Source organism: Heptranchias perlo, chromosome 22 (assembly GCF_035084215.1).
Source record: "Heptranchias perlo isolate sHepPer1 chromosome 22, sHepPer1.hap1, whole genome shotgun sequence".
Classification (NCBI taxonomy): domain Eukaryota; kingdom Metazoa; phylum Chordata; class Chondrichthyes; order Hexanchiformes; family Hexanchidae; genus Heptranchias; species Heptranchias perlo.
Genome location: NC_090346.1, coordinates 16,498,830 through 16,560,560, shown reverse-complemented (window position 1 = coordinate 16,560,560; position 61,731 = coordinate 16,498,830). Strand labels below are relative to the sequence as shown.

Genomic DNA, 61,731 nt, shown 5'->3' with positions numbered 1-61,731 from the left:
TTCGCCGTGGGTCCATAGGAAGAAAATGTCGTCGATGTATCTGGTGTATAGCGTTGGTTGGAGGTCCTGTGCAGTGAAGAAGTCGTGCTCGAACTTGTGCATGAAAATGTTGGCGTATTGGGGTGCGAATTTGGTCCCCATGGCTGTTCCATGTGTTTGGGTAAAGAACTGGTTATCGAAGGTGAAGACATTGTGATCCAGGATGAAGTGGATGAGTTGTAGGATGGCGTCTGGAGATTGGCTGTTGGTGTTGAGTACTGATGCTGTTGCAGCGATGCCGTCATCGTGGGGGATACTGGTGTAGAGTGCCGAGACGTCCATCGTGGTGAGAAGTGTTCCTGGTTCAACTGGTCCGTGGGTGCTGAGTTTTTGTAGGAAGTCTGTAGTGTCACGACAGAAGCTGGGGGTTCCCTGTACGATGGGTTTCAGGATGCCCTCGGCGTATCCAGAGAGGTTCTCACACGGGGTTCCGTTGCCTGATACAATAGGACATCCGGGTGTGTTGGCTTTGTGTATCTTTGGGAGGCAGTAGAAGTCTCCCACGTGGGGAGTACGTGGGATGAGAGCACGTAGGATGCTTTGAGGGTCTGGATCGAAGGTCTTGATCAGTTTGTTGAGCTGGTGGGTGTGTTCTTTGGTCGGATCTGCGGGTAACCGTCTCTAGTGTTCCTGGTTGTCCAGTTGGGTTCTGACCGTTTGTATATTCAGTAGTCCTGTATGTAATGTCTCTCTGTCTGAACACTTTGATTGCCTTGACAACGGGCAGTTGGAAAGATTATCTGTAATCACCAGGCATTGTTGTCTGACTATATATGCGGTAACCTATGCGGTTTGAGTGTGAGTGTGTTTTGAGTGTTTGCTAGTGCTGTTGGGGAAGGTTTAAACTAGAGTGGCAGGGGGATGGGAACCTTAGCGGGGAGTCAGAAGGGAGTAAAGTTGAGAGCAGCAAGAGAGGGGAAAACCCAGGGGAAATTTACAATACAAATAGTACAAACAGTTGTTCAAGAACAAGTGAAAGGGAAAAGCGTAGAGCAGCAGAAAGAAAGTGTGCTTTAGACACTACAGATAGTGAAAACTAGAAGGCGTAAGGCAATTAACCCAGCATCAAAGCTGAAGGTCAGGCTAGGGTGTGTGACCCAACTAAGAGTTCTATATACAAATGCATGGAGTATAAGGAATAAATTAAATGAACTACAGATTCAAATTCAAATTGGAGGGTATGACATGATAGCTATTACTGAGACATGGCTGCAGGATGGTCAGGATTGGGAACTAAATATACTGGGTTATAAGGTCTACAGGAGAGATAGGAAAAATGGAAGAGGGGGAGGAGTAGTCTTAGTGATTAGAGATGAAATCAATTCAATGATAAAGGAGGATATAACGAGAGGTAAGCAGCCAACAGAGACCTTATGGGTTGAATTGAGAAATAGGAAAGGATCTAAGACGATAGTGGGAGTTGTGTATAGGACCCCTGGCAGCAACTCTGAAGTGCTAGATTGTATAAATGCAGAGATTAGACAAGCATGTAACAAAGGCATGGTGGTCTTAATGAGGGACTTTAACCTTCACATAGATTGGGGAAAGCAGACTAGCAACTGTCAGAAAGGTAGTGAATTTCTTGAGTGTGTCTGGGATAGTTTTCTACAGCAGTATATCCTAGAGGCAACAAGGGGGCAAGCCATACTAGATTTAGTAATGAGTAATGAACCAGATTTAGTTAACAGCTAACTGTGCGTGAACATCTTTCCAATAGCGATCATAATATGATCGAGTTCAATGTAGTGTTTGAAAGGGAAAAAAGTGAATAAGCTGCTAAGATTCTAGACTTGGATAAGGCCGACTTCAATGGGATGAGACGGAGACTGTCCACAGTAAACTGGGCAAATCTGTTAATGGGTAAAACGACCGATGATCAGTGGGAAATGTTTAAAGAAACATTTAACAAGATACAGAATCCGTTTATACCCCTGAGGGGCAAGAACTCTACTTGCCAAAAAAAACAGCTATGGACAACTAAAGAGTTAAGGGACAGTATAAGACATAAGGAAAGGGCATACAAAAAGGCAAAAAATGGCACAGATCCTGGCGAATGGGAAAGATACAAAGATCAACAAAGGGTCACAAAACAGATAGTAAGAGCTACAAAAAGAGAGTATGAAAAGAAACTTGCAAGGGATATCAAAACCAATACGAAGAACTTTTATAGTTATATTAGGAAAAAGAGGGTGGTCAGGAGCAGTGTTGGCCCCTTAAAAACTGAAAGTGGGGATATTGTCATTGACAATGGGAAAATGGTGGACATGTTGAATAATTATTTTGCGTCAGTATTTACAATAGAAAAAGAGGATAGCATGCCGGAAATCCCAAGAAAACTAATATTGAATCGGGGACAGGGACTCGATAAAATTAACATAAGTAAAGCAACAGTAATGAAGAAAATAATAGCACTAAAGAGTGACAAATCCCCAGGACCAGATGGTTTCCATCCCAAGGTTTTAAAGGAAGTAGGTGAGCACATTGCAGATGCCCTAACTATAATCTTTCAAAGTTCTCTAGATTCAGGAACTGTCCCTCTAGATTGGAAAATTGCACATGTCACTCCACTTTTTAAGAAAGGAGAGAGAGGGAAACCGGGGAATTATAGACCAGTTAGCCTAACATCTGTTGTGGGGAAATTGCTGGAGTCTATAATTAAGGATAGGGTGACTGAACACCTCGAGAATTTTCAGTTAATCAGAGAGAGCCAGCATGGATTTGTGAAAGGTAGGTCGTGCCTGACAAACCTGATTGAATTTTTTGAAGAGGTGACTAAAGTAGTGGACAGGGGAATGTCAATGGATGTTATTTATATGGACTTCCAGAAGGCATTTAATAAGGTCCCACATAAGAGACTGTTAGCTAAGTTAGAAGCCCATGGAATCGAGGGAAAAGTACCGACTTGGTTAGAAAATTGGCTGAGCGAAAGGCGACAGAGAGTAGGGATAATGGGAAGGTACTCACATTGGCAGGATGTGACTAGCGGAGTCCCGCAGGGATCTATCTTGGGGCCTCAATTATTCACAATATTTATTAACGACTTAGATGAAGGCATAGATAGTCTCATATCTAAGTTTGCCGATGACACAAAGATTGGTGGCATTGTAAGCAGTGTAGATGGAAACATAAAATTACAAAGCGATATTGATAGATTAGGTGAATGGGCAAAACTGTGGCAAATGGAATTCAATGTAGACAAATGTGAGGTCATCCACTTTGGATCAAAAAAGGATAGAACAGGGTACTTTCTAAATGGTAAAAAGTTAAAAACAGTGGATGTCCAAAGGGACTTAGGGGTTCAGGTACAAAGATCATTGAAGTGTCATGAACAGGTGCAGAAAATAATCAATAAGGCTAATGGAATGCTGGCCTTTATATCTAGAGGACTGGAGTACAAGGGGGCAGAAGTTATGCTGCAGCTACACAAAACCCTGGTTAGACCGCACATGGAGTACTGTGAGCAGTTCTGGGCACCGCACCTTCGGAAGGACATATTGGCTTTGGAGGGAGTGCAGTGTAGGTTTACTAGAATGATACCCGGACTTCAAGGGTTAAGTTACGAGGAGAGATTACACAAATTGGGGTTGTATTCTCTAGAGTTTAGAAGGTTAAGGGGTGATCTGATCGAAGTTTATAAGATATTAAGGGGAACAGATAGGGTGGATAGAGAGAAACTATTTCCGCTGGTTGGGGATTCTAGGAGTAGGGGGCAAGATTAGAAAACATTTCTACACACAAAGGGTGGTAGCAGTTTGGAACTCTCTTCAGCAAACGGCAATTGAAACTAGCTCAATTGCTAAATTTAAATCTGAGATAGATAGCTTTTTGACAACCAAAGGTATTCAGGGATATGGGCCAAAGGCAGGTATATGGAGTTAGATCACAGATCAGCTATGATCTTATCAAATGGCGGAGCAGGCACGAGGGGCTGAATGGCCTACTCCTGTTCCTATGTTCCTATGAATGAGTGTGTGTTGTGAGTGTGTTTGAGTTTGAGTGAGTGTGTGTGTGTTTTGAATGAGTGTGTGTGTGTGTTTTGAATGAGTGAGAGTGTGTGTTTGAGTCTGAGTGAGTGTGTGTGTGTTTTGAATGATGTGGAGATGCCGGTGATGGACTGGGGTTGACAATTGTAAACAATTTTACAACACCAAGTTATAGTCCAGCAATTTTATTTTAAATTCACAAGCTTTCGGAGATTTTCTCCTTCCTCAGGCAAATGTTTCAAGAGCTCCTTGAAGCCTACGCATTTATACATATTGAACAATACATGGTGTTTACAGACTGCCCCTGCAACTGCCCGTTGCCAAGGCAATCACCGTGTTCAGACAGAGAGGTGTCACCTGCAGAACCCCCGAATACACATTCAACAAAAAAACAAACAGGGAAAAAAAACAGAGAAAAAAAAACACAGAGAGAGGCAGAAACATCCGGAAGGCAGAGAGAGCCAGCAAATGACCCATTATATTAAAAACAGATAACATTTGTTCGCTGGTGGGGTAACGTGTAGCGTGACATGAACCCAAGATCCCGGTTGAGGCCGTCCTCATGGGTGCGGAACTTTCCCTGTTTGTTTTTTTGTTGAATGTGTATTCGGGGGTTCTGCAGGTGACACCTCTCTGTCTGAACACGGTGATTGCCTTGGCAACGGGCAGTTGCAGGGGCAGTCTGTAAACACCATGTATTGTTCAATATGTATAAATGCGTAGGCTTCAAGGAGCTCTTGAAACATTTGCCTGAGGAAGGAGAAAATCTCCGAAAGCTTGTGAATTTAAAATAAAATTGCTGGACTATAACTTGGTGTTGTAAAATTGTTTACAATTGTTTTGAATGAGTGAGAGTGTGTGTGTGTTTTGAATGAGTGAGTGTGTGTTTGAGTTTGAGTGTGTGTGTGTGTTTTGAATGAGTGTGTGTTTTGAATGAGTGAGTTTGAGTTTGAGTGAGTGTGTGTGTTTTGAATGAGTGTGTGTTTGAGTTTGAGTTTGAGTGTGTGTGTGTTTTGAATGAATGAGTGTGTTTTGAATGAGTGAGTGTGTGTTTTGAATGAGTGAGTTTGAGTGAGTGTGTGTGTTTTGAATGAGTGTGTGTTTGTGTTTGAGTGTGAGGAGCAGCGCCGTCTGCTTGAGCTGAGTGAGTTGCTGACGAGGTGACGCTGATGATGAGCCGGGTCTCCGTGTAGTTGTTCAGTGTTGAGACTGTTCGGCGGCGCCGGTCCCATTCCCACTGCACAGACTCGAGCAGCAGAAGGTGAGGCTGATCTCCCCCTCCCTCTCTCCTTTCCCCCCTGTCCTGGGTGCGAGTTGCTGTTAGTCTCTGTCCCAGTTTAAAGTTATACCTTACCCCGGGTCTGGTGTTTTGGGGTAAAGTTTTGGGGAGAGGAAGAGCCCAGACTCTGCCAATTAATATTATTTACAAGAGACACCCTGTTTCTGGGGGTGAGATTCTCTGTAATTTTACCCGGACCAGTCCTGTCCTGAGTAAGACACAAGAGAAATTCCAAATGGAATCAAGCTGAATTTTCACATCAAAAATCTATAAAATGGCCCTTGATTAATATTAATATTTAGCAAAAAAAACTGCCCATAAAAACTCAGATACCTGGGCAAACTCCAGCCTATATCCTATAAATACTCGCATTAATTGGAAATAGATTAACTTCAATTGGTTTTTATACAGTACATAGTCCATATATTTGGTATGATTATGAATTAACTTTTGCATTATCTTTCGTTCAGAAATGTTAAATATATATAGTTCAGTTTTTATATTAAAGTATGGAAATTATCAATGTTTTAATTGTATATGATAAATGTATTTTATGTATTTATATGCCTAAAATATTAATAACCCGAGTTTTTTTATTGCCCGGGTGGATTGAGTGACTGTACCCGTCTCTCAGCCTGATTCCCGGCTGGAACATCCAGCGGTTCGCCCTGTCCGACCAGCCGGAGTAAGTGGTCCTGCAGCGGGCACGGGCGATGCGGGTTCCCGGAGCTGAGAGGGCGATTGCCCGGAGCGCTGCGAGATTATCCCGCAATAAAACCCAGTGTCCCGCTGTTTGCACCTGAACTAACGGGTTTAGAGGAGTCGGGAGATTAAAACCAGCCCGCAGCCGATTAAATATTTATACACACAACAAATCAACCGTTTAGCAATCACCGAACTCCTGAATTAGTGACAAATCTACTTGACACTCAACGGAATCGAAGGTAACCAGTCCTGGAATGTGAATTAGACACTAATACAGATCGGGGGGGCGGGCGGGGGAACCTAATTATGAGGAGAGACTTGAGATACTGGGACTGTATCCACTGCAGCAGAGAAGGCTGAGAGAAGATTTAATTGAGGTATGTCAAATGGTAGTGGGTTGCCATAGATTATTTCCTCTCGTTGGAGGTTCAGTGAGGAAGGGGAAATCAATTTAAAATTGTCACTAGAAAGTGAGGCAAGAGATTAGGAGAAATTTCTTTACACAGAGGGTTGAGGAGCACAGAATGCTTTGCTGCAGGGAAAATTAGATAAATATTTGAAGCAGGGGAAGATGCAGGTCTATGTGGAGAGAGCGGGGCAGTGGGATTGGTTTGGGATTGATACAGGGCTATGGGGAGTGAGTGGGGCAGTGGGATTAGTTTGGGATTGATACAGGGCTATGGGGAGAGAGCGGGGCAGTGGGATTAGTTTGGGATTGATACAGGGCTATGGGGAGAGAGTGGGGCAGTGGGATTAGTTTGGGATTGATACAGGGCTATGGGGAGAGAGCGGGGCAGTGGGATTGGTTTGGGATTGATACAGGGCTATGGGGAGAGAGCGGGGCAGTGGGATTAGTTTGGGATTGATACAGGGCTATGGGGAGAGAGCGGGGCAGTGGGATTAGTTTGGGATTGATACAGGGCTATGGGGAGAGAGCGGGGCAGTGGGATTAGTTTGGGATTGATACAGGGCTATGGGGAGAGAGCGGGGCAGTGGGATTAGTTTGGGATTGATACAGGGCTATGGGGAGAGAGCGGGGCAGTGGGATTGGTTTGGGATTGATACAGGGCTATGGGGAGAGAGCGGGGCAGTGGGATTGGTTTGGGATTGATACAGGGCAATGGGGAGAGAGCGGGGCAGTGGGATTGGTTTGGGATTGATACAGGGCTATGGGGAGAGAGCGGGGCAGTGGGATTGGTTTGGGATTGATACAGGGCTATGGGGAGAGAGCGGGGCAGTGGGATTGGTTTGGGATTGATACAGGGCTATGGGGAGAGAGCGGGGCAGTGGGATTGGTTTGGGATTGATACAGGGCTATGGGGAGAGAGCGGGGCAGTGGGATTGGTTTGGGATTGAAACAGGGCTATGGGGAGAGAGCGGGGCAGTGGGATTGGTTTGGGATTGATACAGGGCTATGGGGAGAGAGCGGGGCAGTGGGATTGGTTTGGGATTGATACAGGGCTATGGGGAGAGAGCGGGTCGGTGGGATTGATTTTGTTCTATCAGCCTGGATTATGTACTCAAATCTCCTGAACACACGACCCTCTGACCCGGAGGCGGCAGTGCTACTGACGGAGCCACACCTAAGCAGGTTACTGGAGCAGAACTGCTGTCGTCTGGTTCCATAACAGTGACTGTACTTAAAGTAAAGTAAAGCATTTTGACTGTGATAAGGCGCTGAATGAACTCGGGTCTTTCTCACTTTGCCCAGTAGGATGGCCTGTCTGAAGGTGAGGCAATATTTCACCCGCGCACTGCACCGGCTGCAGAAAGGACCAGGGTACACCTACACCGGGCTTCTCATCTGGTACTGTGAGAACACCAACACTCATGGGCCCAAACGCATGGTGACTGAGGGGCCCAAGAAGCGGGCCCTGTGGTTTGTGTTGACTCTGGTGTTCACGGGGCTGGTCTGCTGGCAGTGGGGGATCCTGATCCAGAGTTACCTGGCCTGGGAGGTCAGTGTGAACCTGAAGACCGGCTTCAGAGTAATGGCCTTCCCTGCTGTGACCGTCTGCAACGCCAACCCTTTCAGGTAAACCCGCGTCGCTCCTCCCCCACCCCCCGTCCCTTCCCGAAAGGCCCGGGGGGGGGGGGGGGGGGGGTAAATACTGAGCTTCGTGATCCCGACAGGGAGCCTCACCTACCTGGAGGGTACGTCGGAAATCCTGTCGCAGACGCTGTCCCGATTGCTGCGTTGCAAAGTTACGCCTGATCTTCTGACACGGGCTCCCACGAGAAGCAGAAGATCGGAAGGTGACCCTTGTGTGATATCACGCCGTGGCAAACCAGGACACCCACTACCCGTCTCCCATCTGTGCCGAGTTAGCTGGTCTCAGCCAGGTGGCCCGTGATTGGAGCTTTACCATTGGCCTCAGTGCCCGTGAGCCAGGGAGGGGAAAATCAGATGCTTTCTGATCAGGAGCCAATGAACCCCCATTGGAAATCACACCTGAGTGGGCATGGGGTGAGAAGACGATTAGATTTCCCTTTGATCTCATACCTGCACCAACCCTCATTGTCTAGACACACCCAATGAAGAATTGGCACTTGGGCAAATTAGTTAAATTCGAGCTAGGCCATTCAGGAGCAAAATCAGGAAGCACTTTTTCACAAAAAGGCTACTGGAAGTCTGGAGCTCTCCCCCCAAAAGGCTGTGAATACTGGGGGTCAATTGGAGCTTTCAAAACTGAGATATATAGATTTTTGCTGGGTAAGGGCATCGACGATCGAATTGTAGAATCTTGTAGCACAGAAGGAGGCCATTCAACCCTTTGTGTCTGTGCCAGCTCTTTGAAAGAGCTGTCCAATTAGTCCCATCCCCCTACTCTTTCCCCATAGCCCTGCAAATTTCTCATTTTCAAGTATTTACCCAATTCCCTTTTGAAAGTTATTATTGAATCTGTCTCCACCACCCTTTCAGGCAGCGCATTCCAGATCATAACAATTTGCTACGTAAAAAACATTCTCCTCATCTCACCTCTGCTCCTTTTGCCAATTACCTTACATCTTGGTCCTCTGGTTACCGACCCTCCTGCCAGTGGAAACAGTTTCACCCGATCCAATCTGTCAAAACCCCTCATAAGGAACAAAGGAGGTGAGGTACAGATCAGCCATGATCTAATTGAATGGCAGAACAGGCTCAAGGGGCTGAATGGCCTCCTCCTGTTCTTATGATCCGAAAGTACCAGAGTCACTGCCTTGCTCGTTGATGTTCACACTGTCTGTTCCCTGTTTCAGGTACACAAGGTCCAAGCAGCTGTTGCAACATCTGGATGAGTTTGCCAAACTTGCACTGGATCGTATTTACAAATACAACCAGAACGGAACCGTTCCCGGGGACCTTCCGTTAGCCCAGAGAAACTGGAGCAAGGTGGCATCGCTGGTGATCATCGAGAAGAGTGACCAGGGCGAGGAGACCGTTCTACATGTCCTGGGATCGGGTCGAAATCAAACCCACTCAGCAACAAGGAATGGATCACGGACAGGGAGCTACAAAGTGGCACTGCAACTGGTGAGCAAAGGCAATGCAATGCCTGGGTGTGTGCTTGTGTGTGCGTGCATGTGTTGCAGTGTTTCAAGCAGTATTGGTGAGTACAGTGTGTGAGTACACTGTATGTATACAGTGTGTCAATAAAGTGAGTATGTACATTGAGTACAGTGTATACAGTAAATGTACAGTGTGAGTACACTGTACAGTGTGCACAGCATAGGTACAGAGTGCACAGTGCGTAGTGTGTACAGTGTAGGTACAATGAGTGCAGTCTGAGGACACAATGTGTACAATGAGTGCAGTGTGAGTAAACTGTGTGTACAATGTAGGTACAATGAGTGCAGTGTGAGTATACAGTGTGCACAGTGTAGGTTCAATGAGAGTAGTGTGAGTACACAGTGTGTAGTGTGCACTGTGTGAGTGCACAGTGTAGGTACAATGAGTGCAGTGTGAGTACACAGTGTGTGCAGTGTAGGTATAATGAGTGCAGCATGAGTACACAGTGTGTGCAGTGTAGGTACAATGAGTGCAGCATGAGTACACAGTGTGTGCAGTGTAGGTACAATGAGTGCAGCATGAGTACACAGTGTGTGCAGTGTAGGTACAATGAGTGCAGTGTGAGTACACAGTGTGTGCAGTGTAGGTACAATGAGTGCAGTGTGAGTACACAGTGTGTGCAGTGTAGGTACAATGAGTGCAGTGTGAGTACACAGTGTGTGCAGTGTAGGTACAATGAGTGCAGTGTGAGTACACAGTGTGAGTACACAGTGTAGGTACAATGAGTGCAGTGTGAGTACACAGTGTGTGCAGTGTAAGTACAGTGTGTGCAGTGTAGGTACAATGAGTGCAGTGTGAGTACACAGTGTGTGCAGTGTGAGTACACAGTGTGTGCAGTGTAGGTACAGTGTAGGTACAATGAGTGCAGTGTGAGTACACAGTGTGTGCAGTGTGAGTACACAGTGTGTGCAGTGTAGGTACAGTGTAGGTACAATGAGTGCAGTGTGAGTACACAGTGTGTGCAGTGTAGGTACAATGAGTGCAGTGTGAGTACACAGTGTGAGTGCACAGTGTAGGTACAATGAGTGCAGTGTGGGTACAATGAGTGCAATGTGAGTACACAGTGTGTGCAGTGTGAGTACAATGAGTGCAGTGTGAGTACACAGTGTGTGCAGTGTAGGTACAATGAGTGCAGTGTGAGTACACCGTGTGTGCAGTGTGGGTACAATGAGTGCAGTGTGAGTACACAGTGTGTGCAGTGTAGGTACAATGAGTGCAGTGTGAGTACACAGTGTGTGCAGTGTGAGTACACAGTGTGTGCAGTGTGGGTACAATGAGTGCAGTGTGAGTACACAGTGTGTGCAGTGTGGGTACAATGAGTGCAGTGTGAGTACACAGTGTGTGCAGTGTAGGTACAATGAGTGCAATGTGAGTACACAGTGTGTGCAGTGTAGGTACAATGAGTGCAGCGTGAGTACACAGTGTGAACAGTGACATCATGTTTGTGCTTTCCTTCTAGTGCAATGAGGACAGCTCTGACTGTATATACAGAACCTTCAGCACAGTGTTGCAGGCAATGAATGAGTGGTACTCCCTACACTACATGAGCATCCTGTCAAACACGCCTCAATCAGACCGCATGGCGATGGGCGAGCAGGGCGAGGAATTTATTCTGACTTGCCTCTTCGCTGGGCAGCCCTGTAACCTTGAGTAAGTTCTGCCCCCCCCCGACCCACTGTAAGTTAACACCATCTCTTAAAGGGTCTTGTGCCATAAGATCTCCGCAGACCTAATTGTGTTACCCAATGAGGGTGGGTTGGTCAGTACGAGAGTGCACGGTGATATTGCTAACGCTGGTTGTGAACCATTTGACTGATGGGATCATCCAACTCCCAGTTATTTTCCAACTCCATAAAGATTAAACATTCACTCCCTCCACCACCGGCGCACTGTGGCTGCAGTGTGTACCACCTACAGGATGCACTGCAGCAACTCGCCAAGGCTTCTTCGACAGCACCTCCCAAACCCACGACCTCTACCACCTAGAAGAGCAGCAGGCACATGGGAACACCACCACCTGCACGTTCCCCTCCAAGTCACACACCATTCCCAACTTGAAAATATATCGCCGTTCCTTCATCATCGCTGGGTCAAAGTCCTGGAACTCCCTTCCTAACAGCACTGTGGGAGAACCTTCACCACACAGACTGCAGCGGTTCAAGAAGGCGGCTCGCCACCACCTTCTCGAGGGCAATTAGAGATGGGCAATAAATGCCAGCCTTGCCAAGGATGCCCACATCCCATGAATGAATTTTAAAAGATGAAGATAGGAGATGCCAAGGTTTTTCTTCTCACTGATATTCTCCTCAGATCTTGCCCTGGCGTTTCTATTCCCTGCTAGGTACGACTCCACAGGTCACCCAGTTAAATCCTGAACCTCACCCGCGTGACCACTGTTGACAGGCAGCTCCAGTCAAGGTGCTAGCACCACCAGCCAATGGGCTGAATTCCACCATTCAATGGGGTAGAATTCTGTGGATGCCTCCCGAGCAGAGCGCAGAGAGAGAGAGCTGACCCCTGACAGAGCCTGGGTGATTTCCCCCTCCCTAACCCCGGGGTATTGACCCCAATCGGGATGCTCCCACCTCCTTGGCTGCTGTCAGCCAACTCCACACTGACCAGGATGGAATAGAAGCAGTGTGTCCAATACCAATTCAGCACAGCAAGAGTCAAGAATGTCAGAAGGGGTCGGGGAAGAAAACGAGAATAAAATGGCCTCTTTCTGCTCTCTTTGTCTTTCAGAAACTTCACGCAGTTGATGCACCCGATGTACGGCAACTGTTACATCTTCAACTGGGGCTCAGATGGGCACCCACTGATAACATCCAATCCCGGCGCAGAATTCGGTACATTGTGGGTTGTATTTTTGTGCCAGCCGGTTACAGTTTCTCGAATCGAAGGTCCGCCATTTATTGCATGAGTGGAACAAACCCATAATTCACCAGTGACAGCTCCCAGTGCCCAGTCTCTCGTTACATCTTTAAAATAATCCTTAACTTCCACTCCAGAAACACCTGCACTACGCTTTGTGCTGGTGTCTGTCGATCTCTCCCTGCCTTTCTCGTCATCTTTCTGTCCGTCCCTCTCTCTGACTCTGTCGCTCTCCCTCTTTCTCTGTCTCTCTTTCTGTCTGTCCACCTCTCTCTCTCTTTCTCTCCACCTCTGCCTCTTGCTCTCTGTCTGACTTACTGTCCCCTCTCTCTCTCTTTCCATCTGTTTCTTTCTCAAGTGCCAGTGGCCAATTGAGAGACCAGAAAAAACCTGCCATCCTTACCCGGTCTGCACTATATGTGACTCCAGTCCCACACCAAAGTGGTTGACTCTTAACTGCCCTCTGAAATGGCACAACAAGCCCCTCAGTTGCATCAAACCACCTTCTCAGGCCAACTTGGGATGGGCAATAAATGCCGGCGATGCCGAGAATGAATTTATTCTGTGTTACACTAGAGCTGAATGTGCACTCTACATGCAGGTGATACAGCAGAGGGGACAGGTCTCTATCCCCTGGATACTGGGAGTGTGAGGGGACAGGTCTCTATCCCCTCGATACTGGGAGTGTGAGGGGAGAGGTTTCTATCCCCTCGATACTGGGAGTGTGAGGGGACAGGTCTCTATCCCCTCGATACTGGGAGTGTGAGGGGAGAGGTCTCTATCCCCTCGATACTGGGAGTGTGAGGGGAGAGGTCTCTATCCCCTCGATACTGGGAGTGTGAGGGGAGAGGTCTCTATCCCCTGGATACTGGGAGTGTGAGGGGAGAGGTTTCTATCCCCTCGATACTGGGAGTGTGAGGGGACAGGTCTCTATCCCCTCGATACTGGGAGTGTGAGGGGAGAGGTCTCTATCCCCTCGATACTGGGAGTGTGAGGGGACAGGTCTCTATCCCCTCGATACTGGGAGTGTGAGGGGAGAGGTTTCTATCCCCTCGATACTGGGAGTGTGAGGGGAGAGGTTTCTATCCCCTCGATACTGGGAGTGTGAGGGGACAGGTCTCTATCCCCTCGATACTGGGAGTGTGAGGGGAGAGGTTTCTATCCCCTCGATACTGGGAGTGTGAGGGGAGAGGTCTCTATCCCCTGGACACTGGGAGTGTGAGGGGAGAGGTCTCTATCCCCTGGACACTGGGAGTGTGAGGGGCGAGGTCTCTATCCCCTCGATACTGGGAGTGTGAGGGGAGAGGTCTCTATCCCCTGGATACTGGGAGTGTGAGGGGAGAGGTCCCCATCCCCTCGATACTGGGAGTGTGAGGGGAGAGGTCTCTATCCCCTCGATACTGGGAGTGTGAGGGGAGAGGTCTCTATCCCCTCGATACTGGGAGTGTGAGGGGAGAGGTCTCTATCCCCTGGATACTGGGAGTGTGAGGGGAGAGGTCTCTATCCTCTGGATACTGGGAGTGTGAGGGGAGAGTTCTATAATCCCCTGGACACTGGGAGTGTGAGGGGAGGGGTCTCTATCACCTGGACACTGGGAGTGTGAGGGGAGAGGTCTCTATCCCCTGGATACTGGGAGTGTGAGGGGAGAGGTCTCTATCCCCTCGATACTGGGAGTGTGAGGGGAGAGGTCTCTATCCCCTCGATACTGGGAGTGTGAGGGGAGAGGTCTCCATCCCCTGGATACTGGGAGTGTGAGGGGAGAGGTCTCTATCCTCTGGATACTGGGAGTGTGAGGGGAGAGTTCTATAATCCCCTGGACACTGGGAGTGTGAGGGGAGGGGTCTCTATCACCTGGACACTGGGAGTGTGAGGGGAGAGGTCTCTATCCCCTGGACACTGGGAGTGTGAGGGGAGAGGTCTCTATCCCCTGGATACTGGGAGTGTGAGGGGAGAGGTCTCTATCCCCTCGATACTGGGAGTGTGAGGGGAGAGGTCTCTATCCCCTCGATACTGGGAGTGTGAGGGGAGAGGTCTCTATCCCCTGGATACTGGGAGTGTGAGGGGAGAGGTCTCTATCCCCTGGATACTGGGAGCTGGATTGGATTTTGTGAGCAGCAGGTCTCTACGGGCACCGTACGGGGTTTTTATGCTGCAGCTCAGTGCGGTCCAGGCTCATGGGGAAATATCAGCGAAACCTCCATCCTGTGTCCTTGGTCTGCATGAGTCTCCTTCAGGCTGACTGGAGAAGGAGGATGTTCCCACACCAGATCAGGGGCTCTCCACAGCCTCCAGAACAGAGGAGATCGCCCTCACCCTCGAATTTCTCAAAATGATCTGATCTTTGTGTGCAGGGTTGAAGCTGGTGCTGGATATTTCTCAGGAGGATTACAACCCCTTCCTTTCCACCTCTGCTGGAGCCAGGCTCATGTTGCATCAGCAGAACACCTACCCATTCCTCAAGGACCTCGGGCTCTACGCCATGCCTGGCACAGAGACATCCATTGGCATATTTGCGGTAGGTGCAGCCACCTGGGGTTGGGTGACAGATTGGCGGGGCTGGGGGCAGGGGTCACTGCTCTTTCACCTCTAGGAGCTGGGTTTAAATACAGACCAGACAATGGAGGTCTCTACAGGTCTCAGCCCTTCCATTTAGGCTTCTCAATTGGAGCACTGGTCCAGCTGACAACAGCCATACTCAGCACAGACCGGAATCTTCCTTGGCCTGTTAGATCAATGCCACCCTGTGCAGTGCCTTAACCCACTGACCCATTGTTGAAGGAGGAGGGGCTCCCTTTCTTGTTGTCCCCTTCACGCGGTACGGGCAGGCCTGCCTCGGGCTTCGGGTCTCTAGAGACTTGAGTCCATAATCCAAGCTAACACTTGCAGTGCAGTACTGAGGGAGTGCTGCACTGTCGGAGGTGCCGTCTTTCAGGTCAGAGGTTAAACCGAGGCCCCACCTGCCCTCTCAGGTGGATATAAACGATCCCATGGCACTATTCAAAGAAGAGCAGGGGAGTTCTCCCCGGTGTCTGAGGCCAATATTTATCCCTCAATCAACATCACTAAAACAGATTATCTGGTCATTATCATATTGCTATTTGTGGGATCTTGCTGTGCGCAAATTGGCTGCCGCGTTTCCTACATTACAACACTGACTACACTTCAAAAGTACTTCATTGGCTGTAAAGCGCTTTGGGACGTCCTGAGGTCATGAAAGGCGCTATAGAAATGCAAGTTCTTTCTTAATCTCTGTTTAAGGTTGTTTGTTTTGCCCCATTTCAGGATTTTCTGGGCAGCAACTCCCTCAGTGAGGGGAAGTAATCCTCAGAATCCTTTGAGGTCTCCCATGGCGACCGAGAGACATACCAACTGCAAAACGTCAGCACTGGTCGATCTCCACGGAACCTTAAATATCATCTCGGAGCTGAAACAGTCACTTTAACTTTGGTAGTTGAGGAGGGAGGTGCTTTACACTGAATCTACCCCCACCCCACACACACTGTCCTTGTGCACGTTGCTCATGTGTCTTGTGTGTCTCTGACCAGGATGAAATTGTGCGTCTGGGTGGTTCCTATAGTCGGTGTACGTTTGATGGTTCAGATGTGGATGTGAAGACTCTGTACAACACCACCTACTCGATGCAGGTATCCCAGCTCTTTCGTCCGACTCCTGAAGGCGCAGCCTCACTCACAACCCGGTTTTCATTATCAGGAGGTTATTCTTTCTGTGGTACAGTTCCACGGGCGCTGACTCCCACAGGGGTACAGTTCCACGGGCGCTGACTCCCACAGGGGTACAGTTCCATGGGCGCTGACTCCCACAGGGGTACAGTTCCACGGGCGCTGACTCCCACAGGGGTACAGTTCCACGGGCGCTGACTCCCACAGGGGTACAGTTCCATGGGCGCTGACTCCCACAGGGGTACAGTTCCACGGACGCTGACTCCCACAGGGGTACAGTTCCACGGGCGCTGACTCCCACAGGGGGACAGTTCCACGGACGCTGACTCCCACAGGGGTACAGTTCCACGGGCGCTGACTCCCACAGGGGTACAGTTCCACGGGCGCTGACTCCCACAGGGGTACAGTTCCATGGGCGCTGACTCCCACAGGGGTACAGTTCCATGGGCGCTGACTCCCACAGGGGTACAGTTCCATGGGTGCTGACTCCCACAGGGGTACAGTTCCACGGGCGCTGACTCCCACAGGGGTACAGTTCCACGGGCGCTGACTCCCACAGGGGTACAGTTCCACGGACGCTGACTCCCACAGGGGGACAGTTCCATGGGCGCTGACTCCCACAGGGGTACAGTTCCACGGGTGCTGACTCCCACAGGGGGACAGTTCCACGGCCGCTGACTCCCACTGGGGTACAGTTCCACAGGTGCTGACTCCCACTGGGGTACAGTTCCACAGGTGCTGACTCCCACAGGCGTACAGTTGCACGGCCGCTGACTCCCACAGGCGTACAGTTGCACGGGCGCTGACGCTATCTGGGAAGGGGTTTGGTCCATTGGGATTCTGTACAATGGGAGTGAATGAGAAGGAGTTTGGTCCATTGGGATTCTACAATGGGAGTGAGTGGGAAGGGGTCTGGTCCATTGGGTTTAGAGTTGTGTGCTTTTATTGGGAAGTCAGCAAACAGCAGTAAGTTCACTTACTGAATCCTCCAGGAATGAAGCCTCTGTGATGTCGATTTCTCTAACGTTTGGTCTTCATTCTGTCCCCAGACCTGTCTCCGTTCCTGTCTCCAGGATCACATGGTGAAGTACTGCGGATGTGGGTATCACAATTACCCTCTACCAGAGGGGGCATATTACTGTAACAACAAGGATAACCCCAACTGGGGTGAGTCAGAGTGTATTAAACGGACAGGGTCCCATCCCTGAATGTAGACAGTGTATTAAACTGGTCCCAATATTGTGACTAGCTCCTGGTTACATCGTGTAGAGAAGAGAGGGGCATAAACTGAGGATAAGAACTGGCAGTATAAAGGGGGAGGGGAGAAGGATATTTTTCACACATTAGAATGTGGAATCCGTTACCAGAAGGGGAATTGGATAAACACTTGAAGAAGAGAAATATAAACGGATACGGGGATGAGGGAGGTAAATGGGATTGGAGCAGACAGCACCAATTGAAGAGTTAACACCTATATGGGCTGAATGGCCTCCTCCTGTGCTGTGATTTAGTTGAGTCTAACCTCCACTGTTCTATATCGGCCAGGTCACTGTTACTACCACCTGAAGGAGCAGATAGAAGCAGAGAATTCAGACTGCCTGGAGAGCTGTAAGCAGCCCTGCAAGTGAGTACTGTACTGTTCAACTCCCAAACATAAATACAGTCGAGGGAGGCCATTTGGGCCATCTTTCTATTGAAGGCCAAGACCCTCCCCCACCCCAGTTCACAGATTCCAACTCCCACTTGAATGACTCGAGGGTTTCTGTCTCCACACAAGTCCTGGGGCCCACCCCAGGTATTGGTCACTCTGAATGAAGCAATGCCTCTCCACACCATTCCTGGGACCCACCCCAGGTATTGGTCACTTAGTGTGAAGCAGTGCCTCTCCACGCCACTCCTGGGACCCACTCCAGGTATTGGTCACTTAGTGTGAAGCAATGCCTCTCCACACCACTCCTGGGACTGGTCACTCGGTGTGAAGCAATGCCTCTCCACACCACTCCTGGGACTGGTCACTCGGTGTGAAGCAATGCCTCTCCACACCACTCCTGGGACCCACTCCAGGTATTGGTCACTCGGTGTGAAGCAATGCCTCTCCACATCACTCCTGGGACCCACTCCAGGTATTGGTCACTCAGTGTGAAGCAATGCCTCTCCACGCCACTCCTGGGACCCACTCCAGGTATTGGTCACTCGGTGTGAAGCAATGCCTCTCCACACCACTCCTGGGACCCACTCCAGGTATTGGTCACTCGGTGTGAAACAATGCCTCTCCACACCACTCCTGGGACTGGTCACTCGGTGTGAAGCAATGCCTCTCCACACCACTCCAGGTATTGGTCACTCGGTGTGAAGCAATGCCTCTCCACACCACTCCTGGGACCCACTCCAGGTACTGGTCACTTGGTGTGAAGCAATGCCTCTCCACACCACTCCAGGTATTGGTCACTCGATGTGAAGCAATGCCTCTCCACACCACTCCTGGGACCCACTCCAGGTACTGGTCACTTGGTGTGAAGCAATGCCTCTCCACACCAGTTTCCTGGCCTTGGTCATGGGTTGCAAGACTCCACAGTTGATGCCAACCAATTTTTCAACTCAGTTCCCTTATAAAAGGGGGCAGATCAGCCAAAGAGCTTGAACCTTTGTGTGGGGGCTGCTAGTGCCAGCCCCTAGTCTCCCTCTGGCACCCCCACCCCCACATGGCACCTACCCAAAATATATAAAGCGGATGACCCCATCCTGAGCCCAGATACTCCTGCACAATGGGATTCCCGCATCGCCTATACTCCCACAAAACAGGCTCAAGCATTTTTGGGCCCATTATATCAAGAAGACATATTGCACATGTGCAATGAGTAATTTTTAATTGCCCCACTGTGGCCATTAAAGATACCATTGGTCGGGCTCTCCCCTATCCCCCCGAGCTCAGAGTGGTGAATACACCACAGGTACTGAGACCCACACAGGGAGTTCCCAGGTCCCATCTCAGTCAAGGTGGCAGCACAGGTTTGACAATTGGCCTCAGTGCCCCGAGAGAGGGGAAATAGAGGCCAGTGTCATAAGAGTAGAGAACACATGCTGGGATATAGGGTGGAAGAAGGTGACAGAGGCAGGGAGGGGGCATGTAAATGAGGAGAAGGATTCTGAAGTAAAATGTGTTTTGGAGATGTTAATTGAGGTTTGATGAGCACAAACGAGAGGAAGAGGAACAAAGAGAGAGAGCGGAGGAGTGAGAGAGAAGATGAATGAAAGAGAGAAGAAGAAAATGAGAGGGGAGCAGTGATTCAGTGAGAGGATGGATGTGAGAGAGAGGAAAAGGAATGAAAGAGACAGAGAAAATGAGAGAGGGAGGAGTGATTGAGTGAGAGAGGATGGAAGAGAAAGAGAGAGCGAGAGAGAGAGAGAGAGAGACAATAGGGAGGAGTAAGAGAGGATAAGAGATACTAAGACAAAGAGACTGAGAGAGTGAAAGAGATAAAGACAGACAGAGATGTGTTTGGAGTAACTCAAGTGTCATCTTTCTCTACAGTGAGACCCAGTACAGACTGACCATCTCCATGGCAGACTGGCCATCCCAATCCTCTGAGGTGAGTCTGAGCTCCCAGTGCATGGTGAGGAATATCTGATCAGCTCCCCCAGAGGCTCAGCTGGTAATTGCCCCACCTTGAGAGGTCCTGAGTCAAACAGACCAGGAGGGTCCCAGGTTTCATTCCCCCCGATATCAACTGGGGTTGGGGGTAGGGGCACTACGATTAGCCTGAGTGCCCCTGGGCTAGAGGTGGGGTGGTGGAAATCAGCCAGGGTTCCTGTTCCTGACAGTTGCTGGGAAGTGGGGCTTGGGGTGGAGACAGGACCAGGTCTGGGTGCAGTGTTGACACTCACTGTCCAGCCTCATACATGGCCACCGGGGGATGGGGCTGTACAGAGACCGCCACAACTGTTGTCTTTGCCGGGGTTGGGGGGGGGGGGGACAAGGGGCTCAAAATATTTCAACAATTTCAATCTCTTCCATCACCATCCCTGGGTATGTCCTGTCCCACCGGCAGGACAGACCCACCAGAGGTGGCGGTACAGTGATATACAGTCAGGAGGGAGTGGCCCTGGGAGTCCTCAACATTGACTCTGGACCCCATGAAACCTCATAGCATCAGGTCAAACATGGGCAAGGAAAGTTCCTGCTGATTACCACCTACCGTCCTCCCTCAGCTGATGAATCAGTCCTCCTCCATGTTGAACACCACTTGGAGGAAGCACTGAGGGTAGCAAGGGCACAGAATGTACTCTGGGTGGGGGACTTCAATGTCCATCACCAAGAGTGGCTCGGTAGCACCACAACTGACCGAGCTGGCCGAGTCCTGAAGGACACAGCTGCCAGACTGGGCCTGCGGCAGGTGGTGAGCGAACCAACACGAGGGAAAAACTTACTTGACCTCGTCCTCACCAATCCACCTGTCGCAAATGCATCTGTCCATGACAGTATTGGTAGGAGTGACCACCGCACAGTCCTCGTGGAGATGAAGTCCCGTCTTTGCACTGAGGACACCATCCAACGTGTTGTGTGGTACTACCACCATGCTAAATGGGATAGATTCAGAACAGATCTAGCAGCTCAAAACTGGGCATCCATGAGGCGCTGTGGGCCATCAGCAGCAGCAGAATTGTACTCCAGCACAATCTGTAACCTCATGGCCCAGCATATTCCTCACTCTACCATTACCAACAAACCAGGGGATCAACCCTGGTTCAATGAGGAGTGTAGAAGAGCATGCCAGGAGCAGCACTAAGCGTATCTAAAAATGAGGTGCCAACCTGGTGAAGCTACAACTCAGGACTACATGCATGCTAAACAGCGGAAGCAACATGCTATGGACAGAGCTAAGCGATTCCACAACCAACGGATCAGATCAAAGCTCTGCAGTCCTGCCACATCCAGTCGTGAATGGTGGTGGACAATTAAACAACTAACGGGAGGAGGAGGCTCTGCAAACATCCCTATCCTCAATGATGGCGGAGTCCAGCACGTGAGTGCAAAAGACAAGGCTGAAGCGTTTGCAACCATCTTCAGCCAGAAGTGCTGAGTGGATGATCCATCTCGGCCTCCTCCCAATATCCCCACCATCACAGAAGCCAGTCTTCAGCCAATTCGATTCACTCCACGTGACATCAAGAAACGGCTGAGTGCACTGGATACAGCAAAGGCTATGGGCCCTGACAACATCCCAGCTGTGGTGCTGAAGACTTGTGCTCCAGAACCAGCTGCGCGTCTAGCCAAGCTGTTCCAGTACAGCTACAACACTGGCATCCACCCGACAATGTGGAAAATTGCCCAGGTATGCCCTGTCCACAAAAAGCAGGACAAATCCAATCCGGCCAATTACCGCCCCATCAGTCTACTCTCGATCATCAGCAAAGTGATGGAAGGTGTCATCGACAGTGCTATCAAGCGGCACTTACTCACCAATAACCTGCTCACCGATGCTCAGTTTGGGTTCCGCCAGGACCACTCGGCTTCAGACCTCATTACAGCGTTGGTCCAAACATGGACAAAAGAGCTGAATTCCAGAGGTGAGGTGAGAGTGACTGCCCTTGACATCAAGGCAGCATTTGACCGAGTGTAGCACCAAGGAGCCCTAGTAAAATTGAAGTCAATGGGAATCAGGGGGAAAATTCTCCAGTGGCTGGAGTCATACCTAGCACAAATGTAAGGAGTCTTACAACACCAGGTTATAGTCCAACACCTTTATTTGGTGTTGTAAGACTCCTTACATTTGTCCACCCCAGTCCATCACCGGCATTTCCACATCATATCTAGCACAAAGGAAGATGGTAGTGGTTGTTGAAGGCCAATCATCTCAGCCCCAGGGCATTGCTGCAGGAGTTCCTCAGGGCAGTGTCCTGGGCCCAACCATCTTCAGCTGCTTCATCAATGACCTTCCTTCCATCATAAGGTCAGAAATGGGGATGTTCGCTGATGATTGCACAGTGTTCAGTTCCATTCGCAACCCCTCAAATAACGAAGCAGTCCGAGCCCGCATGCAGCAAGACCTGGACAACATCCAGGCTTGGGCTCATAAGTGGCAAGTAACATTTGCGCCAGATAAGTGCCAGGCAATGACCATCTCCAACAAGAGAGAGTCTAACCACCTCCCCTTGACATTCAACGGCATTACCATCACCGAATCCCCCACCATCAACATCCTGGGGGTCACCATTGACCAGAAACTTAACTGGACCAGCCATATAAATACTGTGGCTACGAGAGCAAGTCAGAGGCTGGGTGTTCTGCGGCGAGTGACTCACCTCCTGACTCCCCAAAGCCTTTCCACCATCTACAAGCCACAAGTCAGGAGTTTGATGGAATACTGTCCACTTGCCTGGATGATTGCAGCTCCAACAACACTCAAGAAGCTCGACACCTTCCAGGACAAAGCAGCCCGCTTGATTGGCACACCATCCACCACCCTAAACCTTCACTCCCTTCACCACCGGCGCACAGTGGCTGCAGTGGCTGCAGTGTGTACCATCCACAGGATGCACTGCAGCAACTCGCCAAGGCTTCTTCGACAGAACCTCCCAAACCCGCGACCTCTACCACCTAGAAGGACAAGAACAGCAGGCACATGGGAACACCACCACCTGCACGTTCCCCTCCAAGTCACACACCATCCCGAGTTGGAAATATATCGCCGTTCCTTCATCGCCGCTGGGTGAAAATCCTGGAACTCCCTTCCTAACAGCACTGTGGGAGAACCGTCACCACACGGACTGCATTGGTTGAAGAAGGCGGCTCACCACCACCTTCTCGAGGGCAATTAGGGATGGGCAATAAATGCCGGCCTCGCCAGCGACGCCCACATCCCGTGAACGAATAAAAAAAAATGCAACTTAGGAATGGGATTCTAAATTAAATTTAAAATTGTCACTAAGAGTGAGGAGAGAGGTTAGGGGAAATTTCTTTACACAAAGGGTTGTTGGAACATGGAATGCTTTGTCACAGTGCTTGAGGCAGAAACCACTGTGTGTGTTAAGGGAACATTGAGTAAATATTTTAAGCAGAGGAAGATACAGGGCTATAGGGAGTAGAGTGGGGCAGTGGGATTAGTTTGGGGATTGATACAGGGCTATGGGGAGAGAGCGGGGCAGTGGGATTAGTTTGGGGATTGATACAGGGCTATGGGGAGAGAGCGGGGCAGTGGGATTAGTTTGGGATTGATACAGGACTATGGGGAGAGAGCGGGGCAGTGGGATTAGTTTGGGATTGATACAGGGCAATGAGGAGAGAGTGGGGCAGTGGGATTAGTTTGGGATTGATACAGGGCTATGGGGAGAGAGTGGGGCAGTGGGATTAGTTTGGGATTGATACAGGGCTATGGGGAGAGAGCGGGGCAGTGGGATTAGTTTGGGATTGATACAGGGCTATGGGGAGAGAGCGGGGCAGTGGGATTAGTTTGGGATTGATACAGGGCTATGGGGAGAGAGCGGGGCAGTGGGATTAGTTTGGGATTGATACAGGGCTATGGGGAGAGAGTGGGGCAGTGGGATTAGTTTGGGATTGATACAGGACTATGGGGAGAGAGCGGGGCAGTGAGATTAGTTTGGGATTGATACAGGGCAATGGAGAGAGAGCGGGGCAGTGGGATTCGTTTGGGATTGATACAGGGCAATGGGGAGAGAGCGGGACAGTGGGATTCGTTTGGGATTGATATAGCAAAGATTCAGCAGGGACATGACGGGCCAAATGGCCTCCTCCAGTGTTGAAAACTTCTATGATTCTAATGAGATATCCATGCCCCGGGCTGTGTGATCAGCCTTGAGCCTTCCTTGGAGCACTCCACTGATATATATTCCTTTGAAGAATAGTTTGTGTGAAGGTGCCTCCCTGGGTTGTTCTGATACTGATTTCAGTTCCTTGGAACTGCCAATTACACCTCAACCCAGACCCACCCACCTGCTAACTTCTTTCAGTCCCTGGTCCGCTGGTCTCAGATGCCCCGACGCATGCTGTCCGAGCAGTGGTACTGGGTTAAGGGAAAGAAAGACTTGCATTGATATAGCACCTTTCACGACTTCAGGACGTCCCAAAGCGCTTGACAGTGTGTGGTCACTGTAACAAAGAGCAAGTGCAGGAACCTTGGCTGATTTCTCCCTTCCCTAACTCAAGGTGTGGAGCCCGTTCTGTCCTCCTGGCTGGTATCAGCAATCTCAGCACAGACCAGGGATGAAAGCTGGGACTTCCTGGTCTATATGACTCAGCCAGTCACTGGTTAAATCTGGTGACCCATCGAAAGAGCAGCTACAAAAGCCTTTCAATAAAAGTATCTGTTGGGGAGGGTTTAAACTAATGTGGCAGGGGGATGGGAACCGATGCAGGAAGTCAGTGGGAAATAAAGTGGTGACAGAAACAAAAGGCAGTAAGGGAGAGTGTACAGAACATGACCGGACAGATGGTCTGAGAAAGCAGGGCAAAGACCAAGGGAAGACTAGATTAAACTGCATTTATTTCAATGCAAGAAGTCTGATGGGCAAGGCAGATGAACTCAGGGCATGGATGGGTACATGGGACTGGGATGTTATAGCTATTACTGAAACATGGCTAAGGGAGGGGCAGGACTGGCAGCTCAATGTTCCAGGGTACAGATGCTATAGGAAAGATAGAGCAGGAGGTAAGAGAGGAGGGGGAGTTGCGTTCTTGATTAGGGAGAACATCACGGCAGTAGTGAGAGGGGATATATCCGAGGGTTCGCCCACTGAGTCCATATGGGTAGAACTGAAAAATAAGAAGGGAGAGATCACTTTGATAGGATTGTACTACAGACCCCCAAATAGTCAACGGGAAATTGAGGAGCAAATATGTAAGGAGATTACAGACAGCTGCAAGAAAAATAGGGTGGTAATAGTAGGGGACTTTAACTTTCCCAACATTGACTGGGACAGCCATAGCATTAGGGGCTTGGATGGAGAGAAATTTGTTGAGTGTATTCAGGAGGAATTTCTCATTCAGTATGTGGATGGCCCGACTAGAGAGGGGGCAAAACTTGACCTCCTCTTGGGAAATAAGGAAGGGCAGGTGACAGAAGTGTTAGTGAGGGATCACTTTGGGACCAGTGATCATAATTCCATTAGTTTTAAGATAGCTATGGAGAAGGATAGGTCTGGCCCAAAAGTTAAAATTCTAAATTGGGGAAAGGCCAATTTTGATGGTATTAGACAGGAACTTTCAGAAGTTGATTGGGAGAGTCTGTTGGCAGGCAAAGGGACGTCTGGTAAGTGGGAGGCTTTCAAAAGTGTGTTAACCAGGGTTCAGTGTAAGCACATTCCTTATAAAGTGAAGGGCAAGGCTGGTAGAAGTAGGGAACCTTGGATGACTCGGGAGATTGAGGCACTAGTCAAAAATAAGAAGGAGGCATATGACATGCATAGGCAGCTGGGATCAAGTGGATCCCTTGAAGAGTATAGAGATTGCCGGAGTAGAGTTAAGAGAGAAATCAGGAGGGCAAAAAGGGGATATGAGATTGCTTTGGCAGATCAGGCAAAGGTGAATCCAAAGAGCTTCTACAAATACATAAAGGGCAAAAGGGTAACTAGGGAGAGAGTAGGGCCTCTTAAGGATCAACAAGGTCATCTATGTGCGGAACCACAAGAGATGGGTGAGATCCTGAATGAATATTTCACATCGGTATTTACGGTTGAGAAAGGCATGGATGTTAGGGAACTTGGGGAAATAAATAGTGATGTCTTGAGGAGTGTACATATTACAGAGAGGGAGGTGCTGGAAGTCTTAACGCGCATCAAGGTAGATAAATCTCCGGGACCTGATGAAATGTATCCCAGGACGTTATGGGAGGTTAGGGAGGAAATTGCGGGTCCCCTAGCAGAGATATTTGAATCATCCACCGCTACAGGTGAGGTGCCTGAAGATTGGAGGGTAGCAAATGTTGTGCCTTTGTTTAAGAAGGGCGGCAGGGAAAAGCCTGGGAACTACAGACCAGTGAGCCTGACATCTGTAGTGGGTAAGTTGTTAGAGGGTATTCTGAGGGACAGGATCTACAGGCATTTGGAGAGGCAGGGACTAATTAGGAACAGTCAGCATGGTTTTGTGAGAGGAAAATCATGTCTCACGAATTTGATTGAGTTTTTTGAAGGGGTAACCAAGAAGATAGATGAGGGCTGTGCAGTAGACGTGGTCTACATGGACTTCAGCAAAGCATTTGACAAGGTACCGCATGGTAGGTTGTTACATAAGGTTAAATCTCATGGGATCCAAGGTGAGGTAGCCAATTGGATACAAAATTGGCTTGACGACAGAAGACAGAGGGTGGTTGTCGAGGGTTGTTTTTCAAACTGGATGCCTGTGTCCAGCGGTGTGCCTCAGGGATCGGTGCTGGGTCCGCTGTTATTTGTTATTTATATTAATGATTTGGATGAGAATTTAGGAGGCATGGTTAGTAAGTTTGCAGATGACACCAAGATTGGTGGCATTGTGGACAGTGAAGAAGGTTATCTAGGATTGCAACGGGATCTTGATAAATTGGGCCAGTGGGCCGATGAATGGCAGATGGAGTTTAATTTAGATAAATGTGAGGTGATGCATTTTGGTAGATCGAATCGGGCCAGGACCTACTCCGTTAATGGTAGGGCGTTGGGGAGAGTTATAGAACAAAGAGATCTAGGAGTACAGATTCATAGCTCCTTGAAAGTGGAGTCACAGGTGGATAGGGTGGTGAAGAAGGCATTCAGCATGCTTGGTTTCATTGGTCAGAACATTGAATGCAGGAGTTGGGATGTCTTGTTGAAGTTGTACAGGGCATTGGTGAGGCCACACTTGGAGTACTGTGTACAGTTCTGGTCACCCTATTATAGAAAGGATATTATTAAACTAGAAAGAGTGCAGAAAAGATTTACTAGGATGCTACCGGGACTTGATGGTTTGACTTACAGGGAGAGGTTAGACAGACTGGGACTTTATTCCCTGGAGAGTAGGAGGTTAAGGGGTGATCTTATAGAAGTCTATAAAATAATGAGGGGCATAGATAAGGTCGATAGTCAAAATCTTTTCCCAAAGGTAGGGGAGTCTATAACGAGGGGGCACAGATTTAAGGTGAGAGGGGAGAGATACAAAAGGATCCAGAGGGGCAATTTTTTCACTCAAAGGGTGGTGAGTGTCTGGAACGAGCTGCCAGAGGCAGTAGTAGAGGCGGGTACAATTTTGTCTTTTAAAAAGCATTTGGACAGTTACATGGGGAAGATGGGTATCGAGGGATATGGGCCAAGTGCAGGCAATTGGGACTAGCTTAGTGGTATAAACTGGGCGACATGGACATGTTGGGCCGAAGGGCCTGTTTCCATGTTGTAACTTCTATGATTCTATGATTCTATGATTCTATCTAAACGTGTTTCTTAATCTGAATTTCAGGACTGGATTTACCATGTCTTGTCGTATGAGAGAGATTCCTCAACTAATGTTACTGTAAACAGGTGAGTTTATGGAGTTAGCCGAATCTCAGGGTGCGTGTCTCACAGACACCGTCAGCTGAAGATTTTAAAGATTTTGAGCTCTCTACCTGTTGCTGCCTTGTTCCTGTAACCTGCTCACGAGCTGTGAGCAGCAGTCGAGGAATGCACTGTCCGGAGCACAGCTGAACCGTACAGATTACGGCCTACAACAACAACTTGCATTTATATAGCGCCTTTAACGTAGAAAAACGTCCCAAGATGCTTCACAGGAGCGTAAATCAGACAAAAATTGACTTTGAGCCAAAGTGTTCCCTTGAGTTTAGAAGGTTGAGGGGTGTTCTAGTCGAGATGTTTAAATTGGTTAAGGGATTCGATGAGGGAGATACAGAGAAACTATTTCCTGGTGGGGGGAGTCCAGAACAAGGGGCACAATCTTCAAATTCGAGCTCGGCTGCTCAGGAGTGAAATCAGGAATTACTTCTTCACACAAAAAGTAGTAGAAATTTGGAACTCTCTGTCTCAAAAGGCTGTGAATGCTGGGGGTCAATTGGAGCTTTCAAGACTGAGATCGGTAGATTTTTGTTGGGTATCGAGGGATATGGAGCCAAAGCAGGAAAATGGAGTTGAGGAACAGCCATGATCTGATTGAATGGCGGAACAGGCTCGAGGGGCTGAATGGCCTTCTCCTATGCTGACTGACCTGCTGTGTATTTATTTCACATTTACAGCATCTGCAGTATTTTTTAATCTGTGTAGTCCCCTTTACAATTAGCGACACCAGCTGCCCCACTGTCTGTCCCACACATCCACCACCCTCAGAGGGTGAGGAGAGTGGAGGAATTTAAACTACTTCCATTATGTGGAGAGACTGGAGAAGCTGGGATTGTTCTCCTTCGAGCAGCGAAGGTTAAGGGGAGATTTGATAGAGGTGTTCAAAATCATGAACGGTTTTGATAAAGTAAATAAGGAGAAATTGTTTCCAGTGGCAGAAGGGTCGGTAACCAGAGGACACAGATTTAAGGTAATTGGCAAAAGAGCCAGAGGGGAGATGAGGAGAAATGTTTTTTACGCAGTGAGTTGTTATGATCTGAAATGCTCTGCCTGAAAGGGCGGTGGAGGCAGATTCAATAATAACTTTCAAAAGGGAATTGGTTAAATATTTGAAGGGAAAAAATTTGCAGGGCTATGGGAAAAGAGCAGAGGAATGGGACTAATTGGATAGCTCTTTGAAAGAGCTGGCACAGGCACAATGGGCCAAATGGCCTCCTTTTGTGCTGTAACATTCTATAAACTAAACGTGAAGGGAAGGATGAAACAGAGTGGATCAAAAACAAGCGTAAATTAAAAATAATAGAGTTGGAAGGATGTACTGGAGCTGAGGAGATGGGGTGGCAGTTAGAATATCGATACTGCTACAATATGTAACTGGGCAGAATGTGTATGAAACTAAAACCCTCCAAAATAGTGTTTAACCGTGACTTTAAATGTTTTACAGGAAAAGTATCCTGAAATTAAACCTCTACTTCCAAGAGATTAATTACAGGACAATACAGGAGGACCCTGCCCTAACGGTAAGTTCCCACTGTGGACATCACTCTCTTCAATCTTCATTCTTCCCCCAGAACTCAGTGGGCTCCACAGATCCTTTGCAGTGTATGTGTGCAGGAGCTGATACTGAGGCACACACAACACGTACAGTACCAGACTGAGGCATACACAACGCGTGCAGTACCAGACACTGAGGCACACAACGCGTGCAGTACCAGACTGAGGCACACACAACACGTACAGTACCAGACACTGAGGCACACACAACGCGTACAGTACCAGATACTGAGGCACACACAACGCATACAGTACCAGACTGAGGCACACACAACGCATACAGTACCAGACACTGAGGCACACTCACAACACGTACAGTACCAGACACTGAGGCACACACAACACGTACAGTACCAGACACTGAGGCACACACAACACGTTTAAAAAAAATTTTTTAAATTTGTTCACGGGATGTGGGCGTCGCTGGCAAGGCCGGCATTTATTGCCCATCCCTAATTGCCCTCGAGAAGGTGGTGGTGAGCCGCCTTCTTGAACCGCTGCAGTCCGTGTGGTGACAGTTCTCCCACAGTGCTGTTAGGAAGGGAGTTCCAGGATTTTGACCCAGCGACAATGAAGGAACGGCGATATATTTCCAAGTCGGGATGGTGTGTGACTTGGAGGGGAATGTGCAGGTGGTGTTGTTCCCATGCGCCTGCTGCCCTTGTCCTTCTAGGTGGTAGAGGTCGCGGGTTTGGGAGGTGCTGTCGAAGAAGCCTTGGCGAGTTGCTGCAGTGCATCCTGTGGATGGTACACACTGCAGCCACAGTGCGCCGGTGGTGGAGGGAGTGAATGTTTCGGGTGGTGGATGGGGTGCCAATCAAGCGGGCTGCTTTATCTTGGATGGTGTCGAGCTTCTTGAGTGTTGTTGGAGCTGCACTCATCCAGGCAAGTGGAGAGTATTCCATCACACTCCTGACTTGTGCCTTGTAGATGGTGGAAAGGCTTTGGGGAGTCAGGAGGTGAGTCACTCGCCGCAGAATACCCAGCCTCTGACCTGCTCTCGTAGCCACAGTATTTATATGGCTGGTCCAGTTAAGTTTCTGGTCAATGGTGATCCCCAGGATGTTGATGGTGGGGGATTCGGCGATGGTAATGCCGTTGAATGTCAAGGGGAGGTGGTTAGACTCTCTCTTGTTGGAGATGGTCATTGCCTGGCACTTACCTGGCGCGAATGTGACTTGCCACTTATCAGCCCAAGCCTGGATGTTGTCCAGGTCTTGCTGCATGCAGGCTCGGACTGCTTCATTATCTGAGGGGTTGCGAATGGAACTGAACACTGTGCAGTCATCAGCGAACATCCCCATTTCGGACCTTATGATGGAGGGAAGGTCATTGATGAAGCAGCTGAAGATGGTTGGGCCTAGGACACTGCCCTGAGGAACTCCTGCAGCAATGCCCTGGGGCTGAGATGATTGGCCTCCAACAACCACTACCATCTTCCTTTGTGCTAGGTATGACTCCAGCCACTGGAGAGTTTTCCCCCTGATTCCCATTGACTTCAATTTTACTAGGGCTCCTTGGTGCCACACTCGGTCAAATGCTGCCTTGATGTCAAGGGCAGTCACTCTCACCTCACCTCTGGAATTCAGCTCTTTTGTCCATGTTTGGACCAAGGCTGTAATGAGGTCTGGAGCCGAGTGGTCCTGGCGGAACCCAAACTGAGCATCGGTGAGCAGGTTATTGGTGAGTAAGTGCCGCTTGATAGCACTGTCGACGACACCTTCCATCACTTTGCTGATGATTGAGAGTAGACTGATGGGGCGGTAATTGGCCGGATTGGATTTGTCCTGCTTTTCGTGGACAGGACATACCTGGGCAATTTTCCACATTGTCGGGTGGATGCCAGTGTTGTAGCTGTACTGGAACAGTTTGGCTAGAGGTGCAGCTAGTTCTGGAGCACAAGTCTTCAGCACTACAGCTGGGATGTTGTCGGGGCCCATAGCCTTTGCTGTATCCAGTGCACTCAGCCGTTTCTTGATATCACATGGAGTGAATCGAATTGGCCGAAGACTGGCTTCCGTGATGGTGGGGATATCGGGAGGAGGCTGAGATGGATTATCCACTCGGCACTTCTGGCTGAAGATGGTTGCAAACGCTTCAGCCTTGTCTTTTGCACTCACGTGCTGGACTCCGCCATCATTGAGGATGGAGATGTTTGCAGAGCCTCCTCCTCCCGTTAGTTGTTTAATTGTCCACCACCATTCACGACTGGATGTGGCAGGACTGCAGAGCTTTGATCTGATCCGTTGGTTGTGGAATCGCTTAGCTCTGACTATAGCATGTTGCTTCCGCTGTGTAGCATGCATGTAGTCCTGAGTTGTAGCTTCACCAGGTTGGCACCTCATTTTTAGGTACGCCTGGTGCTGCTCCTGGCATGCTCTTCTACACTCCTCATTGAACCAGGATTGATCCCCTGGCTTGTTGGTAATGGTCGAGTGAGGAATATGCCGGGCCATGAGGTTACAGATTGTACTGGAATACAATTCTGCTGCTGCTGATGGCCCACAGCGCCTCATGGATGCCCAGTTTTGAGCTGCTAGATCTGTTCTGAATCTATCCCATTTAGCACGGTGGTAGTGCCACACAACACGTTGGATGGTGTCCTCAGTGCGAAGACGGGATTTCATCTCCACGAGGACTGTGCGGTGGTCACTCCTACCAATACTGTCATGGACAGATGCATTTGCGACAGGTAGATTGGTGAGGACGAGGTCAAGTAAGTTTTTCCCTCGTGTTGGTTCGCTCACCACCTGCCGCAGGCCCAGTCTGGCAGCTGTGTCCTTCAGGACTCGGCCAGCTCGGTCAGTGGTGGTGCTACCGAGCCACTCTTGGTGATGGACATTGAAGTCCCCCACCCAGAGTACATTTTGTGCCCTTGCTACCCTCAGTGCTTCCTCCAAGTGGTGTTCAACATGGAGGAGGACTGATTCATCAGCTGAGGGAGGACGGTAGGTGGTAATCAGCAGGAGGTTTCCTTGCCCATGTTTGACCTGATGCCATGAGATTTCATGGGGTCCAGAGTCAATGTTGAGGACTCCCAGGGCCACTCCCTCCTGACTGTATATCACTGTACCGCCACCTCTGGTGGGTCTGTCCTGCCGGTGGGACAGGACATACCCAGGGATGGTGATGGAAGAGTCTGGGACGTTGGCTGAAAGATATGATTCTGTGAGTATGGCTATGTCAGGCTGTTGCTTGACTAGTCTGTGGGACAGCTCTCCCAATTTTGGCACAAGTCCCCAGATGTTAGTAAGGAGGACCTTGCAGGGTCGACTGGGCTTGGTGTTTTGCCGTTGTTGTGTCCGGTGCCTCGTGGTCCGATGCCGGGTGGTCCGTCCGGTTTTATTCTTATTATGACTTTTCGTAGCGAGATTTTACAACTGAGTGGCTTGCTAGGCCATTTCAGAGGGCAATTAAGAATCAACCACATTGCTGTGGGTCTGGAGTCACATATAGGCCAGACCGGGTGAGGGCGGCAGGTTTCCTTCCCTAAAGTACCAGACACTGAGGCACACTCACAACACGTACACAGTACCAGACACTGAGGCACACACAACGCGTACAGTACCACACTGAGGCACACACAATGCGTACAGTACCAGACACTGAGGCACATACACAATGCGTACAGTACCAGACTGAGGCACACACAACGCGTACAGTACCAGACTGAGGCACACACAATGCGTACAGTACCAGACACTGAGGCACACTCACAACACGTACAGTACCAGACTGAGGCACACACAACACGTACAGTACCAGACTGAGGCACACACACAACGCGTACAGTACCAGACACTGAGGCACACACAACGCGTACAGTACCAGACACTGAGGCACACTCACAACACGTACAGTACCAGACACTGAGGCACACTCACAACACATACAGTACCAGACACTGAGGCACAGACACAACACGTACAGTACCAGACACTGAGGTACACACACAATGCGTACAGTACCAGACACTGAGGCACACACAACACGTACAGTACCAGACACTGAGGCACAGACACAACACATACAGTACCAGACACTGAGGCACAGACACAACACATACAGTACCAGACACTGAGGCACACACAACACGTACAGTACCAGACACTGAGGCACACACACAATGCGTACAGTACTAGACACTGTGACACACATAACGTGTGCAGTACCAGACTGACACACAGGCCGTACAGTACCAGACACTGAGACAGACACAACACGCACAGTACCAGACAGGAGTGAATCGTTCCCTATAACCTGTTGTGTACTAGAATCCACAAATACTGATGGGCCTACTGTGTATTTCTATGTAACTAATTAATTGTAAACAATTTTACAACACCAAGTTATAGTCCAGCAATTTTATTTTAAATTCACAAGCTTTCGGAGGCTACCTCCTTCCTCAGGTGAACGATGTGGAAATGAAGTCCTCGAAATGAAGTCGCATTTATAATTCACAGAACAATGCTGGTGATAACAGACAGTTTTTTCAACTGCCCGTTGCCAAGGCAATCAGTGTGCAGACAGACAGGTGTTACCTGCCAGGTCTCAGAATATACAAATCACCAAAAAAAACAACAAACAAAAAAAAAACAGAGATAGAGAGGTAGAAACATAGAAAAGACAGCAACTGACCCGTTATATTAAAAACAGATAACATTTGTTCGCTGGTGGGGTAACGTGTAGCGTGACATGAACCCAAGATCCCGGTTGAGGCCGTCCTCATGGGTGCGGAACTTGGCTATCAATTTCTGCTCGACGATTTTGCGTTGTCGTGTGTCTGGAAGGCCGCCTTGGAGTACGCTTACCCGAAGGTCGGTGGCTGAATGTCCTTGACTGCTGAAGTGTTCCCCGACTGGGAGGGAACCCTCCTGTTTGGCGATTGTTGCGCGGTGTCCGTTCATCCGTTGTCGCAGTGTCTGCATGGTCTCGCCAATGTACCATGCTCTGGGGCATCCTTTCCTGCAACGTATGAGGTAGACAACGTTGGCCGAGTCACAGGAGTATGAACCATGCACCTGGTGGGTGGTGTCCTCTCGTGTGATGGTGGTATCTGTGTCGATGATCTGGCATGTCTTGCAGAGGTTACCGCGGCAGGGTTGTGTGGTGTCGTGGACGCTGTTCTCTTGAAAGCTGGGTAATTTGCTGCGAACGATGGTCTGTTTGAGGTTGGGTGGCTGTTTAAAGGCGAGTAGTGGAGGTGTGGGGATGGCCATAGCGAGGTGTTCGTCGTCATTGATGACATGTTGAAGGCTGCGGAGAACATGGCGTAGTTTCTCCGCTCCGGGGAAGTACTGGACGACGAAGGGTACTCTGTTGGTTGCGTCCCGTGTTAGTCTCCTGAGGAGGTCTATGCGATTTTTTGCTGTGGCCCGTCGGAACTGTCGATCGATGAGTCGAGCGTCATATCCCGTTCTTACTAGGGCATCTTTCAGCGTCTGTAGGTGTCCATCGCGTTCCTCCTCGTCTGAGCAGACCCTGTGTATTCGCAGGGCCTGTCCATAGGGGATGGCCTCTTTGACGTGGTTAGGGTGGAAGCTGGAAAAGTGGAGCATCGTGAGGTTGTCCGTGGGCTTGCGGTAGAGTGAGGTGCTGAGGTGCCCGTCTTTGATGGAGATTCGTGTGTCCAAGAAAGAAACTGATTCTGAGGAGTAGTCCATGGTGAGCTTGATGGTGGGATGGAACTTATTGATGTTATCGTGTAGTCTCTTCAGTGATTCCTCGCCGTGGGTCCATAGAAAGAAAATGTCGTCGATGTATCTGGTGTATAGTGTTGGTTGGAGGTCTTGTGCAGTGAAGAAGTCCTGCTCGAACTTGTGCATGAAAATGTTGGCGTATTGGGGTGCGAATTTGGTCCCCATGGCTGTTCCGTGTGTTTGGGTAAAGAACTGGTTATCGAAGGTGAAGACATTGTGATCCAGGATGAAGCGGATGAGTTGTAGGATGGCGTCCGGAGATTGGCTGTTGTTGGTGTTGAGTATTGATGCTGTCGCAGCGATGCCGTCATCGTGGGGGATACTGGTGTAGAGTGCCGAGACGTCCATCGTGGTGAGAAGTGTTCCTGGTTCAACTGGTCCGTGGGTACTGAGTTTTTGTAGGAAGTCTGTAGTGTCGCGACAGAAGCTGGGGGTTCCCTGTACGATGGGTTTCAGGATGCCCTCGATGGGTTTCAGGATGCCCTTGGGTTCATGTCACGCTACACGTTACCCCACCAGCGAACAAATGTTATCTGTTTTTAATATAACGGGTCAGTTGCTGTCTTTTCTATGTTTCTACCTCTCTATCTCTGTTTTTTTTTTGTTTGTTGTTTTTTTTGGTGATTTGTATATTCTGAGACCTGGCAGGTAACACCTGTCTGTCTGCACACTGATTGCCTTGGCAACGGGCAGTTGAAAAAACTGTCTGTTATCACCAGCATTGTTCTGTGAATTATAAATGCGACTTCATTTCGAGGACTTCATTTCCACATCGTTCACCTGAGGAAGGAGGTAGCCTCCAAAAGCTTGTGAATTTAAAATAAAATTGCTGGACTATAACTTGGTGTTGTAAAATTGTTTACAATTGTCAACCCCAGTCCATCACCGGCATCTCCACATCATAACTAATTAAAGGGGAAGGTCGGTCCAATTGAAGGAGGTTTTATTTAAATGTTCTCCACCCTTTTTATAGAAGTGATAAAATGAACTTAAATTTAGTTTACTTGACTTGAAACTGAGCAAGGAGACTGTACTGAGTGTCTCCACGGCAGCAAAGAACAGATATTTTGCAGTTTTGTTTCATCACCTTTGAGCATCAGGGAGTATGCAGGAGTTCCTCAGGGCAGTGTCCTAGGCCCAGCCATCTTCAGCTGCTTCATCAATGACCTTCCCTCCATCATAAGGTCAGAAATGGGGATGTTCGCTGATGATTGCACAGTGTTCTGTTGCATTCGCAACCCCTCAAATAATGAAGCAGTCCGAGCCCGCATGCAGCAAGACCTGGACAACATCCAGGCTTGGGCTGATAAGTGGCAAGTAACATTCGCGCCAGACAAGTGCCAGGCAATGACCATCTCCAACAAGAGAGAGTCTAACCACCTCCCCTTGACATTCAACGGCATTACCATCGCCGAATCCCCCACCATCAACATCCTGGGGGTCACCATTGACCAGAAACTTAATTGGACCAGCCACATAAATACTGTGGCTACAAGAGCAGGTCAGAGGCTGGGTATTCTGTGGCAAGTGACTCACCTCCTGACTCCCCAAAGCCTTTCCACCATCTACAAGGCACAAGTCAGGAGTGTGATGGAATACTCTCCACTTGCTTGGATGAGTGCAGCACCAACAACATTCAAAAAGCTCGACACCATCCAGGACAAAGCAGCCCGCTTGATTGGCACCCCATCCACCACCCTAAACATTCACTCCCTTCACCACCGGCGCACTGTGGCTGCAGTGTGTACCACCCAAAGGATGCACTGCAGCAACTCGCCAAGGCTTCTTCGACAGCACCTCCCAAACCTGCGACCTCTACCACCTAGAAGGACAAGAACAGCAGGCACATGGGAACAACACCACCTGCACGTTCCCCTCCAAGTCACACACCATCCCGACTTGGAAATATATCGCCATTCCTTCATTGTCGCTGGGTGAAAATCCTGGAACTCCCTTCCTAACAGCACTGTGGGAGAACCGTCACCACACGGACTACAGCGGTTCAAGGCGGCGGCTCACCACCACCTTCTCAAGAGCAATTAGGGATGGGCAATAGATGCTGGCCTCGCCAGCCACGCCCACATCCCATGAACGAATAAAAAAAAAGTTATACACAACTTTCTCTCAGGTGGGTAGAGTCCATGGTAGGGTAGATTGTACATGGGGTGTGGAAGGAGATTCAGTGGGTGGGTAGAGTTTACAAATGGATAGTCTGTAGATTGGTTGTGGCTTGATGGTCCAAATGGCCTCTTTCCCTGCACCCTTGTATACATCCGTACTGTACCGTAAGTAAATCCTTTACCTGATGGTTCTTTGACTCTTTTCCAGATTGATTGGCTTCCCTCCAAACTGGGAGGCCAGTTTGGGTTCTGGATGGGCGGCTCCATCCTGTGCATCATCGAGCTGACTGAGATCATGATCGACTGCCTGTGGATCACCGTCATCAAAGTGGTGAAATGGTACTGGGAGCGCCGATCCCGTCGATCCCGGACACAGTTCTCCGACCCCCCACCGACTGTGGCCCAGCTGGCCGAAGACCACACAAACGCCGGATTCGATCCGGACCAAGCTGACCAAGCACGGCAGGGAAGGCCATGCGCACTGGCCATTCCGGGCACGCCCCCTCCTCAGTACGACTCACTCCGCATCCACCCCATCAACCAGGTCACCAACGCTTGGGACTGTGGCCAGATTTAAGAGGGATTTTTTGAGGCGTGTTCCAGGGATGTTGGTGGTGGGCTTTCCAAAGGGTAAACAAGTAACTGCTGCTCCCTTCCACATCCTGAACCAAGGAAAGTGAGTGGCACAATCCAGTTATCTCCTTCCCCCAAAATTTAATGGCTCTCAGATCACCTGTTATAATCTGTAAAGAAAGATTTGCATTTACACAGCATGTTTCACAACCTCAGGACATCCCAAAGCTCTTTACAGCCGATTAAATATTTTGAAGTGCAGTAATTATTGTAATGTAGGAGACACGGCGTGCACACAGCAAGATCCCACAAACAACAATGAGATAATGACCGGATAATCTGTTTTAATGATGTTGGTAGAAAGATAAATATTGACCAGGATACTGGGGAGAACTCTCCTAGCCACCTGAGGCCTCGGTATAATATCTCAGCTGAAAGACTACACACTGACAATGCAACACTCCCTCAGTATTGCACTGGGAGTATCAGCCTGAATTATGTGCTCAAGTGGGACTTAAACCCACAACCTTCTGACTCAGAGGCAAGAGTTTTACCCACTGAGCCACAGCTGACACTATAGTGAATATTAAAACTAAACTATATTGTAGTTTGAAATGTTCAGCCACAAATACTCTGCAACTTGTGATGGATTGAACAGGCTAATTTTAAAAATAAGGGCGGTTAAAAATCACTTGCTTTGAGAGAAAAAAATAAATAATTTATTTGTTGAAAACGGGCTATTGAAAAAGATGAAAATAAACGGAGTATCAGAGAGTCTGAAGCGGAGAGTATCTTGCGGGCGTCAATATTCCAGAAACTTCTCACAGCCGTGACAGGTTTGGGGAAACCAAACCAACAGTGACCAGTGCCAGAAATAACCAAAATGTCACCACAATGCACAGACTTGTCCGTATGGGCACGGCCAAGCGGTGCGTTCCGTTCTGGAGTTCAAATCCCAACGTGGGGAAATTGAATTTACTGAATCTGGTCATTTGTGGCAAAATGAGCCTGAAAAGTGACGGATTATCGTTAAAATCCAACTGGTTGAACAATGCCCTTCGGGGAGGGGATCCCGCCTCCACTACCTGGTCTGACTACATGGGACTCCAGTCCCACACTGTGTGGTTGACCGTTAATGCCCCATGCAAGCCACTCAACTGTAGAAACAGCCACCTTCCCAGGATGGGACCCCAGAAACAAACATAAATCTGCCGATCGGTATCAAGGAGAAGGCTGCTGAAATCAGGCCAATGAAATGGTTTACACTTATTCCGCAGTTCCATAATCTTTAGTGGAAAGGGTCCATTGCCAGGCTTCAATCCCTGCTCGGTGCTGAGCTAGCTAACCTCAGCCAGGGTGAGAGATGTTACCATTAGCTTCAGGACCCCTCGATTGGGGAGGGAAATCAGCCTGATGGCCATCGAGCGCGCGCTGCTGTGAGTGTGTGCTGGGCTGTGGACTAAGTGGGTTTGCCTTGATTCCCACCACTGTCAAACGTTGGGTCAACACACTGTTTAGGCTAATATATGAATAATGGATGCATCAGCAAAGTAATGGAGGGCATCCCATGGAACCCTCACCTGAGCAAGACTCTGCCTTCAGGAGAGAAGGGAGAAAACTGGGAATGAAAAAAGTTGAATACAATCTTTTCTACTTTTAAAGTTGGGGAGGAACCGGAGTCAGATTGTGATGGCACTTAACTTACACCAGAAACCTGTTCCCACCTCTCTGGAATGGAAACAAAACCTTGGTCAATAATTCTTCAGCTTTTTTCATGATGTTTGTGGAAAACTACAGAATGCCATTACATTGTAGGAGGACATTGAATTCTGAATGCTTCCTACCTGGGACAGGGCCCTAAGCGATTAATCACATATGACCACGCTTGGAGTGAGGACAAAGGAGCAGGTAACACCACTCCAAGTCCTAGAAACTCGTTAGAATAAAATCATTTACTGTTACGTTTTAAGTTAAGATGAAGGAAATCACTGCTGGGAAACTGGACAACTACCCACTTTGTGCACCCAGTGAAACCATCAAACTTTCCAAATTAGGTTCCAAGTTAGTTCCAGAGTAAAGCTCCCTCTACACTGTCCCATCAAACACTCCCAGGGCAGGTACAGCACGGGTTAGATACAGAGTAAAGCTCCCTCTACACTGTCCCATCAAACACTCCCAGGGCAGGTATAGCACGGGTTAGATACAGAGTAAAACTCTGTAGAGTGGCCTAGCAAGCCCCTCAGTTGTATCAAATCACCTTCTTAGGCCAACTAAGGACAGACAATAAATGCCAGCCTTGCCAGCGATGCCCACATACTGAGAATGAATTAAAAAGCTTTCAGCACAGAAGGTGGTCATCATTTGGCCCACTGCTCCTAGAGTCATAGAGTTATACAGCACAGATAGAGGTCCTTCGGCCCATCGTGTCCGCGCCGGCAATAGGTTGACATTAGGTCTTCAAATGGATCCATATTGGGTATGGTTGATCTTGTATGGCACACTAATAGCACACTTAGTAATGCTGATGCTACACTTGGCAGGCTAGGTATCAGCCTGTGATTCTTGTGCTGACAGTTTCTTTCTTGCAGTTGTTTAACCTGAAAGAGATAGTTTAATTAAGAAAAAGTGACACGAGATCCTCCCCACCCTTAGGCGTGGGAACACCTCCAAAAATAAACCTACTCGACCTGCAGTGACTGAACTGCACTAAAGATTGACCGAGTACAGTACTGGATCGAACTGGCCAGATCTCGGGCACAAAGCCTTCACAACAGGTCTGGGGCTGTTCTGCGCCTGTGAACCGACAGAAGGTCTGTTAGGGAGGAAGAAAGGTGTAATTATCGCTGTGCTCAGGAACACCACTTCAGTCAATTATGTCTGTGACTGTTTATCGGTGATTCAAAGAGAAACATTAACAAGACCCTTCCTGCAATACCGTGGGCTGCTTTCAATAGCTGGGCTTGAAGAAGGAAAGTAGGCCGTACAACGGGTTTACAACTGTTTCCACTGGCAGGAGGGTCAGTAACCAGAGGACACAGATTTAAGGTAATTGGCAAAAGAAGCAGAGGGGAGGTGAGGGGAATTTGTTTTATGCAGCGAGTTGTTACGATCTGGAATGCGCTGCCTGAAAGGGCGGTGGAAGCAGATTCAACAGTAACTCTCAAAAGGGAATCCGATATATATACGTAAAAAGGAAAAAAATTGCAGGGCTATGGGGAAAGAGCAAGGGAGTGGGACTAATTGGATAGCTCTTTCAAAGAGCCGGCACAGGCTCGATGGCCGAATGGCCTCCTTCTGTGCTGTATGATTCTATGTGGGATATCGGCAAAATATGTAATCGGGTGAAAAGCAATTTATTATTCAGTTCCCAAGAGTGCGAGTGTTTCCCTGGTTGCTCAATGAGGTGTATCAGAACCTCACAGGCCAGGCAGGTCCCACGTTTGATCGCCCGCCCTGCCCTGAGTTAGCTGCTCACCGCCTGGTTCAAATGGTAAACAGGGAGGGAAAAGAACATCAGCTGGGTTCCAGCTCCTGACCTCTCTCCAGCAACCTCTGCAGGACAGGGTCAGGCACGTAGCTGCATAGCCGTCTGGCACTGACTGCCCAGAATCACACAGGAATATTGGACTGAGGCGTACCCGATGTATGGGTGACTGTACCCAGCAAAGAGTCAACACCTTCGTGACAAGTGGGGAGGAAAATACAGTGAAGATTTAAAAAAATTGTAGGTAGGAAATAGAGGAATGCTCTTTGGTGCTCCAGTGACTAGCTAACACCAATTCCCTCCACACTGTCCCATCAAACACTCCCTAGGCAGGAACAGCGCAGGTTAGATACAGAGTAAAGCTCCCTCTACACTGTCCCATCAAACACTCCCTGGGCAGGTACAGCACGGGTTAGATACAGAGTAAAGCTCCCTCTACACTATCCCATCAAACACTCCCAGGGCAGGTACAGACCCAGAGCTAAAAAGAATGCAATAGGCACGGAAAGTTATAGTCTCTAGCTGCAGGGAGTGTCAGTGTGGGAGAGAAAGTGTATGTAAGGGAGAGGGCGAGAGTGAGGCAGAGTGTGAAAAATGATGGACAGTATGAGTGAGTGAATGAGGGAGTATGAGAGAAGTATAGCGAGGGAGAGTGAGTAGCAGTGTGTGAGAGAGAACGTGTAAGAGCAACAAACACAAACACGAGCTTTTTCTCATACTTTGTGCATCAGTGGACAGGGGGTGGGTATAGAGCAGACATCTAAACCAGGAGTCAGTTGTATCTGCAAGACTTCCATGGGAGATGTGACAGGGAGGGCAACATATTTTAGAACCACTTCACCAGTCATTTTATTTCAAAAGAAATGTAATTAATTTAATAAACAGGGCAACTAGAGATTTGCCGGCTGGAAAGTGTTTACAAATAGTCAGCTTTTTAAGATTCAGTCAGTAACAGAGATACAATGTGGGTGGGGGGGAAGAGATACTTTGCAAGAAACAGAAATTTCTTAAATAATCTGTGGAGACACAGATTGAGCTGAGGGCAATAAATCATAAACAGAAGTTAAGGCTTGGTGCTCTCAAACAGCGAGCTGAAGAGTTAAGATTGGTTGGTTGAAAGGCATTTGAGCAGCAAGAATACCCACAGGGATCAAAGACAGGATCTACAGCTTGAGCCACGCTGGACCCACAATAAAGGGAAAAGAAAGACAGACTTGCATTTATATAGCGCCTTTCACAACCTCAGGACGTTCCCAAAGTGCTCTATAGCCAATGAAGTAGTTTTGAAGTGTAGTAACTGTTGTAATGTAGGAAACGCAGCAGCCAATGTGCGCACAGCAAGATCCCACAAACTGCAATGAGATAATGACCGGATCATTTGTTTTGGTGATGCTGGTTGGGGGATAAATATTGGCCAGGACACCAGGGAGAACTCCCCTGCTCTTCTTCACAATAGCACCATGGGATCTTTTACATCCACCTGAGGGAGCAGACGGGGCTTCGGTTTAACGTCTCATCTGAAGCACTCCCTCAGTACTGCACTGGCAGGGTCAGCCTGGCTTATGGGCTCAATTCTCTGGAGTGGGACTTGAACCCATGACCTTCTGACCCAAAGGCGAGAGAGAGTGCTCCCCGCTGAGCCACAGCTGGGATTCGGCTTCTCCTCTTTTCCCCTAAGCGCCCAACATTGTGGTCACACGACCCTTTTGCTACCACTGAGCCAAGGCTGACACACACAGCTGTGCAGAGGGGAATACAATTCACGACGGACAGAGAGAGGGAGAGAGAGAGATAGAGATAGAGAGGGAGACAAACAGAAAGCGATGAAGATGCCAACTAGGAGAAAACGTCTTTAAAAAGGATAGAAAATGCTAGAAATACACATTTGAAAGAAGCAAAGACAGGTTAACGTTTGGGGTGATGACCCTGTGTCAGGATTTTCTCGCTGCTTCAAGAGCAGGGCTGGGTGACACACTGGCCAGTCACCACCGTGACCACAGTCCAAATGCAACCCAGACCGATAAGGCTAAAGTCGGTCCTTTCCGCTCGACGAAAGTGAGATGAGTTTGGGCGGTCCCAGCCCATGTTTGCAGAGAGTTTTTTTTTATTCGTTCACGGGATGTGGGCATCGCTGGCAAGGCCAGCATTTATTGCCCATCCCTAATTGCCCTCGAGAAGGTGGTGGTGAGCCGCCTTCTTGAACCGCTGCAGTCCGTGTGGTGACGGTTCTCCCACAGTGCTGTTAGGGAGTTCCAGGATTTTGACCCAGCGACAATGAAGGAACGGCGATATATTTCCAAGTCGGGATGGTGTGTGACTTGGAGGGGAACGTGCAGGTGGTGTTGTTCCCATGCGCCTGCTGCCCTTGTCCTTCTAGGTGGTAGAGGTCGCGGGTTTGGGAGGTGCTGTCGAAGAAGCCATGGCGAGTTGCTGCAGTGCATCCTGTGGATGGTACACACTGCAGCCACAGTGCGCCGGTGGTGAAGGGAGTGAATGTTTAGGGTGGTGGATGGGGTGCCAATCAAGTGGGCTGCTTTATCTTGGATGGTGTCGAGCTTCTTGAGTGTTGTTGGAGCTGCACTCATCCAGGCAAGTGGAGAGTATTCCATCACACTCCTGACTTGTGCCTTGTAGATGGTGGAAAGGCTTTGGGGAGTCAGGAGGTGAGTCACTCGCCGCAGAATACCCAGCCTCTGACCTGCTCTTGTAGCCACAGTATTTATATGGCTGGTCCAGTTAAGTTTCTGGTCAATGGTGACCCCCAGGATGTTGATGGTGGGGGATTCAGCGATGGTAATGCCGTTGAATGTCAAGGGGAGGTGGTTAGACTCTCTCTTGTTGGAGATGGTCATTGCCTGGCACTTGTCTGGCGCGAATGTTACTTGCCACTTATCAGCCCAAGCCTGGATGTTGTCCAGGTCTTGCTGCATGCAGGCTCGGACTGCTTCATTATCTGAGGGGTTGCGAATGGAACTGAACACTGTGCAGTCATCAGCGAACATCCCCATTTCTGACCTTATGATGGAGGGAAGGTCATTGATGAAGCAGCTGAAGATGGTTGGGCCTAGGACACTGCCCTGAGGAACTCCTGCAGCAATGCCTTGGGGCTGAGATGATTGGCCTCCAACAACCACTACCATCTTCCTTTGTGCTAGGTATGACTCCAGCCACTGGAGAGTTTTCCCCCTGATTCCCATTGACTTCAATTTTACTAGGGCTCCTTGGTGCCACACTCGGTCAAATGCTGCCTTGATGTCAAGGGCAGTCACTCTCACCTCACCTCTTTTGTCCATGTTTGGACCAAGGCTGTAATGAGGTCTGGAGCCGAGTGGTCCTGGCGGAACCGAAACCGAGCATCGGTAAGCAGGTTATTGGTGAGTAAGTGCCGCTTGATAGCACTGTCGACGACACCTTCCATCACTTTGCTGATGATTGAGAGTAGACTGATGGGGCGGTAATTGGCCGGATTGGATTTGTCCTGCTTTTTGTGGACAGGACATACCTGGGCAATTTTCCACATTGTCGGGTGGATGCCAGTGTTGTAGCTGTACTGGAACAGCTTGGCTAGAGGCGCAGCTAGTTCTGGAGCACAAGTCTTCAGCACCACAGCTGGGATGTTGTCAGGGCCCATAGCCTTTGCTGTATCCAGTGCACTCAGCCGTTTCTTGATATCACGTGGAGTGAATCGAATTGGCCGAAGACTGGCTTCCGTGATGGTGGGGATATCGGGAGGAGGCTGAGATGGATTATCCACTCGGCACTTCTGGCTGAAGATGGTTGCAAACGCTTCAGCCTTGTCTTTTGCACTCACGTGCTGGACTCCGCCATCATTGAGAATGGGGATGTTTGCAGAGCCTCCTCCTCCCGTTAGTTGTTTAATTGTCCACCACCATTCACGACTGGATGTGGCAGGACTGCAGAGCTTTGATCTGATCCGTTGGTTGTGGAATCGCTTAGCTCTGTCTATAGCATGTTGCTTCCGCTGTTTAGCATGCATGTAGTCCTGAGTTGTAGCTTCACCAGGTTGGCACCTCATTTTTAGGTACGCCTGGTGCTGCTCCTGGCATGCTCTTCTACACTCCTCATTGAACCAGGGTTGATCCCCTGGCTTGTTGGTAATGGTAGAGTGAGGAATATGCCGGGCCATGAGGTTACAGATTGTGCTGGAATACAATTCTGCTGCTGCTGATGGCCCACAGCGCCTCTTGGATGCCCAGTTTTGAGCTGCCGGATCTGTTCTGAATCTATCCCATTTAGCACGGTGGTAGTGCCACACAACACGTTGGATGGTGTCCTCAGTGCGAAGACGGGATTTCATCTCCACGAGGACTGTGCGGTGGTCACTCCTACCAATACTGTCATGGACAGATGCATTTGCGACAGTGCAACTCCATGGTATACGACTGCTCTCAGCTGCAATCTCACTCAAGAGACCGCAAGAATGGGGAGTGAAGTAAAACTGACAGTGGCACTGTAGGGTCGATTGGGGCCCAGGCGCAATTCTGGAACAGTGCACAGGGAGTTTGACTCTGCATCTAACCCATGGTGTTCCTGACCTGGCAGCGTTTGGCGCTGACACTGGGTGACAAAGAGGAAGAGGGCCACATTCCCTAACTCTGACGCACTTCGGCTTATCATTTGCTTCAACAAAACACACACACACACACACACACACAAACACCCTTTCCAGTTCCTGACTGCCCACCTGCTGGGCACTGCCATCAGGCCTGGGCATCGCTGGTACCCACAGCACTACGCTGAGCTCCTCCGCTACATGTAATGTCTGATGGAGTTACACGGCGGAGATCAAAGGCCGAAGTAATTGGCAAAAGAACCAGAGGGGAGATGAGGAAAATTTTTTTATGCAGCGAGTTGTAATGATCCGGAATTCACTGCCTGAAAAGGCGGTGGGAACAGATTCAATAGTAACTTTCAAAAGGGAATTGGATAAATACTTAAAAAGGAAAAAATTGCAGGACTATGGGGAAAGGACAGAGAGGGAAGTGGGACAAATTGGATAGCTTTTTCATAGAGCCAGCACAGGCACGATGGGGCGAATGGCCTCCTTCTGTGTTGTATCATTCTCTGACCATCATGGACACAACTGCTGCCCTGGCTGAGAGCAGCTGACACACACACACACCCCTCACCCTCTCCCCCACCACCACCCACAAACCCAAACCAGGGATGGAACCTGATCTCCTCTCAATGTCCACAGCTCATTGCTATACCGGTTGATGCATTTCAGAGTAGATACAGACGAGGGAGGCCATTGGGCCACTCGTGCCTCATACATTCAGAAAGGGTCTACAGTTCTACTGCCTATCAACACATTCAGTTGATTTCTTAAATGACCCCAGGATTATTTGCCTCCACGATCCTACCTATTCCACATTGATCAATGTATGTGTGAAATTGGTCCTGAATTTACTTTTCCCCAGTTTGAACCCTCGTGCCTTGAACCTTAAATTGTCATGCTTCAATTTGAAGTGCTCCAGATTTACCTGTACTAAACTGTTCATTATCTTATATACCTCTGTAAGCTGCCCCATCACTCACTTCCATTCAAGGCAGAAAATCCCAAGCTTTTCCTCCCAACTCAGTTCTCAGACATGGGGAATCAGCCTTGTGCCTCTTCTCTGCCTTCACCAACTGCTTAAGTTCTTTTACAGATTAGTAACCAGGCAAAGGAGCAAACGGGTACCGAGACTCCCAAACAGAGTATTCCATCCAGACACTCTGCAAAGGAGCAAACGGGTACCGAGACTCCCAAACACAGAGTATTCCATCCAGACACTCTGCAAAGGAGCAAACGGGTACAACAAATAATTATTACATTCTCACCCATTTTATCACAAGGTGGCGGTTTATTTTGTTTCTTATGCTGACACTGGATGTGAACACAAACCCAGAGCCACCCACACCTCCAATTCATTACCAACAATTGCAACCCATGCAAACCTCAGCCAGTTACACCATGCAACTAACCCTCAGAGCATTGTGTTCAACTCCTTTCAGAACCACGCCTGCTCGCACCTCCGTACCACTGTGGTTCCAATGAGGGAGCAGGCTCCTGCTCCATTCCCTGATTTAAGGCATCCTAGTGTCATACAAAATACAGAGCCAGCATTACATTCCGTCTCTTTATTCCCACCCTTTTTTAAAAAAAAATTTAAGTTCTTTGAATCTTTCTCTGCTGCTCAGCCAATGCAGCACTTTGATCAGCCATGGGATCAGCCTCTATAACTTCCTCTCTCCTCTCTGCTCTGGGGCAATTCTCACTCACCTTGGTGACTGAGGCTTGGAGGAGGCTGCACTCCCGTGTGAGGCAGTGTGTTAACACAACACCACACTGCGTCAGCCGCAAACACCCTCCCGCACATTTCTTCAGTGTTCGTCTTCATTTACTCCCCTTCTTGCCGGTTTCTTCCCCTCCGCTCCTGGAGCCTTCGACTCCTTGCAGGGTACCGGGTGTCATCCAAATGGATCATTTTCAGTCACGTGAGCAGAACAGCGAGCATCGACGGACCAACCAGCGTCACGTTGATCCGGATCCCATCCTCACCCAACATCCACATGCATGTACTTTCGGCATGGGGAGAGGGTGTGGGTTGGGTGTCTCTGGATAGTGAGGAGTGGAAGCCCTGGTTAATTTCCCCCTCCCTAACCCAGGGATATCGAGGCACTTGCAATGTACCAATCACCAATCCCAGCTCATTTAGCAGAAGACTGGAGATCGAACCTGGGACCTGGGCCTGATACTCAGTACCTAAAACCATCAGAGGACCGCACCAGAACCTTCTGAAAAGTGCATGTACTCAGCACGAGCAAGATGCACCTTTGCAGGCAGATGGGAACGCTCTTTAGTTGGTCTGTGAGCCAATGTGAATGTGGGTAACCGTCAACCATCAGAATTAAATACAGATTTCTTTTATAAACAGTGTATTTGCGCTATCGATTTACGAGCAGGATTGCTGGTTAGTAATGGATGTTCCTCATGGATGTGATCACGCTGGTCAGTCTCCGTGGGACGCTCTTCGCTGCTTGTCTGAACTCCTCAGGCTTTGCTTTCAGGAGAGTCACGATCTGCTGCAGAGACCGGGATGGCTGCAGACCGAGAGCATCCATGACATTACTGAGGTAATCTGGGAGCGGAGGAAAGGGCACATTCCTTTAAGATCAACTCCATGTGAAGCTTGCCGAACAACAACAACTTGCATTTATATAGCGCCTTTAACGTTGTAAAACGTCCCCAAGATGCTTCACAGGAGCTTTAAACAGACAATTTTTGATACCGAGCCACATAAGGAGATATTAGGACAGGTGACCAAAAGCTTGGTCAAAGAGGTAGGTTTTAAGGAGCGTCTTAAAGGAGGAGAGAGATAGAGAGGCGGAGAGGTTTAGGGAGGGAATTCCAGAGCTTAGGGCCTAGGCGGCTGAAGGCACGGTGGAGCGATTAAAATCGGGGATGTGCAAGAGGCTAGAATTGAGGAGTGCAGAGATTTCAAAGGGTTGTAGGGCTGGAGGAGGTTACAGAGATAGGGAGGGAGCGAGGCCATGGTGGGATTTGAGCACAAGGATGAGAATTTTTAAATCGAGGCATTGCCTGTAGGTCAGTGAGCACAAGGGTGATGGGTGAACCAAAGGTTCAGTTAGGGGTAAGGGCAGCACTGAATGACATCAGGCCATTCCGCTCTTGGAGACATCACAGTTGAGCACAAACCAGCCCACACTGGTTCCATGGCCTAAACTCTCCTTATTCTGTGACAACCTACCTCTTGATCTCTCTGCTTGTCCCATGGCCAACAGGAGGAAAATGTGCTTCAGAGCAGAGGTAAAAGGGAGAGCATGTTAAAAGCAGGAAAGGCACGAGCTGCCATGACAATCTTTTGGCTGGACTGAGCCCAAAAGTATTTGAGAATTGTTTATACACAGGAACAGGAGTAGGCCATTCAGCCCCTCGAGCTGGTTTGAGAATCACTGATGTACCGTATAATGTTTCAGAATTGCTGATACGCTGTACAATGTTTCAGAATTGCTGATACGCTGTACAATGTTTGAGAATCAGTGATATACTGTATAATGTGAGAATCAGTGATATACTGTATAATGTGAGAATCAGTGATATACTGTATAATGTGAGAATCAGTGATATACTGTATAATGTGAGAATCAGTGATATACTGTATAATGTGAGAATCAGTGATATACTGTATAATGTGAGAATCAGTGATATACTGTATAATGTGAGAATCAGTGATATACTGTATAATGTGAGAATCAGTGATATACTGTATAATGTGAGAATCAGTGATAACTCGGCCTCATGGTTAATGACATCATTTGTACACCCCTCTCAATGACTGCCTTGCAATCCAGTCGTATGCATATGTTGTTCCTGTGTGCTGGTGTATCTTGCCAATGTGCTATCTCTACCCATCTGTTTGATTGAGATACCTGGGTGAAGGGCCTCAGTGAAGATCAGCATCAAGGTTGAGAAAAGCAGTGGAGAAGATAATCTAAATGAAAAGGTCGTGGTTAAGTCACATTAACCTTGGGTTTTAAAAGCTTGTAGATTATAGGGGTCAGAGTGAGGTAACTCCACAATTCTGAGGTCCTGGGTAAGAATGAGTCTTGTTTTCATTACAGTCGGGAAGAGGACAAGTATGGAGGATGGGATATTTGGTGAGTAGGAGAAACAAGAAATGAAAGTTCAGAGCATCTTTCCTTTGCGGGGCTATGGGGAAAGAGTGGTGGGAGTGGGACTAATTGGACAGTTCTTTCAAAGAGCCGGCACAGGTGCGATGGGCTGAATGGCGTCATACTATGCTGTAAGAATCTATGATTCTAACACTGACCATAGGAGTTTCAATAAAACACAAATGCCTCTCCCTGTTTATGTTATACTTACCGATATCGGTGGCGAGTTGTTTGGTTGCATGTGGTGTGAGCTCTGGGATCTGCAGAATGGATTCACAGTAAGTGTGCATTGTTGCCCTTGCAATGGAGCCCAGCCAATAATCAGCCATGTTGTCCAACTCTGGTAGCTCATCCCCTAGGAGAGATTTCAAGCATAAAACGTGGGCTGACAGATAAATCCCATCTGTAAATGAACCTAAACTGAAAATCCCCAAGCCATTTTCTAGCTATACCCACTCTCCATTTACTGCTAATTAGTGCTGAATTACGAGCAGTCTGTTATCCATACTCCTGCCAGCTCCAGACTCTATTATTCCAACATGGTCCTCTTTGGCCTTCCATACCGCTACAACCTACCTCCATACCGCTACAACATTCTCCAGCCTCGTGATAATCTTCCAACTCTGAGCTGCTGTGCACCCCCTCCTCATTTCATCAGCCTTGGCTCAACTCTCTCGACCACCCTCTCTAACACCCCTGCCTCTCTCGGCCAACCTCTCTTGTCCATCTACCCTACACTCACCTCTCTTAACCTTTCTGAGACACCTTGGCTTCCGTTCCTTATTACTGTTTCTCTATGAAGCGCCTTTGGCCATTTTTAGTACATTAAAAGTGCTGAAGAAATACAAACTGCTGTGGGGTTGTGAAATTAGGAACTGGATGGAGGCTGCCTTAAAGATTGTTGCATTTAAGGACTTCCATCTGGTCAGGATTAGAGTCAAATTCTGGCCCCCGAACTTCACCCAAAGCCCCTTTTAGTACTCAAGAACGGAGACCTAGTGGTAGAGGTTTGGACGGCCCCGGAGAGGTTATTCATGGGGACCCTATATCCTATCCTGTCCCTATCCTCTCCGCTCTGATCTGGATATTGTGTAGATGCTTGTGACCATGCACCCAGGGGATAAGCTGCTGTTGGGGTGAAATTCCTCAATGGAAACAGGAGATGCCCATTTTACATAGGAACCGGAGTAGGCCAATCTGCCCCCCGAGCCTGCTCCGCCATTCAATCAGATCATGGCTGATCTTTACCTCATTTACCCGCCTTTGGTCCATATCCCTCGATACCCAACAAAAACCTATCAATCTCAGTCTTGAAAGCTCCAATTGACCCCCAGCAGCAACAGCCTTTGGGGAGAGTGTTCCAGATTTCTACTACCCTGAAAAAGTGCTTTGTGATTCCCCGCCTGAATTGAGATTATGTCCCTGTGTTCTGGACCCCACCACCAGAGGAAAGAGTTTCTCTTTATCTCCTCTATCAAATCCTTTCAACATTTTAAACACCTTGATCAGGTCACCCCTCAGACTTCGATACCCAAGGGAACAGAAGCCAAGTTTATGCCACCTGTTCCTCATAATTTAACCCTGATACCATTTTCCTCCATAATTGACCTGCAAATGATATCACATTCTCAGAAACTGCAAGCTTCAAAGTTGTGGATTCTCAGGTTAGTCATCAGGTCTAATTACAGACAAGCAGGTACTCACTCGCCCATTGTTTTGTTAAAAAAAGAGAACCTTCACCTCCTTAATGTCTATTTTTAAACTTTAATTTCCTGTCATTCAGTTTCTTTTTTTTGTCCTCTTGCACCACAGTAAACCATACCTCCCGACCAGCCCGCCCCTCTCCCCACAGCTCGCCCGCCCACAACTCGCCCTCCTCCCACAGCTCGCCCCTGCCACAGTTCGACCGCCCTCCCTCCCCGCCATAACCCCGCCCCCTCCCGCCACAGTTCGACCGCCCCCTCCCCGCCATAACCCCGCCCCCTCCCACAGCTTGCCCACTTGTCCCCGCCACAGTTCAACCGCCCTCCCTCCCCGCCATAACTCCGCCCCCTCCCTGGCACACCTGTTTCATAGAATCGTAGAAAATAGGAGCAAGAGTAGGCCATTCGGCCCTTTGGGCCTGCTCCGCCATTCAAAATGATCATGGCTGATAGTCTATCTCAGTATCCTGTTCCCGCTTTTTCCCCATATCCCTTGATCCCTTTAGCATTAAGAAATATATCTATCTCCTTCTTGAAAATATTTAATGACTTGGCCTCCACTGCCTTCTGTGGTAGAGAATTCCACAGGATCACCACCCTCTGAGTGAATAAATTTCTCCTCATCTCGGTTCTAAATGGCATACCCCGTATCCTGAGACTGTGAGCCCTGGTTCTGGACTCCCCAGCCATTGGGAACATCCTCCCTGCATCTAGTCTGTCTAGTCCTGTTAGAATTTTATATGTTTCGATGAGATCACCTCTCATTCCTCTAAACTCTCGTAAATATAGGCCTAGTCGACCCAATCTCTCCTCATAAGTCACTCTTGCTATCCCAGGAATCAGTCTGGTAAACCTTCGTTGCACTCCCTCCATGGCAAGGACATCCTTCCTCAGATATTGAGACCAAAACTACACACAATACTCCAGATGTGGTCTCGCCAAGGCCCTGTATAACTGCAGTAAGACATCCCTGCTCCTGTACTCAAATCCTCTTGCAATGAACACCAACTTACCATTCGCCTTCTTAACTGCTTGCTGCACCTGAATGCTCGCTTTCAGCAAATGGTGTACAAGGACACCCAGGTCTCGTTGCACCTCCCCTTTTCCCAATCTAAAACCATTCAGATAATAATCTGCCTTTCTGTTTTTACAACCAAAGTGGATAACCTCACATTTATCCACATTATATTGCATCTGCCATGTTCTTCCCCACTCACCCAACTTGACTAAATCACATTGGAGCCTCTTTGCATCCTCCTCACAGCTCACATTCCACCCCAGCTTTGTGTCGTCCGCAAACTTGGAAATGTTACATTTAGTTCCCTCATCCAAATCATTGATATATATTGTGAGTAGCTGGGGCCCAAGCTCTGATCCCTGCGGTACCCCACTAGTCACTGCCTGCCACCCAGAAAAAGACCCGTTTATTCCTGCTCTCTGTTTCCTGTCTGTCTCAATCCATGCCAGTATATTCCCCCCAATCCCATGTGCGTTAATTTTGCACACTAACCTCTTGTGTGGGACCTTATCAAAAGCCTTCTGAAAATCCAAGTACACCACATCCACTGGTTCTTCCATATCTATTCTACCAGTTACACCCTCAAAAAACTCCAGTAGATTTGTTAAGCATGATTCCCCTTTCATAAACCCATGCTGACTTTGTCCAATCCCGTTAATGCCCTCCAAGTGTTCTGTTATCACATCTTTTATAATAGACTCTAGCATTTTCCCCACTACTGATGTTAGGCTAACTGGTCTGTAATTCCCTGTTTTTTCTCTCCCTCCTTTTTTAAATAGTGGGGTTACATTTGCCACCCTCCAATCTGTAGGAACTGTTCCAGAGTCTATAGAATTTTGCAAGATGATCACCAATGCATCCACTATTTCCAGGACCACTTCCTTTAGTACTCTGGGATGTAGATTATCAGACCCTGGGGATTTGTCAGCCTTTAGCCCCATTAATTTCCCTAGAATTTTTTTTTACTAATACTGGTTTCCTTCAGTTCCTCTCTCTCACTAGACCCTTGGTTCCTTAACATTTCCAGGAGGTTATTTGTGTCCTCCTTTGTGAAGACAGAACCAAAGTATGTGTTTAATTGTTCTGCCATTTCTTTGTTCCCAATATAACTTCCCCCATTTCTGACTATAAGGGACCTACATTTGTCTTCACTAATCTTTTTCTCTTGACATATTTATAGAATATGTCAAGAGAATATACAGTCAGTTTTTATGTTCCCTGCTAGTTTACTCTCAAACTCAGAGTAAACTAGCAGGGAATTCCCCTCTGAATCAATCTCTTTGATCTCCTTTGCTGAATTCTAAACTGCTCCCAATCCTCAGGCTTGCCGCTTTTTCTGGCAATTTTATATGTCTCCTCTGAATCTAATACTATCCCTAATTTCTTTTGTGAGCCAAGGTCGAGCCACCTTTCCTGTTTTATTTTTGTGCCAGACAGGAATGAATAATTGTTGTAATTCCTGCACACGTTCTTTAAATATTAGCCATTGCCTATCCACCGTCATCCCTTTTAGTAAAGTTCCCCAATCTATCCTAGCCAACTCACACCTCATACTTTTGTAATTTCCTTTATTTAGATTCAGGACCCTAGTTTCGGATTCAACTACTTCACTCTCCATCTTAATGAGGAATTCTATCATGTTATGGTCGCTCTTCCCTAAGGGACCCCACACAACAAGATTGTTAATTAATCCTTTCTCATTGCACAATACCCAGTCTAGGATCGCCTGTTCTCTAGTTGGTTCCTCAACATACTGGTCTAGAAAACCATCACGTACACACTCCAGGAATTCCTCCCCCACAGTATTATTGCTAATTTGGTTTGATCAATCTATTGTAGATTAAAGTCACCCATGATTATAGTTGTACCCTTCTTGCATGCGTCTCTAATTTCCTGTTTAATGCCCTCCCCTACATCTGTATAATAATTATCTGTATATTAAATAACCACTGCACTGCAATAATACTGTGGGGGAGGAATTCCTGGAGTGTGTACGTGATGGATTTCTAGATCAATATGTTGAGGAACCAACTAGAGAACAGGCGATCCTAGACTGGGTATTGTGCAATGAGAAAGGATTAATTAACAATCTTGTTGTGCGGGCTCCCTTAGGGAAGAGCGACCATAACATGATAGAATTCCTCATTAAGATGGAGAGTGAAGTAGTTGCATCCGAAACTAGGGTCCTGAATCTAAATAAAGGAAATGACGAAAGTTTGGGGGTCTATAGACAACCCCCACCAACGTTTTCTGCCCCTTGGTGTTTCTTAGCTCCACCCATACAGATTCCACATCGTGATTTTCCGAGCCAATATCCTTCCTCACTATTGCATTGATTTCCTCCTTTACTACAACGCTAACCCACCTCCTTTCCCTTTTTGCCTGTCCTTCCTAAATATTGAATACCCTTGGATGTTCAGTTCCCATCCTTGGTCACCCTGCAGCCATGTCTCCGTAATCGCAACGATATCATACCCGTTAATATCTATCTGCGCTGTTAATTCATCTAGCTTATTGCGAATGCTCCGCACATTAAGACACAATGCCTTTAGACTTGTCTTTTTAAGATTGCTAGTCATCTTAGTTTTATTTTGCACCATGGCCCTATTTGTTTTTTGCCCTTGTTTTCTCTGCCTTCCACTATTGTATCTTCCTTTTCTGTCTTTTGTTTCTATCCTTGTATCCCCCTCCTCTGTCTCCCTGCTCAGGTTCCCATCCCCCTGCCATTCTAGTTTAAACCTTCCCCAACAGCACTAGCAAACACCCCCGCGAGGACATCGGTCCCGGTCCTGCTCAGGTGTAACCCATCCCGCTCGTACAGGTCCCACCTTCCCCAGAACCGGTCCCAATGTCCCAGGAATCTAAATCCCTCCCTCCTACACCATCCCTGCAGCCACGCATTCATCTGGTCTATTCTCCTGTTCCTATACTCACTAGCACATGGCACTGGTAGTAACCCTGAGATCACTACCTTTGAGGTCCTGTTTTTCAATTTATCTCCTAATTCCTTAAATTCACCTTGCAGGACCTCATCCCTTTTTTTTTAACCTATGTCGTGTGTACCGATATGGACCACGACTACTGGCTGTTCACCCTCCTTCTCCAGAATGCCCTGCAGCCGCTCCGTGACATCCTTGACCCTAGCACCAGGGAGGCAACCCACATTAAGTGCCTGTTCCCCTTACCTTGCTCTGGAGGGTACGGAAGCTTCCCGGAATGCAGGGCTAGCTCAAGAGCAGGGTCCTCCTGTGTCAGAAAGGGCTCCAGGTGCAGAGGGAGGGACATGATGTACTGGCCAATCTGGAACAACAGACCCCAACAGCAAGCAATGAATACTAGCGGCAGTGCCTTTGTGATGCAAAAATATTTTGCACAGACGTTTCTACGCTCGCTCCCCCCACTCCAGGTTCTTTCATGATGTGATAAAGGTCAGTTCACATCTCCTCAAAGTTTTGAGCAAGAAGCGCAAAGTTTAAACACATACCCGAGCACAGCTGCCTGTAATGGGTAAAGGCACTACCAGTGAGCGAGTGAGACACACAGAGCAAAAGGTCCGACTTCTAACCCTGTGCTGAGTTAACCGATCTCACCCGAGAGAGTGCTACAGTCAGCCTCAGCACCCATAGGCCAGGGAGGGGAACAATCAGCCAAGGTCCCCCACTCCTGATCACTACCCAGTGACTCTGCCAGAAAGTATGGGCATCAGGCTGGAGCTGAGTCGAGTTACGGGGAGGAACGTGGTGAGGAAGAGACATGCAAATCTCCAGCTTCATGGAGAGAAGTTGTGAGTCAGCTGTAACTGTAGGGCCTTTGCTGTCTGTGTAAAGATTCTTAACACAAACACTGACAATACAGGCAGGTTGATCAGCATCTGAAAGAGAACGGTCAACATTTCAGATATGAATCCCGTACATCCCATCAAAATTCCAATCCCAGCTGAAACATTAACCTGTTTTGCTCCTTTCAGACACTGACTGGCCTGCCGTGTACTTCCTGCTTATATATTTGTTCTCTGGAAATATATTTCCAGCTTATTCTTGCTTATTCTTTTCATCTCCCTCCTTCGAGGCTCTCACATCAGGAACTCTGCACTTGAGGTCCTGGGGGTACGGTCACTCAAAGCAGAGGATAGGGGCTACCCCCCCCACAGGAGGGCCCACCACCCTGGGCTATTCTTGCAACCCCCTTTCAAAGGTCAGTTTTCAATCTATCTCCAAGATGCATTGCAGCAACTCACCAAGGCTTCTTCGACAGCACCTCCCAAACCCACGACCTCTACCACCTAGAAGGACAAGGGCAGCAGGCACATGGGAACAACAACACCTGCACGTTCCCCTCCAAGTCACACACCATTCCAACTTGGAAATATATTGCCTTTCCTTCATCGTCACTGAGTCAAAATCCTGGAACTCCTGGTACTGTGGGAGTACCTTCACCACACGGACTACAACGGTTCAAGATGGCTCACCACCACCTTCTCAAGGGCAACTAGAGGATGGGCAATAAATACCGGCCTTGCCAGTGACGCCCACATCCAGAGAACAAATATATAAAAAAACATTTTTTGTTGTGAAGACTCACCCGGTCAGAAGCAGACGGTGCATGTGCAGAAACTAAAGAGAGAAGAAACAATACTAGTCTGCTTCTCAAGAAATGAAGACTCTTACATTGCTGATGTATTCAAGGGGAGCGAGGCTGAATGTTGGAAGATCCTCGGTCAGTGTCTCTCCCATTGTTCCCGTGTTCCAGGTCTTTGCAGAGGGTAGGAGAAAACACAAGGCCCAGTGTAAACGTGACAGAGCAATCGACCATTGGTAAAAAAGACCAGAGTAATCGTGGCACCAAGACAATCATTTACACGCGCGGTCAGTTTTCACTTCAGCGGCAAGAACAAACAGCCCTTGTTTTTTGGCTGGTTAAAGTGTCCTAATTCTGGAAGATTTCTAATCCGCTGAGATTCTCTGATCAGGAAGTGTTTGAAATGAAAGCTCCTTTGAATTTCATCGTAAACACCGAATGATCCAGTATCACCTCTCCTGCCTGCTCCTCCAGATACACCATCCATTGCTCTGCAACCAAACAATCCCTCTAGAACTCTTTAACCTCCTTTCTTTTGACCTTTTAAAGTGTGACCATCATTTAAACAACCAAAATCCTTTAATGTAACATCCTTTTTTGAATAAAGAAAAAAGTACATCAATTGACCAATGCAGGGAAAGAAAGCAGATCTAGAGGAATTACTGAGTGACAGTGTGAGGCAGCTGGATTATTATCAGTAGAGATATAGTCAGTAACACAGGGCGTTGGGTGAGGGGTTACTGAGTGACAGTGTGAGGCAGCTGGATTATTATCAGTAGAGATACAGTCAGTAACACGGGACGTTGGGTGAGGGGCTACTGAGTGACAGTGTGAGAGAGCTGGATTAACATCAGTAGAGATACAGTCACTAACACAAGGCGTTGGGCGAGGGGCTACTGAGTGACGGTGTGAGGGAGCTGGATTAACATCAGTGGAGATACAGTCAGTAACACAGGGTGCTGAGGGAGGGGTTACTGAGTGACGGTGTGAGGGAGCTGGATTAATATATACTGAGTTGAAGTGGCAAGATTGGCTGAAGGTCATTTGGGCTAACACCAATCTCAGCAACAGATAGACTTGCCATCATATAGTTCCTTATCTCAGGAACATCTCCAAGTGCGTTGAAATGCAGTGGCTGTTGTTATATGGCCTAATAAGGCAGTCATTTACACACAGGAAGGTGCCACAGAAATCAATAAGATGAAGGAACAGTTAGTCTGTTGTTGGTGGTGTTGAGTGAGGAGAGGTTGTTGGCCCCAGGGCACTGGGAGAACCCCTGACTCATGGACCCTGTTGGTATCTGCTCAATGTATCTGTAGAAGGAAATTTCAAAGATTTTACATTACCAACCAAAAGGCTTCCCAGTTTCAGCACTTACACACCCAGCCGCTTGGAACCACCCCCTCCCCCCCAAGCTGTTACACACACAGTCTTGGAGTGAGGGATGAGCTCCAAAGGGCTGAACAACACCCACCCACCCTCCAATCTCACCTCCAGCCTGGCCACCTGCGAGAGCTGCTGTTTGATACGGAGGAACACAGAGTCAAAGGCCAGCTGATGTGCCTGCTGGTTGAGGCGGGTCAGGGCCACGCGAGGTTCCGACAGCAAGTTACTGTTTCCGGTTCCCTTTTCCTATAAAGCAGAAGGAAAGGTTGAAAAGAATTTTAGTGATGAACCCTGAAAGACAGGGGCCATTGCACTTAATTTTTTGAAAACCAGTAGAATTTTTCCCCTCTCCAGTTCCTCACCTGCTCTGCTGAAGGCAGTGAGTCTTACCTTCAATGTATAAAGCATTTCCATCAGACTGGCATATTCACTCAGGTTTCCCTTCAGTAAATAATTATGTTCTTGCCAAGGATTCTTGATGGAGGTTTTTTTGTCAGAGAAGCTGGTTTCCTGTATACCAGTCAGACTGCGCGGACTGTACGACTCAGACAAATACTTCCCTGCGGTGGATAATATCCTGCAAGAGAGGCGCAAAAGGATCGGAAAACTGTTCACAATCCAGCTTAAACATGGAGAGGCATTTACAATGTGAAGAATAGACTCTCTCTCTCTCCTGTACATAGGACATTACAGTACTGAAATAGGCCAATAGGCATAGCAAGCCTATGCCAGTGTTTATCTCTGCATCAACCACCTGCTCTAATCCCATTCTCCTGCTCACTCCTCATACCCTTTATATTCCTTTTCTTCAAACAAGAATCCAATTCGCTTTAGGACAATTTACAGACTCTGCTTCAACAATGGTTTTTGACAAGAGAATTCCACATTCTAACCACCCTCTGCGGGAAGGCAATTTTTCCCCGTTAATTCACGCTTGTGATCATCTTAAGGTTGCTGACCAGTGGAAACACTTAGTCACTGTTCACCCGTTCCATACCCTCGATGACCCGAGGCTTTCGCGCATACTGAGCCGCGAGCAGCCACGTCCCGCACTAAAGTCACCCTCACTCCTGGCCGCTGATCTAAAGTGGTGACACATCACACAGCTGCAGTAATGAAGCTCTCCTATTGTTCAACCGTCGACCCAGGGAGTGGCCACCCCGCGCAGACCAGGAAAGCACGGAGTTGGCTGGCCACAGCTGGGATGGCCAAAGGGGACACGAGAATCAGCAGCCCTGGCATAGGATGGGTTCCCACTCCAGCTCGCCAGCCATCCACTGGCCCTGCTGGGAGTATACGCGCGAGGCCCTCAGGGGAGGGGACAGGTTTAGACCCCGTGGTGATGCCCTGTGGTTGAACAGACAGTCGACACTCACCAACAAGTCTTACGCACAAATAATAGCTACTTGGGTAAAGTACAAGAGGGGGAAAAGAACCAGAGCAACTGTGCCCCGGAAAGGAATCAATGCCTTCAGGGGAAGGGAGAAACGTGGCAGAGAAAGTCACAACATGGTTTAAAATCGAGGCACATAATTCTGGAAAGGCTGAGTTTGGCTGTGAGCTGCTAAACCAGCAACAACGGCCCCTCCCCAGAATTCTCCTTCTGGCTCAACGACCAGGACTGAGTCGCTCCTGGCTACTGCACCACTCCAAGTAACCCGGACTCGACAGCAATCCCATCCTCCTGACCCAGTCTCACTGGCTCCCTATCCCACTGACCCAGTCTCACTGGCTCCCTATCCCCCTGACCCAGCCTCACTGGCTCCCTATCCCCCTGACCCAGCCTCACTGGCTCCCTATCCCCCTGACCCAGCCTCACTGGCTCCCATCCCCCTGACCCAGTCTCACTGGCTCCCCATCCCCCTGACCCAGTCTCACTGGCTCCCCATCCCCCTGACCCAGTCTCACTGGCTCCCCATCCCCCTGACCCAGCCTCACTGGCTCCCCATCCCCCTGACCCAGCCTCACTGGCTCCCTATCCCCCTGACCCAGCCTCACTGGCTCCCTATCCCCCTGACCCAGTCTCACTGGCTCCCCATCCCACTGACCCAGTCTCACTGGCTCCCTATCCCCCTGACCCAGCCTCCACTGGCTCCCTATCCCCCTGACCCAGCCTCACTGGCTCCCTATCCCCTGACCCAGCCTCACTGGCTCCCTATCCCCCTGACCAGTCTCACTGGCTCCCCATCCCCCCTGACCCAGTCTCACTGGCTCCCCATCCCCCTGACTCAGTCTCACTGGCTCCCCATCCCCCTGACCCAGTCCTCACTGGCTCCCCATCCCCCTGACCAGTCTCACTGGCTCCCCATCCCCCTGACCCAGTCTCACTGGCTCCCCATCCCCCTGACCCAGTCTCACTGGCTCCCCATCCCCTGGACCCAGTCTCACTGGCTCCCCATCCCCCTGACCCAGTCTCACTGGCTCCCCATCCCCCTGACCCAGTCTCACTGGCTCCCCATCCCCCTGACCCAGTCTCACTGGCTCCCCATCCCCCTGACCCAGTCTCACTGGCTCCCCATCCCCCTGACCCAGTCTCACTGGCTCCCCATCCCCCTGACCCAGTCTCACTGGCTCCCCATCCCCCTGACCCAGTCTCACTGGCTCCCCATCCCCCTGACCCAGTCTCACTGGCTCCCCATCCCCCTGACCCAGTCTCACTGGCTCCCCATTCCCCTGACCCAGTCTCACTGGCTCCCTATCCCCCTGACCCAGTCTCACTGGCTCCCCATCCCCTGACCCAGTCTCACTGGCTCCCCATCCCCCTGACCCCAGTCTCACTGGCTCCCCATCCCCCTGACCCAGTCTCACTGGCTCCCCATCCCCCTGACCCAGTCTCACTGGCTCCCCATCCCCCTGACCCAGTCTCACTGGCTCCCTATCCCCCTGACCCAGCCTCACTGGCTTCCTATTCCCGCTGACCCAGTCTCACTGGCTCCCCATCCCCCTGACCCAGTCTCACTAGGCTCCCTATCCCCCTGATCCAGTCTCACTGGCTCTCTATTCCCCTGACCCAGCCTCACTGGCTCCCATCCCATTGGGCCAGTCTCACATGCTCTCTATCCCCTGACCCAGTCTCACTGGCGCCCTATCCCCCTGACCAGTTCACTGCTCCCTATCCCCCCCTGACCCAGTCTCACTGGCTCCCTATCCCCTGACCCAGTCTCACTGGCTCCCTATCCCCCTGACCCAGTCTCACTGGCTCCCTATCCCCCTGACCCAGTCTCACTGGCTCCTATCCCCCTGACCCAGTCTCACTGGCTCCCCATCCCCCTGACCCAGTCTCACTGGCTCCCTATCCCCC

General features: G+C 49.0%; 2 protein-coding genes across 4 annotated transcripts in view; one reads left to right on the top strand and one right to left on the bottom strand.

Annotated features, from left to right (window-relative positions):
* The first annotated feature begins 5,183 nt into the window (after nucleotides 1–5,183).
* LOC137340528 (amiloride-sensitive sodium channel subunit beta-like) lies at nucleotides 5,184–38,335 on the top strand. Of its 3 annotated transcripts, none has more exons than XM_068003040.1 (13): nucleotides 5,184–5,283; nucleotides 7,721–8,041; nucleotides 9,247–9,520; nucleotides 11,016–11,206; nucleotides 12,299–12,402; nucleotides 14,779–14,942; nucleotides 15,973–16,071; nucleotides 17,157–17,274; nucleotides 17,653–17,731; nucleotides 19,640–19,697; nucleotides 27,524–27,585; nucleotides 29,060–29,135; nucleotides 37,197–38,335. In XM_068003040.1, exons 2-13 carry the CDS (start codon nucleotides 7,722–7,724, stop codon nucleotides 37,563–37,565), a joined length of 1,914 nt encoding a protein of 637 aa, XP_067859141.1. In that variant the 5' UTR covers nucleotides 5,184–5,283; nucleotide 7,721; the 3' UTR covers nucleotides 37,566–38,335. The 3 variants fall into 3 exon arrangements, with proteins under 3 accessions (XP_067859141.1, XP_067859142.1, XP_067859143.1); XM_068003041.1 differs by having other exon boundaries at nucleotides 7,718–8,041; XM_068003042.1 differs by lacking the exon at nucleotides 5,184–5,283 and adding an exon at nucleotides 6,363–6,383.
* Nucleotides 38,336–46,892: 8,557 nt separating this feature from the next.
* The window catches only part of cog7 (component of oligomeric golgi complex 7), a 33,254-nt gene continuing 18,415 nt past the window's right edge, over nucleotides 46,893–61,731 (bottom strand). The window contains exons 9-15 of the mRNA XM_068003755.1: nucleotides 59,428–59,512; nucleotides 58,821–59,007; nucleotides 58,536–58,676; nucleotides 57,134–57,217; nucleotides 55,652–55,766; nucleotides 49,957–50,100; nucleotides 46,893–48,190 (exon numbers count right to left, since the gene is read on the bottom strand). Coding sequence (XP_067859856.1) covers nucleotides 48,024–48,190; nucleotides 49,957–50,100; nucleotides 55,652–55,766; nucleotides 57,134–57,217; nucleotides 58,536–58,676; nucleotides 58,821–59,007; nucleotides 59,428–59,512 — 923 coding nt within the window. The 3' untranslated portion in view covers nucleotides 46,893–48,023. The remainder of the gene's footprint in view (nucleotides 48,191–49,956; nucleotides 50,101–55,651; nucleotides 55,767–57,133; nucleotides 57,218–58,535; nucleotides 58,677–58,820; nucleotides 59,008–59,427; nucleotides 59,513–61,731) is intronic.

Excerpts from the sequence above, each read along its gene's own strand:
- LOC137340528 (XM_068003040.1), top strand. The coding sequence starts at position 7,722 with ATGGCCTGTCTGAAGGTGAGGCAATATTTCACCCGCGCACTGCACCGG. Across the intron at positions 14,943-15,972 it reads CATCCATTGGCATATTTGCG|GATGAAATTGTGCGTCTGGG; the intron begins GTAGGTGCAGCC and ends GTCTCTGACCAG. Across the intron at positions 19,698-27,523 it reads GGCCATCCCAATCCTCTGAG|GACTGGATTTACCATGTCTT; the intron begins GTGAGTCTGAGC and ends TCTGAATTTCAG.